At 47.2% G+C, this 70,677-nt stretch overlaps 2 protein-coding genes and 2 long non-coding RNA genes across 9 annotated transcripts in view; 1 reads left to right on the forward strand and 3 right to left on the reverse strand.

Annotated features, from left to right (window-relative positions):
• LUC7L2 (LUC7 like 2, pre-mRNA splicing factor) overlaps nt 1–5,794 on the forward strand; it is a 71,998-nt gene extending 66,204 nt beyond the window's left edge. For all 6 annotated transcript variants that reach the window (XM_032761897.2, XM_058427127.1, XM_032761898.2 and 3 more), the window contains 2 exons: nt 1–36; nt 4,763–5,794. The exon at nt 1–36 is cut by the window's left edge and continues 156 nt beyond it. In XM_032761897.2, coding sequence (XP_032617788.2) covers nt 1–36; nt 4,763–4,940 — 214 coding nt within the window. In that variant the 3' untranslated portion in view covers nt 4,941–5,794. The remainder of the gene's footprint in view (nt 37–4,762) is intronic.
• The window catches only part of LOC116814418 (uncharacterized), a 10,294-nt gene extending 229 nt beyond the window's left edge, over nt 1–10,065 (reverse strand). Inside the window, exons 1-3 of the long non-coding RNA XR_004371250.2 lie at nt 9,943–10,065; nt 5,886–5,986; nt 1–2 (exon numbers count right to left, since the gene is read on the reverse strand). The exon at nt 1–2 is cut by the window's left edge and continues 229 nt beyond it. This is a non-coding gene — a long non-coding RNA (uncharacterized LOC116814418). The remainder of the gene's footprint in view (nt 3–5,885; nt 5,987–9,942) is intronic.
• Nucleotides 10,066–33,983: 23,918 nt separating this feature from the next.
• On the reverse strand, nt 33,984–58,076 carry KLRG2 (killer cell lectin like receptor G2). The gene is made up of 5 exons (XM_032753556.2): nt 57,291–58,076; nt 54,539–54,640; nt 54,019–54,164; nt 35,403–35,506; nt 33,984–35,000 (listed from the first exon to the last, which is right to left on the reverse strand). Exons 1-5 carry the CDS (start codon nt 58,045–58,047, stop codon nt 34,880–34,882), a joined length of 1,230 nt encoding a protein of 409 aa, XP_032609447.1. The 5' UTR covers nt 58,048–58,076; the 3' UTR covers nt 33,984–34,879.
• Nucleotides 58,077–62,441: 4,365 nt separating this feature from the next.
• On the reverse strand, nt 62,442–67,020 carry LOC131383066 (uncharacterized). Its single transcript, XR_009212788.1, has 3 exons — nt 66,920–67,020; nt 63,599–63,762; nt 62,442–62,519 (listed from the first exon to the last, which is right to left on the reverse strand). It is a non-coding gene; the product is annotated as an uncharacterized LOC131383066 (long non-coding RNA).
• Nucleotides 67,021–70,677: the final 3,657 nt, after the last annotated feature.

Raw genomic sequence — 70,677 nt, forward strand, 5'->3', positions numbered from 1 at the left:
TTCTAGAGATAGGAGCAGAGAACGATCCAAGAGGAGGTATTGATGTGTCAATCAGAGGATATGGAGCTACCTTGATGTTTTAGAGTTGTTTATGTTTACTTATGTTACTTATGTTTAGAGTTCAGTTTATTGGTTTGAAACTTTTGCATCTGGTAATATGTACACATTTGTGTGTGGGTGTACAACATTTTTCTGTGATTATATGGGTAGTTTTGAAAGAATATACTTATGAGCCAGAGCAAGAAATTGGAACCAATATGTGCAGAGGTTATTGCTTTTCTCTGCTTAGTGTGTCTTGGAAAAAAGTTCTTCACAGGTATATAATTTTAAATACCAATGCCCTTAGTATGGATCAGCAAATTAGGGGATCTGAGAAGTCCTTTCCTTAAAAGAGTTGTTTAGCTTTGATTTATTGTTTTCTACACTTATTTAAGCTGGGATGCTTTTTCAGAGCAGACACATTCTAGTGTAGTCTTGTTTTATCTGCACTATAGATATGTACTGTTACATACCTTCAGCTTGGCAAGGCAGACTAAGGAAGATCCAAGACTTCCCTGGGTTTAGTGAGAACATTCAAAAGGTGCAGGCATAGGGTAAGGTATGTTTGAGGACTTGAATATCTATTAAGAACAGATAAAGGATTATAATGTGGTAGAAGAGTTTAGCATTCATAGTCTGTATAGATCAAACTCTCAAAACTTCTCAGGTCACATGATGGCCCTTAAACCAGGTAATTTCTGTGTAATGTAAGCCATGTTTAAAATTGCTTTTTTCTTGACAACTCTTCAAAAGTATATGTATGATAAACATTTTTTGAGTGCCTAGTACCTACTAGTCTTACTTACTCTGTGGATTACTCCACATAAAATCTATAATAAAATCCACAGAAAGCTGTTAAAATCTTTCCTTTTTTTTTTTTTTTGACTCAACTTTCCATTCCCTGAAATCACTCATAAGCTGAGTTTGTTAATAGGCTCTCAATATTTTATTTCTTATATTCTGGCATTGTTTTTTAGTATTAAGGTGATTTTAATAATTGCATATGTTTTACTGTACTAGACTTAGTAAAACATAAGAAAGATGTATAACATAGTTGAACAACTTTAAGTTGCTCTAAGAAGTTTCCTATATGAGGCTGGGCACGGTGGCTCACACTTATAATCCCAGCACTTTGGGAGACCGAGATGGGCATATCACTTGAGATCAGGAGTTCAAGACCAGCCTGGCCAGCCAACCCCGTCTCTGCTAAAATACAAACATTAGCTGGGCATGGTGGCACATGCCTGTAATCCCAGCTACTCAGGAGGCTGAGGAAGGAGAATTGCTTGAACCCGAAGGTGGAGGTTGCAGTGAGCCAAGATCGCATGACTGCACTCCAACCTGGGTGACAGAGCGAGACTCTGTCCCTCAAAGAAAAAAAAAAGTTTCCTATGTGAGTTAGAACACAGGATCAACATATTTGACAATAATTAGACTGGCATAAGACTACCACGTTATAAAGTGCGAAACTGCATATCATAGAATAAATGATCCGAGAGTTTAGATGAGACAAATAACAGTAATCAAAAATGGCTTCAGGTAGTCGGTAAAATTTGAACAGGTAGAATCAGCTAGCGAAAAGATCTTCCATATAGAGTGAATATCCTAGGCAAATGCAGAGAATGAGCAGGGAGGTTGTAAAGGACAGTGATTTGTAGGCCTCTTATCTCACACTCTTGCAACTGATTTTGGGGGTGTACCCTCAGTGCAGTGTTCAGAAATAAGCATTTTTTAAAAGTTACCTGTCTTATCTGCACAATGAATTTTCAGAATTATCCTGCTAGGTGATGGAAGGTTTAGACATTTTCTTGTATCAATCTGCCCAACTGTTGTTGTTGTTGCTGAACTCCTAAATGTCTTTATTGGTGGTGGGTATGGGAAGGATGGGCGTGAAGTCCCCTCATCTGAGATTGTTATTTTACTCCCTGATGCTTCCTGCGTTTATGAAGTTGTATAGGAGTTTTTTCCACCATACATGATACATGATCATATCTAAGATGTCAGCATGTTCATAAAGAGGATTATTTTTGTAAAACTATTAAAAGTTTTGCTTTTCTCGAGCACTTTCTCATCTTTGAATTCAAATTATTCTCTTTTAAAGCATCATTCTTTGTTTTTACTAAAAATTATCAGATAATTGCTGTTAAAACCTACTTGGTATTTCATACAACATCAAGTTATTGCTACAGATTTTCATACAACATCGTTATTGCTACAGATTTGGGTTTAATTTTTCAAGGTAAAAAGTTCTTATTGAAAGCCTTTTATGTTTTGCTGTTCTCCTTTCCCTACTGTGAAATACTTGTCTCTGATATAGATTGTCTTTGTGACCTCTTCGTGGCAATAGTACCCTGCGTAAATGAGGACCATTTGCATCTTTCTTTTTGCTCTGTTGAAACATGTTTAGTGCAGACTCCAAAGTCAGATTACTTGGGTTCATTGGTTTAGGCTAAGTAATTTTTTTTTTTTTTTTTTTTGAGACGAGAGTCTTGCTGTATCACCCAGGCTGGAGGACAGTGGCACGATCTCGGCTCATTGCAACCTCCGCCTTCCAGGTTCAAGCGATTCTCCTGCCTCAGCCTCCCAAGTAGCTGGGATTACAGGCCCAGGCCACCACACCTGGTTATATTTGTATTTTTAGTAGAGAAAGGGTTTCGCCATGTTGGCCAGGCTGGTCTCGAACTCCTCAGGTGATCCACCCTGCCTTGGCCTCCCAAAATGCTGGGATTACAGGCATGAGCCACCACCTCCCACCTTGGCTAAGTAATTTATCTCACCTGTCTTTCCTCGTCTACTAAGTGGAGCTAGTAAGAATACCTGCTTTGTTAAGATGATTGGTAGTTTGAGTAAAATAGTAAATGGAAACCACTTATGTGTGGGACACAGTAGTTGATACTATTTTTTTAGTTTTATTACTGATCACTGGGACTGTTTAGCATCTAGTGTCTTTTTAGACACTAGTGTCATTTTTACCGTCTCTTTTCATATTTTATTCCAACAAAGGCTATGGATAGGACTAGTGTAGACGTGGAATCACTAGAATTGGCACTGTGATTTTTTTTTTTTTTGAGATGGAGTCTTGCTCTGTCACCTAGGCTGGAGTGCAGTGATGCGACCTGGGCTCACTGCAGCCTCTGCTTCCCAGGTTCAAGTGATTCTCCTGCCTCAGCCTCCCGAGTAGCTGGGACTATAGGTGCGCACCACCATGCCCAGCTAATTTTTTGTATTTTAAGTAGAGACGGGGTTTCACTATGTTGGCTAGGCAGGTGTTGTCCTGACCTCAAGTGATCTGCCCGCCTTGGCTTCCCAAAATGCTGAGATTACAGGTGTGCATCACTGTGCCCAGTCTTTTTATATCATTTTAAGATTAAGTTTATTAAAACATTAAGTAGAATGTTCAAAGTTGACATTTTAGAACCACTTTTTGTTTAACCCTCCTTAACTAAACTATATTTCTAAAACTGAACAGTCATATTTTTTATTTTCCTGAAAGTATTATTCAGGTTCTTGGTAGTGCCTCAGATCCTCATTTTGAATATGGGTTGAGATAATTATGTAAAAGTACTGTGTCACCTGTAAAGAACCAAATAAATGTAATTTGTTCAATTTTAGATGTTGGAAGTATAGAAGATTCCATGTTTATTCTGATTCCATAATATGTTTGGTTTTCCTTCTGATTGGTTTATTATTTACCTTTCTTATTGAAGTTGGGTATGGGAATGGAGAAGGTAGTAAACAGTTTTGGCTAATCAAGATTTATTAGCGTGAGCATCTTTGTCTTTTTTTATTTCTTTCCCCTTGTTGGTTGAATAAGCTAACTCAGTATGAGTAGATTTTTAAAAGTGGTTATTTAAATTCGTATTAATAATTGAGTAGTTCTCTTTATCTAAGTCAGGTGTTGGCAAACTGTTGCCGATAGGCCAAATCTGGCCGGTAGCCTGTACAACCAGCAAGCTATGGATGGTTTTTACGTTCTAAAAAGAAAAGAACTGCCACAAAGATTGCATGGACCTGCAGCACCCCAGATAGTCACCATCTGGCCCCTAGTCTAAGCCATTTAAAATTTAGATAATACATTTCTTTCACTTTTTAAAGCTATTATCTATGTATTATTTATATTAAAATACCTTTTATGAATTGGAGAAACTCTGTGTTGTCTCTGAGATAATGAGAGTAGCCTGTAAGAAATTATTTTGCCGGGCGCGGTGGCTCAAGCCTGTAATCCCAGCACTTTGGGAGGCCGAGGCGGGCGGATCACGAGGTCAGGAGATCGAGACCATCCTGGCTAACACGGTGAAACCCCGTCTCTACTAAAAAATACAAAAAATTAGCCGGGTGTGTTGGCGGGCGCCTGTAGTCCCAGCTACTTGGGAGGCTGAGGCAGGAGAATGGCATGAACCCGGGAGGCGGAGCTTGCAGTGAGCTGAGATCGCGCCACTGCACTCCAGCCTGGGGCACAGAGCAAGACTCCGTCTCAAAAAAAAAAAAAAAAAAGAAATTATTTTAGCCTTCTGCCCCTCAGCTGTTTTTCACCCATCTTCTTGTTTTAATGCCCTTATCAACTATGGTAGTGCTCTGTAATTTGTCAGAAAACTGACTCCTCTGTCATGGGTATATTCTTCTATATATCTTCAGCTATCAAGAGCTTAATATTTATCCTATTCTTTAATTTGGGTTTTTGGGTTTCCCAACATATTTTGCTCCTCAAATTAATATTTTTCAGATCCTCAAAAGAAAGATTCAGAGACCAAGACTTAGCATCATGTGACAGAGACAGGAGTTCAAGAGACAGATCACCTCGTGACAGAGATCGGAAAGATAAGAAGCGGTCCTATGAAAGTGCTAATGGCAGATCAGAAGACAGGAGGAGCTCTGAAGAGCGCGAAGCAGGGGAGATCTAACTAGCTGTGTACATTTCTTCAATCCTTAAGCTTCCTATGGAGTTACGTACTATTGTTTAGTTCACAGCTGTTCAGGGTGACAGTGAGCAGATCCAGACACCAGATCCAGCTAGGCTAGATGTACAGTATCTTAACTTGATCTGAACTGAACCTGTTTTCCTTGATGATGCCTAAAACTACATCCATAGTTTCTGGTGAACCTGTAATACAGTTCTGAAAGTACAGTTTTATATAATAATATGCTGATCTCTTTATTCTTTCAAGTTAAGAGTGATAGTGAACAAACTGTGTTACTTGCCTTGGGATTTTTTGAACGTTTGTAAAATGCTGTCTTCCCAGTCCAAACAGCTGCAGCTTTGGGCATTTTTCTTTTTAATTCTTCCTCTGACTTTGTATCCCTTAATACCTACACTCTCCAATTGTAAGAGAAAGGGGGCAGGGAAGCAATATAGCTTCCATTCTAAGGCTGTATTCCCGTTATGAATTACTAGCTGATTACAGTTCAGAGCATTGATCCTGGAATGTGTGCTGGAGAAATTTAAAATACTGGGGTTTTTTGTTTAATGGTGCCTATTTAGAGTTGGAAGTTGAACAGCTGTTGCATTACATACTTTTGCTTTTTTGTTGAAATTTTGAAATCAAACTTGTCTTGATTTTTCTGTTCTGTTGAATTGCTATGTTCAGGATGTTCTAGGGGGGTGGGGGCAGGGACTCTTCGTAATAAGCACTTGTTTTATTTTGTGTGTGTGTGTGGAGTATAAAGGCTACACCCTTATTGTAAAAAAATAATAATAAAATGAAAGAAACAATCACCACCACCATTATTAAACTGTAACTTGTCTAGTAAATTGTCACTAGAACTATTTGCTGTGGGCATTTCCTCTGTTCTGTTACGTCATTAACAGTGCCTTACTGTGCAAGGCACCAAAGGACATAAATATGTACTTGCAGAGATTCCAGATGAGCTGTTCATGTGGGCCCCTTGCTGACTATATTCCAGCCACTTCAGGGTTGTTTGTAATGACCATTATAGAGAAGGGCTCGACCTGGAGAAGAAACTGGGGTGTTTTTATCCTCATTCAACAAACCCAAATAAAAACAGTATATGTAACCAACATAATGAGACTTAAGTTTCTGCATTGAAGAGTTGTATATCCACTAGTAACTTAAACTGTAATTGGCAGGTATCACTTGTGATTCTGGAAATTCTGAGGAACACAAATTCCTTAAGTAATGAAATTAGTATCTGTGGGTATCACTAAGGTCACCTTTCAAGAACTGTTAATGTCCTTCGTCCCCAAGTTTGACAGATTTGATGTCAGAGGCATGTGGGCCTCTGAAGGTGGTGAGAGAATGGGAAACTAAGGCCATTCTAAGTGATACCAGATTACGTTAAAAAAAACCCTCATCAAGTTCCCAATTTACCAAGATATGCCTCATTAACTGAGGGTTTTCTGCTGTATTTGGTTCCACACATGCAATTTATATGGCATTTAATCTGAGAGACCCATCTGCCTCAGTGGCCCATTTCCCTTCTTTTATTTTTGGTTGCTGAGAAATGTTTTGTGTCTCCTTTGTTCCTGGTAGTCTGTGCTGTTCTAAATCCTTACAAGCACTTCAGATTTCGTACATTGGGGTTTGGAGTAAGATCAAAAGCACTAGCTGGTTGCTGTGAGGAAGAATGCCTGGACCTGGCCCATTATAAAAGTGTATCTGGACTTAGATTTTGAACTCTAAAGCATGTGTACAGTTGGAATGGAACACTTGTAGAAGTAACACAGGTCTGGGGCCGGGCGCGGTGGCTCACGCTTGTAATCCTAGCACTTTGGGAGGCCGAGGCGGGCGGATCATGAGGTCAGGAGATCGAGACCACGGTGAAACCCCGTCTCTACTTAAAAATACAAAAAATTAGCCGGGCGCGGTGGCGGGCGCCTGTAGTCCCAGCTACTCGGAGAGGCTGAGGCAGGAGAATGGCGTGAACCCGGGAGGCAGAGCTTGCAGTGAGCCGAGATCGCGCCACTGCACTCCAACCTGGGTGACAGAGCAAGACTCCGTCTCAAAAAAAAAACAAAAAAAAAACCAAAAAAAAGAAGTAACACAGGTCTGTATATCAGTGGTTACTGCAGTTGTGGTTTCTAGATGGTATAGGCTGCCCCAACACGAATAGGGCATGAAGTGCACCGTCACTGTGGGGCTGCGTGCCACGGTGGACCACTTCAACCGCATGGTTCTTTACATGATTGATGCCACTGAGTTAGAATAAAACCTCAAATCTTAATATCACTTTCTCATACGCAATTTTTGGTCTTTCTGTGTTGGTGACTGGTAGAAAGCATAACTAAGTATATCGTATTTGCAAAAAACTTGTCCCTCTGGGGAGTGTTTTGCTAAGTTTTTACCTTCAGTAAGGTTTCCTTCATTTTACTGTCATCAAGTATTATCCTAAAGCTCCTTTGCTGAGCTTATCAACACCAACTAAAACTGAGGAAAAAAGCCTCCTTAAATAGGTATGTTTTTTATTTTTATTTTTTTTGAGACGGAGTTTCACTCTTGTTGCCCAGGCTGGAGTGCAATGGTGCAATCTCAGCTCACTGCGACTTCCGCCCCCTGGGTTCAAGCAATTCTCCTGCCTCAGCCTCCTGAGTAGCTGGGATTACAGATGTGCACCACCACGCCCGGCTAATTTTTGTATTTTTAGTAGAGATGGGGTTTCGTCATGTTGCCCAGGCTGGTCTCGAACTCCTGGCCTCAGGTGATATGCCCGCCTCGGCCTCCCAAAGTGCTGGGAGTATAAGGCATGAGCAACCCTCCCCGCCCTACCCCTGCCAGGCTTGTTTTTTAAATAAAGACTTTCTTACCTGTGATTATTAGACCTAAAACCAATATACCTTTATCTTTTCCAAGTTCCCTCTTTCCCCTCCATGTTACATTTTAAGCATCTATTTTTAGTGATAGCTTTCAACATTGGCCTTTTGAGCCATTGCCGAGTATGCATTACAATTTCCACACTTTTGCCATTTGATGTTGTAAATTCTTTCAGAATGGTTTTTAGGTAATGATTATGTACATCATTTAAGCTTTTCCAAATAAATGCTGGTTATAATTTTTACATGTTCATAGGTTTTTTTTTGTTTTTATTTTTGTTTTTTAATGTAAGGTCTTAATGTGTCACCAAGCTAGAGCACAGTGGCATGATCTTAGCTCACTGCAACCTCAATGTCCTGGGCACAAGTGATCTTCCCACTTCACCCTCCCAAGGAGCTGGGATTATAGGCACGTACCACCATGCCCAGCTAATTAAAAAAAAAATTCGTAGAGGCCGGGTATGGTGACTCATGCCTATAATCTCAGCATTTTGAGAGGCCGAGGCAGGCGGATCACTTGAGGTCAGGAGTTCAAGACCAGCCTGGCCAACATGGTGAAACCCCATCTCTACTAAAAACAAAACAAAACAACAAAACAAAAACCACACACACAAAAATTAGCCGGGTGTGGTAGCACACACCTGTAGTCTCAGCTATTCGGGAGGCTTAAGGCACGAGAATCGTTTGAACCCGGGAGGCAGAGGCTGCAGTGAGCCGAGATTGCACTCCAGCCTGGGCAACAGAGTGAGACTTCATCTCAAAAAACAAAACAAAATTATTGGGCATGGTGGCACATGCCTGTAATCCCAGCTACTCCAGAGACTGAGGCAGGAGAATCACTTGAACCCTGGAGGCAGAGGTTGCAGTGAGCCGAGATGGTGCCACTGCACTCCACCCTGGGCGACAAGAATAAAACTCCCATCTCAAAAAAAAAAAAAAATTGTAGAAATGGAGTCTTGCTTTATTGGCCAGGCTGGTCTCCAACTCCTGGGCTCGAGCAATTCTCCCACCTCAGCCTCCCAAGGTGCTGAGATTATAGACATGAGCCACCACATCCAGCCTATTTATGGATTTTTTAGCTTTAAAAATCTAAGTAAATATTACATAATAAAAAAACCACATACCTAATGTGGATGTTCAGCTGTTATGGCTATCCCAGTTGTGAAACCATTGAAACATGTCCCTTAACTGGTAAATTAGCTGCTGCCCTGGGCTAGTTGAGTGCCTGCCCCCAACATAAGACCAGCAAGCACAGCCAGGAACCTCCAGAATTAGTTCACTACCACATGCTATACTGACTTAAATAGCTTGAAACACATTCTTGTCTGTTTTGTATCTGAAAAAGCAGAGGCTATTTGATTCAATAATGGTTTTTAGGTAATGGTTATCTACCTTTAAGTTTTTTCAAATAAATGCTGTGGGTTGTTTTTTGTTGTTTTGTTTTTAAGACAGGGTCTCACTCTGTTGCCCAGGCTGGTGTGCAGTGGCGCAATCTCAGCTCACTACATCCTCAACATCCTGTGCTCAGGCGATCTTTTCACCTCAGGCCCCTGAGTAGCTGGGATGATAGGTGTGTACCAGCATCCCTGACTAGTTTTAGTAGAGACAGGGTTTCATCGTGTTGGCAAAGCTGATCTCCAACTCCTGAGCCCCAGCGATCTGCCTGCCTCAGCCTCCTAGAGTGCTGGAACTACAAGTGTGTGCCACTGCGCCCGGCCTACATCATGATTTTATTATATCTTGACTGTTGATAATTAAAATTTCCTGGGGTATAAATAAGGCAATATGAAGTTGCCCTTTCTCAGTATTTTTCTTTGTACTGCCTGTTATTTGAAAAAGCATTTGCTCCCTCAGGGGAGTTAGGAAAGGTTAGAGAGCTGAGAGAACAGGGTTTCCCTGGGCAGAGGCTGAGTAGGGGAGAGCAGGCAGGGGTCTGCCAGCAGAGTAGTACTGGGGCCATGCATGAGTGGGGCCTTGGGGGCTCTAGGGTCAGCAGGCAGCACACTGGCATGTTCTCCAGGTAGCAGCAGAAACATTAGGGTGTTAGAGGTTTGGGGTCTATAGGCATATCTGGGGATCAGAGCAAGCTAATGGCCAGCGTTGGAGGGTTTAGGCTGAAGCAAAGCATTGAGACTCACAGAATTGGGCTGTCAGTCAAGCAGGGATCCAAGAGATGGGGTCAGCCAAGCAGAAGTCAAAGGCTGGTGCCAGCATCAAAATCTGCTCTGATGCTCCTTTGGGAGACTGATTCAAGTCTCAAATGCTGTTCACACCTGTCTCTGGATGCTGTTGGCTACCTGTAAAAGAAAATACACTCAAATGGGCTTAAACTCTGAAGGGACCTTAGCAGCTCATGTGATTGAGTTGCATGCCAGCTCCATATCTTGGACTAGCACCTGAGCCCTATATCCATATGAAGAGAAACCATTTCATCTTGTGTCTCCTAAGAGCAAGGCAACTTTTCCCAGAACCTCGCAACCTTTTTCTCACATCTCTGTCCCTGGCACAGAGACCTACACAGACGATGCTCAATGAATGTGGAATGAATGAATGAAGTGCCTCATCGTTTCCAACATACGTTAACCCACACGATCTCATTTGATTCGTATAGTAATCCTGTGGTTACTCAAAGGGACCATATTCTATCACCATCATGCCCGTTTTTCAGAGTAGGAAGCTGAGCCATGCTGAGTGACTAATAGGACAGAGTCAGCCGACACCTTTTTGATTCTAAGTGAAAGGCTCTTCCTGGCATAAAGTATTGTGACAGGTAGGTCTCAGGTGGGAGTGGCAAGAAGGGAGCAACAGAAATGTCCATTACAAAAAAGACTGAAATGAATGAAGCAGGATGACAACTGCAAGTACTCTCCCATTTCCAGCACCTTTTATTCTAGTCTCATAGTATCTCTCAAGCTGATTGTAACAGATAAAAAACCCATAGTTATCCAAATAACATGGTATATAGGAGTTACCATTTTTTGTTTTTTGTTTTCAGACAGGGTCTCACCATGTTGCCCAGGCTGGGGTGCAGTGGTGCACATGGCTTACTATAGTTTTGACCTCCTGGGCTCAAGTAATCCTCCTGCCTCAGCCTCCTGAATAGCCCCACCCCTACCCACCACTCTCCCACTCAGCTAATTTTGTTTTTTAAATTTTTAAATTTTTTTTTGCAGAGATGGGATCACACCATGTTTCCCAGGCTGGTCTCAAACCACTGAGCTCAAGTGATCCTCCTACCTTGGCTTCCCAAAGTGCTGGGAGTATAGGCATGAGCTACCCTGCCTGGCCAGTTACATTTTTTGATTTCTTGAAATTTTTGTTCGGAAAGTTTGATACAAATTACTTGAAATCAATACGACAATATACTAGGTAATGAAATACAAAGGAGACTGAAGAGATGATAATCAGTAAAAGGGCTTGAACTGTGATTGGATCTTTGTTTAAGAGGCTGGAATAACTGGAGAAATTAGGATATGGATTGAATATGAATTTATTGTTAATTTTATTAGGTATAATGGTGGAATTGCCATTACATAGAAGAATATTCTTAGGAGATAAGTGCTAAAGTATTTAAGGATGAAGCATCTGGATGTCTGCAGCTTACTTTTAAATAGTTCAACAATTTGATAAACACAAAGAGCAGGTGTAACAAATTGTTCACTGTTAGATCTAAGTAGATCACTGGTTTTTCAACTTTTCTGTGTTTTTGAAAATTTTCACAAAGTTGGGGGGAGGAACTCTTAGATTTTCCATTTAAATAATCACTTTAGACCAGGCGTGATGGCTCACGCCTGTTGTAATCCCAGGCCGAGGTGGGTGGATCACGTGAGTTCAGGAGTTCAAGACCAGCCTGGCCAACATGATGAAACCCCATTTCTACTAAAAGTACAAAAATTAGCCAGGCGTGGTGGTGCGCACCTGTAGTTGCAACTACTCAGGAGGCTGAGGCACGAGAATTGCTTTAATCCTGGAAGTGGAGGTTGCAGTGGGCCGAGATTTTGCCACTGTACTCCAGCCTGGGTGACAGAGCAAGACCCTGTCTCAAAAAATAAGTAAATAATCATCACTTTAAGTCGTTCTTTTCTGGAGGCCATATATATGGGTGTTTTTAAGGCAGGGTTCCACAAAATACGATCTCTAAACATTCTGAATCAGAATCACAAAATATTCAGATGGCCGATAAGCACATAAAAGGAGAATCACCATCATCCTTCATTACAAAATGAAAGTTAAAACTGCTGGGCGCGATGGCTAATGCCTGTAATCCCAGCACTTTGGGAAGCTGAGGCAGGCAGATCACCTAAGGTCGGGAGTTCGAGACTGGCCTGACCAACATGGAGAAACCCCATCTCTACTAAAAATACAAAATTAGCCAGGCGTGGTGGCGCATGCCTGTAATCCCAGGTACGTGGGAGGCTGAGGCAGGAGAATCACTTGAACCCGGGAGGCAGAGGTTGCAGTGAGCTGAGATTGAGCCATTGCACTCCAGCCTGGGCAACAAGAGCGAAACTCCGTCTCAAAAAAAAAAAAAAAAAAAAAAGTTAAAACTATGAGATCCCATTACACATCCACTAGAATGATCAAAAGTAAAAAGACTGACAGCACCTAAGTATGAATGAAGACGTAGAGCAACCAGAACTCCTATTTGCTAGTGGTGGTGTAACATGGTACAGCTATTTTGGAAAACAGGCAGCTTCTTACAAATAAGTATATCCTTACCATATGACCCAGCAATCCTCCTAGGTACCTAAGGGAAGTGAAGACTTATGTCCAGTCAAACACTTGCATTTGAACATTCATAGCAGCTGTATTCATAAGAGCGGAAATATCCATCAATTAGAAAGCAGATAAACAGGCAAGGTGTAGTGGCTCACCCCTCTAATCCCAGCACTTTGGGAGGCCGAGGCAGGCGGATCACTTGAGGTCAGGAGTTTGAAACCAGCCTGGCCAACGTGGTGAAACCCTGTCTCTACTAAAAATACAAAAATTAGGTAGGCATGGTGGCAGGTGCCTGTAATCCCAGCTAGTTGGGAGGCTGAGGCAGAAGAATCGCTTGAACCTAGTGGGGTGGAGGTTGCAGCAGTGGGCCGAGATTGCGCCATTGCACTTCAGCCTGGGTGACAGAGTGAGACCCTGTCTCAGGAAAAAAAAAAAAAAAAAAAAAAGGATAAATTGTGATAAATCTCTACAAAGGAAGGGGTTACTGACAAAAGCAGCAACATGAATACCTTTAAAACATGCTGAGATAATCAAAAGCTGAGCTAAAGGAACGAGACACAAAAGAGTACATATACTGTACAATCAATTCTCTTTATGTGAAATCCTAGAACAGGCAAAACTGGTTTCTAGGGACAGAAAGCAGGTTTGTCTGGGGCCGGAGCTCAGGGAGGACCAAGGATTGATGGCAGAGAGGGAACTTTCTAGCGTGTTGGAAATCTTCCATATTTTGATTGGCAGTAGTTACATGGGTGCCTACATTTGTCAAAAGGTAGTCTTAAAATGGGTATACTTTCTTCATTATGCCTCAGTAAATCTGATTGAAAATACATACACTTTTTTTTTTTCCTGTTGGCAGTATGGACTCTTTTAGGCAGGGTGGCTCAAAATGTGACTTCTGGACCACCAACTAGCATCAGAATTACCAGGAAAACCGGGAAAGACCTTGTTTGGGGACCCCCATCCCATGCCTGACCTACTGAAAAACCAAATATCCAGAGCTGCTCTTCTGTGGCCTGCGATCCGCTAGGCCAGCCTGAGTCAGAGCCCGGCCTCAAAAGCTCCACTACATAAAGCTGGGGCTGGTGGTAATGTTGAGTGTCAGTTTCAAACAATAGCAGCTGGCAGTGCCTGGTGGGAAGAGACTAGAAGAAGTAGAGGAATTCCATGCAGACCAACCTACTGCGTAGCTCTTCTCTTCAAACTTCTGCTTGTGGAAAGCAAAAGATATGCTCTAAAGTAGAGGTTGAAACTCATGAGAATTTACCTTGGTGAAAGAAAGGGTTAGAAGCTATTTTTAAAAAGCAGTCGCAGGAAGCATTTCTGAAGTCAGAACTTCTCAACCCAGGCTGTACACCAGACTCTTGTGGACTTTTAAAACATCTAATTTCTATTTTTATCAAAGGATACATGAATATGGTGTTTTTTAAAAAGGTGGAGATGGTTTTAAGTTTGTAAATGTATGTTTAAAAAAAAAAAAAAAAATCAGTCCTGACCAGGCATGGTGCCTCACGCTTGTAATCCCAGCACTTTGAGAGGCTAAGGCAGGAGGATTGCTTGAGCCCAGGAGTTCAAGCCCAACACAGGCAACAAAGGGAGATCCTGTCTCTACAAAATATTTAAAATCTAGCCAGGCACAGTGGCCTGTGCCCGTACTCCCAGCTACTTGGGAGGCTGAGGCAGGAGGATCACTGGTGCCCAGGAGTTGAGACTGCAGTGAGCTGTGATCACACTGCTGCACTCCAGCCCAGTCGACAGAGAGGGACTCTGTCTTTGAAAAAAGAAAAAGAAAAAAGTGTCTGTCTGCAGCTTAGTCTCGCTGTAAACCGATTCCTCTTTGGAGGGAGACATTTACAAAGTTTAAATTATACGTAGGCGAAATACACAATCTTGAGAGTACAGCTTGATGGGTTTTTATATATGTACAGTCATTCCTCGGTATCTGTGGGGGATATGATTGCAGGACCCTCCCAATTTTTTTTTTGAGACGGAATCTAACTGTTCCTCAGGTCTGAGTGCAGTGGCACGATCTCGGTTCAGTGCAGCCTCCGCCTCTGCTTCCTGGGTTCAAGTGCTAAATCTGAGGGTGCACAAGTCTCTCATACAAAATGGTGTGGTATTTGCACATAAGCTATACATATCCTCGGTATACTTTGTCACCTCTACATTACTTATAACACCTGATATAATGTAAATGCTACGTAAACAGTTGTTACATTGTTTGTATATTATTTGTATTTTTTTAATGATTTTTTCCCAAATATTTTAAACCCAAGGTTGGTTGAAATCACCAACGCAGAATCCATGGATCGGGAGGGCCAACACCCTACTCCCACCCAGATCAAGATACGGACCATTTCCAGCACCCTAGAAAGTTCCCTGATGCTCCTTCCAAGCTAATAGTCCCCACTTCTCAAGATAATCACTATTCTGACTTTGGACACCACTGGTTAGAACCACTTTAGGTGCTTTCTGCAGTTCCTTCTTGTATTTGTTTTCATAGTTCTAAATAATGTTTATACTGCTGTTTCTTGGCTTGCCAACTTGGGACAATAGTAGCTTTCTTGAATAGCAGACCAGACTTTCACTCAGTCTGCATCCTCACCAAGTAAAGCAAAAATGTTCCAGATTTCCAGGCCCCGGGATCACTCGTACCACTACCTCGGCTTACTCAGATTGAATCCTGCACCTGGGAGGAGTCTGAGTACCTGCGGGTTTTTTGTTTTGTTTTGTTTTGTTTTTTGGAGATGTAGTTTCACTCTTGTTGCACAGGCTGGAGTACAATGGCGCAATCTCGGCGCACCACAACCACCACCTCCCGAGTTCAAGCGATTCTGCTGCCTCAGTCTCCTGAGAAGCTGGCATTACAGGCATGTGCCACCACACCCGGCTAATTTTGTATTTTTAAGTAGAGACGGGGTTTCTCCATGTTGGTCAGGCTGGTCTCGAACTCCCGACCTTGAGTGATCAGCCTGCCTTGGCCTCCCAAAGTGCTGGGGTTACAGGCGTGAGCCACCGCACCTGGCCTGTTTTTTTTTTTGTTGTTGTTTTTTGTTGTTGTTGTTTTTTTTTTTTTTGAGATGGAGTCTTGCTCTGTCACCCAGGCTGGAGTGCAGTGGCGCATTCTTGGCTCACTGCAACCTCCACCTTCCGGGTTCAAGTGATTCTCCTGCCTCAGCCTCCTAAGTAGCTGAGATTACAGGTGCCTGCCATTACACCAGGCTAATTTTTGTATTTTTAGTAGAGACAGGGTTTCAACCATGTTGGCCAGGCTGGTCTCGAACTCCTGACCTCAGGTGATCCCCCGACTCGGCCTCCCAAAGTGCTGGGAGCACTTCGGTGTGAGCCACCACGCCCAGCATCACCTGCATTTTTTAACCTCACAGGCGATTCCAGCCGGCACCTGGCCCTGGGGAGCCCTGAGCCTGTGGTACTTGGCCCTGAGGCTGGGAGGAGCCGAAAGGCTTCTGATGTCCCAGACACAGGATGTTTGCTGTGAGGAGCTTGGAAGTTAAAATAGAATATGTTGTCAGACTGCCAGGTTAATTTGCAGTTGGAATAAGAAGCAAGCCATGAGAATCACTGAAGTGTTTCTAAGATTTTTATTGCTTGTCAAGTACATCCTTTAGGGCTCCGTATCTAAATATTTAGATTCCAGCTTTGCTCTTATCAGAGCTCAAATGTGGCCACAGTTCTCCCACCCTTTGCCTGGTCATAATTCAGAACCAACTTATCATCATGGTTTGTTCTCATTCTCCTTCTCTTACTCCCAACCAGTGACACCCGGGCTTCCGCTTACAGCTGGAGGCACTGGCTACCTACCTTCCCTCCTTGGCTGGGAGCATCAACAGCCAAACCCCCTTACACGGCAGTCATCTAGATGAGTTGCTGGGGCCAGAGCCTGCCCTCCCTCCCTAAGCCGTATGGATTCCTTGTGGCCTCTGAGCCCTCTCCTTGCTACTCAGAGTTTCCAAATCAAAAGACTTGCAGCCTGTTCCTGTTTTTTAAAAGTATTTATAAAAGCTGAATGTCAATTTTCTACTTAGAGTTATAAATAGAAGCAGATGCTCTGGTTTGTTGATCAGCACGCTGTGTTCTTACAGGGGAAGTCAAAGAATCCGAAGTGTGCTTGGGAGCATAGAACTAGCGCAAGAGGGCGCTAGTGAGGCGGTGCGGCGCGGGCGGCCGGGAGCTGGGGTTTGGAAACAGTCTTCGGTTTGAGCCCTGAATCTGCCACTTAGAAGCTATGTGCCCTTGGGCAGCAATAATAATACATTTACCAAAGTCAGACTAGATAACCCCAGTGCTGAGGAGTTATCCACATCATCTCTTCATCCTTCATAACAATAAATCTATAAGCTAGAAGTTATCATCTCCAGACTTACAGATGAGATTGCTGAGGCTTTAAAAAGTCAAAAAGGTATTCAAGGTATCATGATAGGGCCTGGGGGAGTCGAATGTAGTTTAGATTAACCCCAGGACCTACTACTTTATTATGTTTATTCAAAGGCAAAACCTATAAGAGATGCCTAAAAATGATAATGGCTACCTTTTTTAAAAAAACTTTATGGAGATTTAATTTTCCCACAGTAAAATTCACCAATTTCGGCTGGGCACAGTGGCTCAGGCCTGTAATCCCAGCACTTTGGGAGGCCGAGGGGAGTGGATCACTTGAGGTCAGGAGTTCGAGACCAGCCTGGCCAACATGGTGAAGCCCCATCTCTACTAAAAACACAAAAAATTAGCTGGCATGGTGGCAGGCACCCGTAATCCCAGCTTCTCAGGACGGTGAGGCAGGAGAATCTCTTGAACCCTGGAGGTGGAGGTTGCAATGAGCCAAGATAGCGCCACTGCACTCCAGCTTGGGTGACAGAGCAAGACTGTCTCAAAAAAAATCACCAATTTTAAGCATATAATAAGTTGACAAGTGTATCCCACCACTGCAATCATGATATAGAATAGTTCCATCTCTCCACAAATTCTCTCCTGGCCTCTCCCAATCCTCTCCTCAACCTCTGGCCCCGGCAACCACTGATGTCTCTAGCATGAGCTTTATCTTCTCTAGAACTTTATATAAACGGAGTTATTGGCATACAGACTTTCGTGCCGGCTTCCTTCCCTTAACACGATGCTGCTGAGATTCACCCGTGCTGTGTACATCAGCACATCCCACCTTTTCACATTGAGTAGAATCCATTGTAATGGTGTCCTACTGCTTATCCACTTAAAGTTATGTGTTTATTTGCTTTTTGTATATCTTTTTGGTAAAGTGTCTATTCAGATCTTATATAGGGCCTGTAATCTTTTTTTTTTTTTTTTTTGAGATAGGGTCTCACTCTGTCACCCAGGCTGGAGTGCAATGGCGCAATCTTGGCTCATTGCAACCTCCACCTCCCATGTTCAAGTGATTCTCCTGTCTCAGCCTCCTAAGTAGCTGGGATTACAGGTGCGCACCACCATACCCGGCTAATTTTTGTATTTTTTTAGTAGAGACGGGGTTTCACCATGTTGGCCAGGCTGGTCTCGAACTCCTGACATCAGGTGATCCACCCACCTCAGGCTCCCAAAGTGGTGGGATTACAAGCGTGAGCCATTGTGCCTGGCCGGGTCTGTACTCTTAACCAGCACACTCCACCTGCGCATTTTTTTCCTCGAGTCTCATCTATTAAATGGAAATAAAAATGCAAGCATGGAAGAAGACTGCTGTCGTTCCGTCTGTCCTTCCCCATTGTCTAGGGAACCTCCCCTTCACGTCTCTGCAGTCACACGAATGTTTTAGTCAATGTGGACGTTTCCACACTGGTAACAGTGACAGCTTAGGGGTCCAGAGGCGGGTGCCTGAGCCTGTTTCAAACAATCCCAGTCCTTCCTTGGGACTAGTTTCTAGCTTGGACTGGCTGTTCTCTTGAACTGAGGACATCGCGGAAGTTGACAGCTGTTAGTGGCCATGTGCTGCCATGTTCTCCAGGAGCAGATAAAGCTGTTCACTGCAGAAGCGAGTGACCCAGGCATGGGAAGAGAGGTCAAGGCAAGACACGAGGAGCCTGGCTCCAGCCAGTCCCAGGCCCAGTTGTATCCCTATTCTTGGCCTCTCTGAGGCCCTCCTGAGTCTTCTAATCATTTCTCTTTCTTGCGTAGGCAGCTTGGAATTGGGTTTTTGTTTCTAAACTAACCCACTAATGTACCGGGTCATTGTGGGAATTCCATGCGCTCTGTACATAAACTGTTCATGCACACTACCTGGGGCAAGGCAGAGTCACCACAGATGGTGGCTATGACACTGCTAGGTGGATGATCCCAGCTAGAATGGCCAGGCACTGGGTCCTGCTGTCCTCACTTCACTCGGTGTCCTTGGATCCTCACAGCCTCACCCGGACCATGTGTGCAAGGACCTTAGGGGTTTGAGGCGAGGCCGGAGCTTGACTCGACAGGGGACAAAGAACAACTTAACACCCTGTGAAGTGGGAAATGCCATCTGTGAGAAAGACGCCACTGTGCAGAACTGACAGACCCAGCCTCTAGACTCTTCCTACAAACATTCAAGAAATGAATGATTTGGCCAGGCGCAGTGGCTCATGCCTGTAATCCTAGCCCTTTGGGAGGCCGAGGTGGACGGATCACCTGAGGTCAGGAGTTCAAGACCAGCCTGGCCAACATGGTGAAACCCATCTCTACTAAAATACAAAAATTAGCCAGGCATGATGGCAGGTGCCTGTAATCCCAGCTACTTGGGAGGCTGAGATGGGAGAATCGCTTGAACCCGGGAGACGGTGGTTGCAGTGAGCTGAGATTATACTACTGCACTCTAGCCTGGGCAGCTGAGCAAGACTCTGTCTCCAAAAAAAAAAAAAAAGATTCATCATTAGTTTTTTTGTTTGAGACAGAGTCTCGCTCTGTTGCCCAGGCTGGAGTACAGTGTCATGATCTCAGCTCACTGCAACCACTGTCTCCTAGGTTCAAGCAATTCTCATGCCTCAGCCTCCTGAGTAGCTGGAATTACAGGCATATACCACCACACCCGGCTAATTTTTTGTATTTTCAGTACAGATGGGGTTTTGCCACATTGGCCATGCTGTCTCCAACTCCTGACCTCAGGTGATCCGCCTGCCTCGGCCTCCCCAAGTGTGGGATTACAAGCGTGAGCCACCATACCTGGCCATCAGTCATTTTTCTACAAGTTATTAGGCATAAATTGTGAAACATTCACAGAAGGGATTGTGTGTTTGAGATTATCTCTGGTCCAGTTCTTCGCCTTTCCCTGCATCCATGCCCTTTGCCACCTGAGCCTGCAGCTCCATCTACTCCAGGACTGGCTGGACTCCCCCACCCCTGTCTACTGAGTTTGGCTGTTTCCGTGGCTCCAGCCAGTGGCCTGTTGGGGAAAGGATGGTGTGTCAGTTCTGACCTAGGCCTCAAAAGGCCTTGCGTGTTTCTTTTGGCTCTCTTGCCATTGTCACAAGACTATGCCCGCCTATCCCAGTAGCTGGAAGACAATGAAGGACACGCGGAACAGGGCTGCTCCAGCCAAGGCCAGGCTAGAGAAAGGCCACCCAAGCCAACCTGCAGACGTAGGGGAGCCCAGCTGAGATTGATGGAGCCAGCCAAACGTGTATTGTTCAGAAATGCAATTTTATTTATTTTTGAGATGGAGGGGTCTCACTTTGTCACCCAGGCTAGAGTGCAGTGGTGTGACTGTAGCTCACTACAGCCTTGAACTCCTGGGCTCAACTGATCCTCCCACCTGAGTAGCTGGGACCACAGACATGTGCCACCATTCCTGGCTATTTTCTTTGGTATATACAGGGTCTTGCTTTGTTGCCCAGGCTGGTCCAGAACTCCTGGGACCAAGAGATCCTCCTGCCTTGGCCTCCTCAAGTATTGGGATTAGAGGTGTGAGCCACTGCACTGGATCAGAAATGCAATTTTAAATGAGATACCACTATACACCGATCAGTAGGGCTGAAAGTAAAAAGACAACACCGAGTGTTGGTGAGGACTTGTAGCACCTGGACTTTCATGCATCGTTGGTGGAAATAGAACATGAAACACCTTCTTTGGGAAACATTTTGCAATTTTTGTTTTGAGATGGAATTTCACTCTTGTTGCCCAGGCTGGAGTGCAATGGCACGATCTCAGCTCACTGCACCCTCCGCCTCCCAGGTGCAAGTGATTCTCCTGCCTCAACCTCCTGAGTAGCTGGGATTACAGGCATGTGCCACCACACCCGGCTAATTTTGTATTTTTAGTAGAGACGGGGTTTCTCCACGTTGGTCAGGCTGGTCTCAAACTCCCGACCTCAGACGATCCCTGCCCCCCACTCCCCCCCACTGCCCCCGCCACAAAGTGCTGGGATTACAGGCGTGAGCCACCATGCCCCGCTTGGCAATTTCTTAAAAGGTGAACTATATACTTAGCACCTGACCCAGTGATCCAATCCCCAGGAATCCAGGAGAAATGAAAACACTTCCATACAAGTACTTGTACTGACATGTTCGTAACAGCTTAATTCATAACCACCCCAGACTGGAGACAAGACTAATGTCTATCAACTGGTGAATGGATAAACACATTGTAGTACTGTATATCCATACAACAGAAAGAGCTGTTCATATGTGCAACATGAATTTCCAGAAGCATTATGCCGCATGCAGTGCACATGCTCTGTGACTCCACTTCTACGAACTCTACAACAGGGAAGATGGATGTGGTGGAACACATCAGGACAGTGTTTGTCTCTGGAGTGGGTGTGGGGGGCACGGGGAAGGGCCTTGAGGGAGCTTTCTGGGGTGCTGTTAAGGGGAAACAGTTCAGATGGTTGGAGCAGAGAGAGACCAGGGTGTGCAGTTAGAGGCGAGGTTTGAAAGGTGGGCGAGACCAAGTGGCAAGGGCCTTGTGTGCATGATCTGATTCGGCTGTTATCCTGAGCAGAGTGGCCGACGCTCATGGGGGTTCCAGGCTGGGCCAGAGACTCAGTCTTCCTCTTTTTGCCCAAGCTGGCATCCCTCAAGACACTTAGTAGTTCCCTGCTTCCTCCCCAATTTCCAGCACGTGATACTCTGGAAACGTAAAGCCTGCGGGGTAACATGAACCTCCTGGACCCCTGCCTTGGTACAGGAGGGGATGCGGATGTTGGTTGGGAATAGTGGACACAAAGGTGATGATGGGTTGGTTTCCCAGGGGTATTGTAACAAAGTATCACAGACTGGATGGCTTAAACAACAGATTTTTTTTTCACCAACCTGATGCTTTTGTTTAAAAAATAATAATTAATTAAAAAAACCCAAAAACCCAGAAATTTATTCTCACAGTTCTGGAGGTCAGAGTCCAAAACCAAGGCATGAGCAGGGCTGTGCTCCCTCTCATGGTGCCAAGGAAGGATCCGTTTCTAGGCCTCTCTCCTGGCTACTGGTAGCGTCAAGTGTCCCTTGGCTGTCTTCTCCCTGTGTCTTTTTCACATGATGTGCCCTCTACGGGCATGTCTGCCTCTGTGTCCATTTTTTTTTTTTTTTTTTTAAAAGATAGAGTCTTGCTCTTTCGCCCAGACTGGAATGCAGTGGCATGATCTCAGCTCACTGCAGCCTCGGTCTCCCGGGTTTGAGTGATTCTTGTGCCTCAGCCTCCTGAGTAGCTGGAATTACAAGCATGTGCCATCTCACCTGGCTTTTTTTTTTTTTTTTGTATTTTTAGTAGAGACTGGATCTTCCTATGTTACCCAGGCTGATCTCGAACTCCTGTGAGCCTTCCACCTCAGCCTCCCAAAAGTGTTGGGATTACAGCTGTGAGCCACCATAGCTGATTTAATTTGTGTGTTTTATAACAACACTAGTCAAATTGGATTAGGGCCCAACCTAATGATCTCATCTATTTTTTTAATAGAGATATGATCTCACTATGTTGTCCAGGCTGGTCTCAGACCCCAGGGTTCAAGTGATCCTTCCCCTTCGGCCTCCCTAGTAGCTGGGACTACAGGCACATACCACAGTGCCTGGCACGACCTCATCTTAAAAGACCCCCTTTCCAAATAAGGTCACATTCATAAGTATTGGGAATTAGGACTTCAACATTTTGGGGGACACAATTCAATCTATAACAGCAGGCTCTATTTTATTATTTATTTATATGACCCTCATCTAGCAGTCTGTCAGCTTCAACTGACAACCATCAGCTGTGCAGATTATATTTCTTTTATAAGTGTATTGAGGCTGGCCATGGTGGCCCATGCTTGTAATCCCAGCACTTTGGGAGGCCAAGGTGGGCAGATCACCTGAGGTCAGGAGTTCAAGACCAGCCAGGTCATCATGGCAAAACGCTGTCTTTACCAAAAAATACAAAAAATAGCTAGGCGTCAATCCCATTACTGGGTATATACACAAAGGATTATAAATCATGCTACTATAAAGACACATGCACACGCATGTTTATTGCAGCACTATTCACAATAGCAGACTTGGAACCAACCCAAATGTCCATCAATAATAGACTGGATAAAGAAAATGTGGCACATATACACCATGGAATATCATGCAGCCATAAAAAAGGATGAGTTCATGTCCTTTGCAGGGACATAGATGAAGCTGGAAACTATCATTCTCAGCAAACTATCACAAGGACAAAAAACCAAACACTGCATGTTCTCGCTCATAGGTGAGAATTGAACAATGAGAACACATGGACACAGGGAGGAGAACATCACACACTGGGGCCTGTCGGTGGGTGGGGAACTGGGGGAGGGATAGCATTAAGAGAAATACCTAATGTAAAAGTTGATGGGTGCAACAAACCAACATGGCACATATAAACCTACGTAACAAACCTGCACGTTGTACACATGTACCCCAGAACTTAAAGTATAAAAAAAAAAAAAAACAGCTGGGCATGGTGGTACACACCTGTCCCAGCTACTTGGGAGGCTGAGGCAGGAGGATCCCTTGAGCCCAGGGAGGTAGAGATTGGATTGAGTCAAGATCGTGCCATTGCACTCCAGCCTGGGCAACAGAGCAAAAATAAGTGTATTGAATCTCTTGATTCATCTATTGAATAGGGCTCTCCTCTGGCTGCCACGTTCTGAACCGAAGCTGGCTGTTTAGACAGGCTGCAGCACACAGCGGAAGACTTCCTGTTTAAAAATGTCAGAATGCTGCTGCTTCTCTCCAAATCTACCCCAAAGCAGTAAGGAGAACAAGCAGCAGAAATCCAGACCTTGGCACTAAGGAAACTAGGAGACATCTGAAACCCTCAGCCATGAAAGTATGAGGAAGGGATGCCAACTGCCCTGAATGTTAAACGGGTGTAAGGAGAGGGGCACGTCCTGGAGGCAGCCAGCTGAGCATAATTCTCCAAAGTCAGTGACGTGCCAGGGAGCAAAGCTTGACAGGATGCTCGGGGGCGGCGGGGGGGGGACTTGCCCAGACCCAGGTAGGGAGCTGGAGTGAACACAGGAGGTGAGGCTGAATGCAGAGTCACACAGACAAGCCTTATTTGAAGGAAGGAATCTGCAAGTGAGGTTGGGCGGAGGGGAGCAACTGTCCACCATGAACCTGCATCCAATGAGCTCGGCAGACAGGAGGAGTGAAGGTTATCCACTCAGGTGAATGCTGCTCTCCTAGAGCATAGCCCAGGCCCTTCAACTCCTGACATCTAGTGGTCTAGACTTGCCTCATTCAAAGATGACTGATAGGCCAGGCACGGTGGCTCACACCTGTAATCCCAGCACTTTGGGAGGCCGAGGTGGGAGGATGGCTTGAGTCCAAGAGTTCAAGACCAGACTGGGCTACATAGTGAGACATCATGTCTACAAAAATGCAAAACTTAGCCAGGTGTGGTGGCTCATGCCTGTAATCCCAGCACTTTGGGAGGCCACGGTGGGTGGATCACTTGAGCTCCAAAGTTCAAGACCAGCCTGGGCAACATGGCAAAACTTTGTCTCTACAAAAAATACAAAAATTAGCCAGGCATTGTGGCACACACCTGTAGTCCCAGATAGGAGGCTGAGGCAGGAGGATTGAGGGAGCCCAGGAGGCTAAAGTCATAGTGAGTTAATTTCATGCCACTATACTCCAGTCTGGGTGACAGAGTGAGACCCTGCCTCAAAACAAAACAAAAGCTATCACAGACAGCCAGGTACAGTGGATGCAGCACAACTGAAAAGAAGTAATCCTGAAATCATAAAAAGGAAGACCAAGAAAAAAGAAATACATTGGGATTGAGAAAAATAGTAAAGAACAAGGTAGAGTGGACAAAAGTTTAAAATGAATACACAGAAAATGATAGACATGAAGATCCAAGAAGTACTATATACATTTAGTTAATATTCCTGGAGGCGAAAACAAAAATAATGGAACAGGAAAAAAAGTTTTTTTTGTTTTTGTTTTTTTTTTTGAGATGGAGTCTTGCTCTGTTGCCCAGGCTGGAGTGCAGTGGTGTGATCTTGGCTCACTGCAACCTCTGCCTCCCAGGTTCAAGGGATTCTCCTGCTTTAGCCTCCTGAGTAGCTGGGACTACAGGCATGTCACCAGGCTGGGCTAATTTTTGTATTTTTAGTAGAGACAGGGTTTCACCATGTTGGCCAGGCTGGTCTCAAACTCCTGACGTCGTCCGCCCACCACGGCCTGAGAGGGAGTTTACGGAGAATTGACTCGTACTATCACTAGATTAAGTCCCATGATAGGCTGTCTGCAAACTGAGAAGCAAGGAAGCCAGTAGTGGCTCAGTCCAAGTCCCAAAACCTCAAAAGTAGGGAAGCCAACAGTACAGGTTTCAGTCTGTGGCCAAAGGCCTGAGAGCCCCTGGCAAACCACTGGTATAAGTCCAAGAGTCCAAAAGCTGAAGAACTTGGAGTCTGATGTTCAAGTGCAGGAAGCATCCAGCACGGGAGGAAGATAAAGGCCAGAAGCCTCAGCAAGTCTGCTCTTTCTAACTTCTTCCGCCTTTTATCCTAGCCATGCTGGAGGCTGATTAGATGGTACCTCTACCCATACTGAGGGTGGGTCTGCCTCTCCCAGTCCACTGACTCAAATAGTCATCTCCTTTAGCAACACCCTCACAGACACACCCAGGAACAATACTTTGCATCCTTCAATCCAATCAAGTTGACGATATTAACTGTAGCTGGGATTACAGGCGCCCAGCACCACGCCTGGCTAATTTTTGTATTTTTAGTAGAGATGGTGTTTCACCATGTTGGCCAGGCTGGTCTCGAACTCCTGAACTCAGGTGATCCACCTGCCTCGGTCTCCCAAAGTGCTGCTATTACAGGCGTGAGCCACCGTGCCCAGCTGGTAATTCAGTTTAGATGAGGTCATGAAGAGGAGCCCCTATGATGGAATTAGTGACCTTATAAGAGACACTAAAGAGCTTGCTCCTTCTGTGCCACATGAGGACAGTGAGAGGGTGGCCATCTGCAAGGCAAGAGGAGAGCCCTCACCAGGAACAGACCATGTGCACACCCTGATCTCAGACTTCCAGCCTCCAGAACTGGAAGAAAATACATTTCTGTGGTTTATGTTTACCTTGCACCCAGTCTATGGTACATTGTTATGGCACCATGAGCAGCCAATATAAAAATAGTCACTGGTACAATGACACAAAACTCCCAAACTATAAGCTACACATCCTACAGAGCAAACAGATTAAATAGTGAAATATTTTGAACATAAATATGCAGACAGCGCTAAAACCAAACATTTTCTCCTATCCATAAGTATAAAAACGGGCTAATCTTCCTATGAAGTCTTAGATTGAATAATAAAGCAAAACCAACAAACTGTAGACAAGAGACGAGATTCACCCAAACACAAAGAGATTCAGGAAGGTTCATCCCTTCCTCCTCCTTTCCACTAAGGGGAATTAAGCATTTCCTATGGGCTGGCACTATTTCTATTTTTTTTTTTTTTTTTTGAGTTGGAGTCTCTCACTCTTTCACCCAGGCTGGAGTGCAGTGGTGCAATCTCAGCTCACTGCAATCTCTGCCTCCCATGTTGAAGTAATTCTCCTGCCTCAGCCTCCCGAGTAGCTGGAATTACAGGTGCCCACCATTGTGCTGCGCTAATGTTTTGTATTTTCAGTAGAGACAGAGTTTCCCCATGTTGGCCAGGCTGGTCTCGAACCCCTGACCTCAGGTGATCCGCCTGCCTCAACCTCCCAAAGTGCTGGGATTACAGGCGTGAGGCTGGGCTGGCATCATTCTAAGAACCAAAGGTGGATTCATGCATAGACAAATCCTGTTCTCGTGGAGCTTACGCATAATCAAGCACACAGATGATTTCAAAGCAGGTGATTTCAGCCATGGAAGGAGATGAAGAGGGAAGGAGAAGTGACAGGTGGGCTTGAGAAACAGCTGGAGGGGAGCAAGCCCAGGGAAGAAGGGACATGAGGCCTGACAGGTGGCAGGGGACCAGATCTGACGTTCAGAAGAGCGGCCCAGCCTGTAGATACATTTCTGGAATCATCGGCTTATTGATGGTATTTAATACCATGAGACAGGGTGAAATCACAGGGGGCAGATGGATCAAGGGTTCTTAACCTTTTTTGGTTTCACAGACCCCTTCGGTAATCTGGCAAGGCCTATAGAGTCCTTCCTAAATAATTTATATACATATATATATATATATATATAAATTTTTTAAGACAGAGTTTTGCTCTTTAAGTTTTATTTATTTTTTTTTGAGATGGAGTTTCACTCTTGTTACCCAAACTGGAGTGCAATGGCACAATCTCGGCTCACTGCAACCTCTGCCTCCTGGGTTCAAGCAATTCTCCTGCCTCAGCCTCCCGAGTAGCTGGGATTGCAGGCGCGTACCACCACATCCGGCTAATGTTTTGTATTTTTAGTAGAAACGAGCTTTCCATGTTAGCCAGGCTGTTGGCCAGGCTGGTCTCGAACTCCTGACCTCAGGTGATCCGCCCGCCTCGGCCTCCCAAAGTGCTGGGATTACAGGTGTGAGCCACCATGGCCAGTCTAAGATATTTTTAAAGTTGTGATACAGTTGATAGTGTTGCTACAAACTTAGAGGCTCAAAACAACACAAAATTTGTACCTTACCACTGGGGAGGCCAGAAGTCTGCAGTCTCACTGAGCCAAAATCAGGGTGTCAGCAGAGCCACTTTCCCCCTGAAGGCTTGAGGGGAGAATCCATTCTTTGCATTTTCCAGATTTTTTTTTTTTTTTTTTTTTGAGACAGAGTCTCCCTCTGTCGCCCAGGCTACTGGAGTGCAGTAGTTCAGTCTTGGCTCACTGCAACTTCTACCTCCTGGGTTCAAGCGATTCTCATGCCTCAGCCTCCTGAGTAGCAGGATTACAGGTGACTGCCACCATCCCCGGCTAATTTTTTGTATTATGGAGTTTTGCCACGTCGGCCAGGCTGGTCTCGAATTCCTGACCTCAAGTGATCCGCCCTCTTCAGCCTCCCAAAGTGCTGGGATTACAGGCATGAGCCACCGTGCCCAGCCTCTTTTTCAGCTTCTGGAATCTTCCTGCAGTCCATAGCTCCTGGTTCCCTCCCCCTTCAAAGCCAGAATGTAGCATCTTTGAGTCCTCCCTCCTCCTCCGACCTCGGCTCCTGACATCCAACTTCCTCCTCCTTCACCCCCTGACCCGCCTGCCTCCCTCTTATAAGGACGCTTGTGATTACATTGGGTACACCTGGGTAACCCAGGCTCATTTTATTTGAAGACCCTTAATTTAATCACAGTAATCGTAGGAAAAAAAGATTTTTTAAAGCAAAAATTAATTAATTTAAAAAGAAAACTGCCTTTGGTCAGTGACAGCCTCTTCAGGTTGGTCCTCAGTTCTTTTGACAGGACCTGGTAGACTCTGAGCACTTCCTTGCCTTCCCTGCCAAACACATCAGTGGTGTTTACTCCAGAGCTTAGATGACAGAAAGTCCTTATTCTTTTAATGAAGTCAGCATAACATTAAAACCCAATAAAGTAGCATTCGAAAGAGATAGTTTCAGATCAAATACATTTTAAATAGTCATGTGTCACTTAACAACAGGGAAATGTCTAAGAAATGTGTTGTTAGGCGATTTTATCATTGTGCAAACGTCATTTAATTACACGAACCTATAGGTTAGAGCCTCTTACCCACCTGGGCCATATGGTATGGCCTATTACTCCTAGGCCACAAACCTGTACAGCATGTTACTTGTGAAAGTTGATCATATGACTTGGGTCATTCTTTTTTTTTTCTTTTTTGAGACAGAGTCTTGCTCTGTCACCCAGGCTCGAGTGCAGTGGTATGATCTCAGCTCACTGCAGCTTTCGCCTCCTGGGTTTAAGCCATTCTCGTGCCTCAGCCTCCCAAGTAGCTGGGATTACAGGCGCCCACCACCACACCCTGCTAATTTTTGTATTTTTAGTAGAGACTGGGGGTTTCACCATGTTGGCCAGGCTGGTCTCGAACTCCTGACCTCAAGTGATCTGCCCACCTTGGCCTCCCAAAGTGCTGGGACTACAGGTGTGAGCCACCACACCCGGCCTTTTGAATTGGGCCATTCTTATCAGACCCAGTTAAAACAGTTGAGAAGCTAGGGGGAAAAAGCACTTAGGACACATAGCACAGCTCCAAGAATGTAATTCTCTGCAAGCCTGGCTGCCGAAGCTGCCTGCTGTCACCTGAAACCAGTTTTACCTAATGGCTTCTGAAACAACCTGCTGCAGCTCTAAATCTAGTTTTACCCACTGAAGCCACTTACCAATCAGAGCGTGCCAGCTCCCCAACACTCTACGAGTGCTAATGGACTTCCTGGAAAAACAATGCATAACATTTCTCCTTTCTTTTCTTGTCAGACAGGCAGGTCTGGCTCTGTCACTCAGGCTGGAGTGCAGGTGTACAATCATGGCTCACTGCAGCCTCAACCTCCTAGGCTCAAGGGATCCTCCATCTTCATCCTCCCAAGCAGCTGGGACTGCAGGCTGGGGGCCACCACACCCAGCTTATTTTTTATTTTTTTGTAAAGATGCGGTCTCACCATGTTGTCCAAGCTGGTCTCAAACTCCTGGGCTCAAGCGATCCTCCTGCCTCTGCCTCCTAAAGTCCTGTGATTACAGGTGTGAGCCACCACACCTGGCCAACATTTCTCCTTTTTATAAAATCTCCTCTTTGTTCTTTGGACATATTGAAGACCAGTCAGTCTGTTTGTATGCCTGAAGTTGCAATTCTGGTATCCCAAATAATATGAGAAATTTAGAGATTCGTCTCTATATTTTAATTTTGACTCCAATCTACTGCACTGAATACTGTTGGCAACTGTAACACAATGGTAAGTATTTGTGTATCTAAACATAGAAAAAGTACAGTAAAAATATGGTGTAAAAGATAAATAGGCTGGGCGCAGTGGCTCACGCCTGTAATCCCAGCTACTCGAGGCTGAGGCAGGAGGATTGCTTGAACCTGGGAGGTGGAGGTTGCAGTGAGCCAAGATTGCGCTACCGCACTCCAGCCTGGGTGACAGAGCAAGACTCCTTCTCAAAAAAAAATAATAATAATAAATAAAATTTAAAAAATTTTTAAAAGATAAATAGTGCTTGCTTCAGCAGCACATATACTAAAATTGGAACAATACAGAGACTAGCATAGCTGATGTTTAAAAATTAAATTTAAAAACACTGGATGGGCACAGTGGCTCATGCCTGTAATACCAGCGCTTTGGGAGGCTGAGGCGGGTGGATCATGAGGTCAGGAGTTCAAGACCAGCCTGGTCAAGATGGTGAAACCGTGTCTCTACTAAAAATACAAAAATTATCCAGGTGTGGTGGCGAGCACCTGTAATCCCAGCTACTCGGGAGGCTGAGGCAGAGAATTGCTTGAACCTGGGAGGTGGAGGTTGCAGTGAGCTGAGATCACACCACTGCATTCCAGCCTGGGTGACAGAGGGAGACTCCATCTCAAAAAAAACAAAATAAAAATTGTTGGGCACGGTGGCTCACGCCTGTAATCCCAGCACCTTGGGAGGCAGAGATGGGTGGATCACCTAAGGTCAGGAGTTCAAGACCAGCCTGGCCAACATGGTGAAACCCCGTCTCTACTAAAAATATAAAAATTAGCCCAGCATGGTGGAGGGCACCTATTAATCCCAGCTACTCAGAGGCTGAGGCAGGCGAATCACTTGAACCTGGGAGGTGGAGGTTGCAGTGAGCAGAGACTGCACCACTGCACTCCAGCCTGGGTGACAGAGTGAGGCTCCGCTTCAAAAAAATTAAAAATGGTACACTTGTATGGGGCACTTAGAGGACTGGAAGTTGTTCTGGGTGAATGGGGAGTGACTGTGAAAGTTTAGGACATTACACGATTGGAGACTTTATAAACACTGCACACTTAGGCTACACTAAATTTATGAAAAGTAATTTTCTTTCAATAATAAATCTTAGCTTACTGTAACTTCATAAATTTTTTTAACTTTTTGACTTTTTTGTAATAACACTTAGCTTAAAACACAAATATTATACACCTGTACAAAAATATTTTCTTCCTCTATATCCTTATTCTTTTTTTTGTTTTGAGACGAAGTCTCCCTCTGTCACCCAGGCTGGAGTGCAGTGGCACAATCTTGGCTCACTGCAAGCTCCACCTGCCACGTTCATGCCATTCTCCTGCCTCAGCCTTCCGAGGAGCTGGGACTACAGGCACCCGCCACCACGCTTGGTTAAATTTTTTTTTGTATTTTTAGTAGAGACAGGGTTTCATCCTGTTAGCCAGGATGGTCTCGATCTCCTGACCTTGTGATCTGCCTGCCTCGGCCTCCCAAAGTGCTGGGCTTACAGGCGTGAGCCACCGTGCCTGGCCTATATCCTTATTCTTTAAGCTTTTTTCTATTAACAGTTTTTTTTGTTTGTTTTTGTTTTTGAAATGGAGTCTCACTCTGTCACCCAGGGTGGAGTGCAGTGGTGTAATCTTGCCTCACTGCAACCTCTGCCTCCCGGGTTCAAGCGATTCTCTTGCCTCAGTCTCCCGAGTAGCTGGGATTACAGGCACCCACCACCATGCCTGGCTAATGTTTGTTTTTGTTTTTGGTTTTTTTTTTTGAGACGGAGTCTTCCTCTGTCGCCCAGGCTGGAGTGCAGTGGCGCGATCTCAGCTCACCGCCAGCTCTGCCTCCCGGGTTCACGCCATTCTCCTGTCTCAGCCTCCCGAGTAGCTGGGACTACAGGCGCCCGCCACCACTCCCGGCTAATTTTTTGTATTTTTAGTAGAGATGGGGTTTCACTGTGTTAGCCAGGCTGGTCTCAAACTCTTGATCTCGTGATCTGCCCACCTTGGCCTCCCAAAGTGCTGGGATTACAGGGGTGAGCCACTGCGCCCAACCATATTAACAATTATCTCGATGAATTCAGAAGTCCCACAGGGACTTACAAAGCTATTTTTTATTGTTTAATATTTCAGACACAATTAGTTTTATTTTTATTATTTATTATTATTATTTTATTATTACTTTTTTAGTTATACCTTCTAGGATGGGAGACAGTTTTAAAAGTTAACAATTGTCTCGGATGTTGCTGTTTTTAACTCAGTAAGTACTTCTGTTCTGCCAGTGCTGCCCTGAGCGCTGGAACTGGGAGAGCAGGTAGCAAGCTAGCACTGGACACAGCATAAACAGAGACATATTTCTCTTCCCCTTCAAACTGGCTGGCCCTGTAACCAATAAAATGTGGCCCATGTGACACTGGGTGACTTCTGAGGCTAGCCCTCCAGAGATCTAGCTTATGGGGTCCTTTATTTGGGAATGCTCCTTCTTGTAATCCATCTGCCATGCTATGAGGAAGCCCAAGCAGCCATATGGAGAGCCGCACGTGCAGGAGAACTAAGGCCCCAGCTAGGAGCCTGCACCACATTGCTGGCTGAGCAAGTCAGGCCATTTTGGACTTTCCAGCCATTCCAGGGCTCCATCCAATACCATCTAAAGCAGAACTGCCTGGTCAATCCATAGAATGAAGGGGGAAAAACAGTTGTCTGGGGCAAATAGTTGTTGCTAAGTTTGGGGACAATTTGTTATAAAGCAGGCCGTGCACCGTGGCTCAAGCCTGTAATCCCAGCACTTTGGGAGGCCGAGGCAGGTGGATCATCTGAGGTCAGGAGTTTGAGACTGGCCTGGCCAAGATGGTGAAACCCCATCTCTACTAAAAATATAAAATTAGCTGGGCATAGTGGTGGATGCCTATAGTCCCAGCTACTCGGGAGGCTGAGGCAGGAGAATCACTTGAACCTGGGAGGCGGAGGCTGCGGTGAGCCAAGATAGTGACACCGCACTCCAGCCTGGCGACAGAGCGAGACTCCGCCTCAAAAACAAAATTTTTTTTGGTTATAAAGCAACAGATAACCGAGGGAGTGGATTATCACAAGTGTGAAACAACTTGGTACTCCTTTCTCCCTCACTCCACCTGATGGCTTCCCACTCTGTCACTAATACCTTTCTAGATTCCTCTACTGCGTGCTGGGATGGAAACAGTGTAACCTTTGGAGTCAGACAGCAAGTGGGTTTCATTCTAGACCTTCCACTTTCTAGCTGGGTGACACTGAGCACAACCCTTCCCTTCTCTAAAAGGTACTGAGAAGGCTAGATAAGGTTCTGTATATTCATAACCTACAGATGTGTCATTTCTCCAGGCACAGACCCTGGGAACACATGGCAGGGGATGGGGGCGGTAACATGCGCAGCTTCCTGCCCACATAGGATGTATTTTGATTGGTGCTTGCCCCACCTGAGCCACCAATTTCATGTCCAGCCAGGGAATTTCCATTTCCTTTTTTTCTTTTTGAGACAGAGTCTTGCACTGTCACCCGGGCTGGAGTGCAGGGGTGCAATCTTGGCTCACTGCAACCTCTGCCTCCTGGGTTCAAGCAATTCTCCTGCCCCAGCCTCCCGAGTAGCTAGAATTACAGGCACCCACCACCACGCCCAGCTAATTTTTTTTGTTTTTAGTAGAGACAGGGTTTCACCATGTTGGCCAGGATGGCAGGCTGGTCTCGAACTCCTGACCTTGTGATTTGCCCACCTCGGCCTCCCAAAGTGCTGGGATTACAGGCATGAGCCACCGTGCCCGACCTCCATTTCCCTTTTTGTTGTTACGTTTCAGGAGTGTGAGAAGGGAGGGATAGCATTAGGAGAAATTTCTAATGTGGATGACAAGTTGATGGGTGCAGCAAACCACCATGCCATGTGTATACCTATGTAACAAACCTGCACGTTCTGCACATGTACCCCAGAACTTAAAGTATAATAACACTAATGAAAAACAGAGTGTGAGAAACTTCTCCCATCTAGGACTCTCCATCCCATTCTCCCAGATGGCCCATTACTGGTTCAAACGCACCAATAAGGATTTCTGTTTGGGAGGGATCTGGGTGCGTGGTCTGACTTTAGAGGGAAGGCTGGCTTGCAAGGGCCAGTTGAGTGCGTGCTCAGCACTCATGCTCAGCTAACATGCAGGCCCAGGTTCCTGCTGTTTGGAGGTCTAGCTGGACTCAAGGGACTACGCAACTCTGTCAGCCACTTCCTCCAGCCTGAAGGTCTTCACTGCACCCCAGCATGCAGACATCTTCAGGCTGGTCGTCTCTGCAGCTGTGGGTAGAAGAGCTGCCTGGAACCTGCCCGCATTTCTCTGATTTCCTTTCTCACTCAGACTCCTCAGCTTCCACCTACCAAGCTGGGGTGCTCTCCTGGCTTCTCCTGCCAGGTGGCCCTGTCCTCTCTGCCTTGTCTCACCCTTGGGCATCAGCATGCCAGGGGCTGGCCAGCCCACATGCGGGTATCTCCACCCAGAACCTTCCTGTCTGCCAACCGTTTGCCAACTCTCAGGGCGGGGAAGGAAAACCTCGCTCTCCCCTCCTCCCAGGGCTGACCGCTCCTTTTGCTTGGTTAATTTTCCACAGAGGCTGCCGGTAGGCTGTGTCCGATGTACACCCAGCTGCCTGAAATAGAACTCACAACAATGACGTTATCCCTGCCAAGTCCCACTGCCACCGAACAACGGCAGACTCGTTTCCATGAGCTGGAATGAGAACCCAGATTGGAATCAGCTGTGGTTATTAACCCTGTCTTTTTCCTCTAGGGAGAAATTGTCATTTTAATGAAACCAAGGCACAGAAATGCTAAACAACCATCCCAATGTCATCAAACCAATCATCCACAGAAGCTGGAGACTAATATTGGCACTCAGGCCTGAGGCCATAGAAAGTCTTTCCCTCGGATGCATCTTCCTGGGTTGAAGTCCAGCTCCTAGGCTCGCTCATGTGGCCCCCTTGGGCACAGCAGGGAGACCTGGATGCCTGGGTCCAGGAAGAGACTGCCCAAGCTCTCAACTGGCCTCCCCTGTAGGGGGTGCTGCATCTGCCTGGCAGGCTGAGGACAGGCAGAGCCCAGATCACTGGGTCCCCTTGGCACAGACCCAGGGTCTTAGAGTGCTGCAGTTTGCAGCCACCAGCATGCCTTCCTCCAGGGCCCCGCAGTTGATATCCACATTGTCCTCGCCGTCCTCAGGGAGTCTGGGGAAGGGTGGGAGGGGAAAGAGGAGAGGTGTTTAGGGTGTCGGGGCCTCGCTTCCCAGCCAGACCCTCCAGCCTGTGTGCCTGTCACCTCTACTGGCCTGCGCACTGAGTGAGTCACTGCACTGGTCAGCCACGTGGCACTGGATGAATCCCCAAACCTCCCTGGGCAGCTGACCCCGCATCTGTAAAATGGGGGTGACAACCCTGCTTGGGTGAACGTGCTGGAAACCCAAATAAAGAGTGAAGTGACAGGGACTAATCAGGCACCAGGCCGCGAGCATGGGCGTGGGTTGCTTTCCGAGTGGCATTCCAGGCTAGGGGAGCAGCAAGGAGGTGGAGCCTGGGGACAAATGGAGGATCCAGAACAGCAGAGGAGGGAGAAAAGCCACCGTCACTCACAGCTGGGGCAGGAGGGGGGCCTCGTTGATCCAGTGCCAGCCCTGGGGGCCTCGCCAGGCCCCCACCCAGGAGTGCCTGGAGACTGGGTATCTGCCCAGGAAGTCCTGAGGGAGAAAAGTAAGCTGGTCACTCCCCTGGACACTGGCGTGGCTCACCTGGGGCGTACGGGTTCCCCGGGGCTTCCACAGGATCCCAGCTGGCCAATCCAGAAGGACCCGCTCAAGCCAGCGCTTGCAGAACAAAACAACCTTGAAAGCTGGATTGGATGCCTGCTGGGTTCCAGGCACTGTGCTCAGGGCTTGGGGCCAAAATGAGGGTGACCCCATCTCAGCCAAAGGGATGTGAACGCCAAACACCACTAAGCGATGCTCAGTGGGCGTTGAGTGGGCAAAGAAACAAGGAAGCTCAGAAAGCGAGGGAGGTGGTCAGGCACGGTGGCTCATGCCTGTAATTCCAGCACATTGGGAGGCTGAGGCTGGCAGATTACCTGAGGCCAGGAGTTCGAGACCAGCCTGTCCAACATAGTGAAACGCCGTTTCTACTAAAAAAGAAAAAAAATTAGCTGGGCATGGTGGCGGGCGCCTGTAATCCCAGCTACTTGGGAGGCTGAAACAGGAGAATCGCTTGAACCCAGGAGGCAGAGGTTGAAGTAAGCCAAGATTGCACCACTGCACTCCAGCCTGGGCTGACAAGAGGGAAACTCTGTCTCAAAATAATAATAATAATAATAATAATAATAATACATGCAGATGTGCAGGAACAACAAACACCAAAGTAAGTATGTTGCAGAGGTACTAGAGGAGACTTTTTTCTTTTAAATATTTGCCCTCAATGTCACATTATTTTAAACAATGAATTAAAGCAAAAAAGACAATGTTTTAAAGTATATATTTAAGATTTTTTTTTTTTTTTGAGATGGAGCCTTGCTCTGTCACCCAGGCTGGAGTGCAATGGCACGATCCTGGCTCGCTGTAGCCTCCGCCTCTCAGGTTCAACCAATTCTCCTGCCTCAGCCTCCTGAGAAGCTGGAACTATAGGCATGCACCACCACACCCACATAATTTTCGTATTTTTAGTAGGGAAGTGTTTCGCCACGTTGGCCTAGGCTGGTCTTGAGCTCCTGGCCTCAAGTGATCTGTCCACTTTAGCCTCCCAAGTGTAGAATTAGTGGTGTGAGCCACTGTACCCGGCCAAGATTTTTTTTGAGACAGTCTTGCTCTGTTGCCCAGGCTGGAGTGCAATGGCGCGGTCTCGGCTCACTGCAAGCTCCGTCTCCCAGGTTCACGCCATTCTCCTGCCTCAGCCTCCCGAGTAGCTGGGACTACAGGCGCCTGCCATGCCTGGCTAATTTTTTGTATTTTTAGTAGAGATGGGGTTTCACCGTGTTAGCCAGGATGGTCTCGATCTCCTGACCTCATGATCCGCCTGCCTCAGCCTCTCAAAGTGCTGGGATTACAGGCGTGAGCCACTGCGCCCGGCCAAGATTTTTTAACTTGGAAAAAAAAGTTTAAATCTTTTAAGTCCCAGGGTGGGGACATGGTGGAGGGGGCAGTGATGCCAGCGCAGCCCGCATCAGCTTGTTCTTTCTGAAATGTCGTTTGGCGCTATATGACAAGAGCAGCACCACCACTCCTGTTCAAATGGGTGATTTCACTGAGAAATAAATCCAAGAATATAAAGGGAAAAAAATGAACTTATCTAAAGATAACACGGTGCTATTTGTGAAGAAAAACTGGAAACTCCCCAAACGCTCAGCAATCGAGAAATAACAGGGTAAATTATAGGATGTCAACATGATGGAAAATTATAGTGCTATTAAAAATGACAAGTGTATAGAAAATGTCATTATGCAGGAAAACGTAAATATGAAATCATGCCATGTAAAAAAAAAAGACTACACTAGCAAGTACATATCACTCACAACAATGTCAAGAAGCACATATTCACACGAGGCAGGTTAGGAGCAGAGCGGTATAAATGAATTTCACATATGCTCAGTTCTTCTTCCCTATGAAAATGGTTTAAGTCAACAAAGACAAGCCCTGGGAATTAGAGTGAAGATTGTCCCGTTGCTGCCACCTCCTCTATCCTTCAGATCTGATCTAAAGGTTGCTTTTTTAACGGACACTGGACTGACCCTCTCCAAGGTGAAATAGGTGCTCCTCCCTCCCCTTGGTTTCCATAACTTTCACAGAATAGAGCTGCCTCTTTTTTATTTTTATTTGTTTAATTTTTATTTTTCAGACGGAGTCTTGCTCAGCCGCCTAGGCTGGAGTGCAGTGGCACAATCTCGGCTTACTGCAACCACCGTCTCCTGGGTTCAAGGAATTCTCCCATCTCAGCCTCCCAAGTAGCTGGGATTACAGGCACCCGCCATGATGCCCATTTTAGTAGAGATGGGGTTTCACCATGTTGGCCAGGCTGGTCTTGAATTCCTGACCTCAGGTGATCCACCCACCTCAGCCTCCCAAAGTGCTAGGATTACAGGCATAAACCACCGCACCCAGCCTCTCTTTTTTATTTTTTTAAGAGACAGGATCTCACTATGTTGTCCAGGCTGGCCTTGAACCTCTGGGCTCAAGCAATGCTCCCACCTCAGCCTCCGAAGTAGCTGGGACTGCTGGTGCGTGCCACCACTCATGTGCTGCCTTCTAATGGCTTGCCTCCTTGTCCCTTTCTTGTATTAGATAGTGAACCAGGAGCTTGTCTTACTCAACATCGCACTATGATAACCCAGCGCACAGTAACTGGTCAGCTCAGTGAAACTGCCTCTCCGCGCTCACTGCCAAAAATCAGCAAGAGCCACAGTGAGACCAGGCCATCAGGCCACTGTGTATCCCAGAAGTGTCAAGGAAAACCCATCTTCCGCCCCTCAAGGTTAGCATCAGTCAGTTAACAGCCCAGAGAGAAGCCAGGGGCAACTTCCAGGCTGATGGTTGCTAATCTTACCCTTCTTGAATCCTAAAGAACAGAGTGCATAGGAAAATGGAGAGTGGTGAGTGGGTGGAACAGAGAAAGTACACTGGGCAGCTGTTCCTTGGCTGCTGCTTTGGGGACACACTGGGGCCCAGGGTGGGGCTGGGCGGGGAAACTTGGAGAGGATGGGAGGGCCCCAGGCTGCTCTGAGGTGTGAGTCAGAGGGCTGAGTGGCCCAACACCGTCTTCCTGGGAGCACTCAGCTGCTTGTTTGGGAAGGCACACCAAGGTTTAATCTTTTTGAAATTAGGATCGGGCTCAAGTTCAGCGTGTGCTGTTAAGATAGCTTCCTCCCTCCTCCACTCTGCAAAGCAAAGCTGTTATTAGAGCACTGACAACTTCCCACTTTTCACTAATCCCGAGCAAAACAGGCTTCTGGGGAAGATGAGCTGCGTCTATCCAGTATCTCTGGGCGCCCTGGCCCTGGTGCATTCCTGGGGTTTGTGCGCGCTGCTTCTGTGTGTGCGCGCTGCTTCTGTGTGTGCGTCCTGTCCTCCCCACCCTGCCTTAGGACCTGCAGGAGCTTCCGGTCCTTGTCCAGAACTCAGGAAAATTCCAGAGTTCCACAATCATTATATTACAGATTTTAACTGCCTGCATCTTGAATCTTAGCATTGGTCTTTTTGCAGGGAAGGGGTTTACTCTGACTATGATATGTTTTCTGCAGATTTACTTATGTTTCAAATGATTGATGCCGTATGCACACCAGGGCTAAGTGCCTCTCCCAGGGCTGAGATGGGGCCGGGCTACCCCATATGCAAATTCTGGCTCCATGACTTGTGAGCCATGCGACCTTAGACAAGTTACCCAACCTTTCAGAGCTGCTGCGTGGTCCTCTGTAAAATGAGGATGCTTGTGATGAGGCTTGAGATACTAACATATAAAGCCAGGGCCACCTAGTACACACTCATCCCATGTCCTCTCGCGTCTGATGTGTGGTGGGCAAAGCTTGTGACCTGCCTCCTACACACATGAGCCCCTTTGATGCTTACAGCAACCTCAAGAGGACCCTGCCCTTCTGTCAGAGCCCCAAGCCATCTGCCTCTCTCTCCCTTCCCCTCTGGGCCTCCTGGTGACAGGAGCTGAAGGCCTCCTCTCAGCCCCAACCCCGCCTAGACCCACCCACTCCATTCCATTCTTCTTTTCCTTACATTTGAGATTCCTGATCTCATTGTTAGCAAAAATGGTGGTGTACGGAAGGCATTGTTCAGAGTTATAAATAAACTCTGGGAACTACTAAGTAATTTATGGCTAAAAGGACTGCTCTGTGCAAAAGATCCTGAGGCCTCTTTAAACTGAGGATTCTCCAACTTTTCCACTAATATGGGGAGAGAGAATGCAATCTTGAGCAGAATGGACTGAAAAGCTCATATTTTACATCTTAAAATTATAGAAAATTATTTCCTATGCCTTCATACATTTCTTTTTAAAAAATTGTGATAAAAGATTCATGGGCAGGCATGGCTGCTCACAGCTGTGGTCTTAGCACTTTGGGAGGCTGAGGAGGGCAGATCACTCAAGCTCAGGAGTTTGAGACCAGCCTGGGTAATATAGTAAGACTGTCAGGCCTCTGAGCCCAAGCCAAGCCATCGCATCCCCTGTGACTTGCACGTATACATCCAGATGGCCTGAAGTAACTGAAGATCCACAAAAGAAGTAAAAATAGCCTTAACTGATGACATTCCACCATCGTGATTTGTTTCTGCCCCACCCTAACTGATCAATGTACTTTGTAATCTCCTCCACCCTTAAGAAGGTTCTTTGTAATTCTCCCTACCCTTGAGAATGTACTTTCAGAGATCCACCCCCTGCCCCCAAAACATTGCTCCTAACTCCACCGCCTATCCCAAAACCTGTAAGGACTAATGATAATCCACTACCCTTTGCTGACTCTCTTTTTGGACCCTCAGCCCACCTGCTCCCAGGTGAAATAAACAGCCATGTTGCTCACACAAAGCCTGTTTGGTGGTCTCTTCACACAAAGAGACCTGTCTCTACAAAAAATACAAATATTAACCAGGTGTGGTGGCACACTCCTGTAGTCCCAGCTACTCAGGAGGCTGAGGCTGAAGGATGGCTTGACCCCGGGAGGTCGAGGCTGCAGTGAGCCATGATCGCACTACTGCACTCCAGCCTGGGTGACAAAGCAAGATCCTGTCTCAAAAAAAAAAAAAAAAAAAAAAGAAAAAGAAAATTTAATGACATAAAACTTACCATTTTAACCATGATAAGTGTACAGTTCAAGGGCATAAAGTATATCCACATTGTTGTGAAACCATCATCACCATCCGTCTCCTGAACTTTTTCACCTTCCCAAACTGAAGCTGTCCTCATTAAACAGCTCCCTATCCCCCGCTGCCCTGGCAACCACCATTCTACTCTCTATCTTCATCCATGTCTGTTTTAATATTAAAATGTTTCAAATTACTTTTCTTAATCCTAGGATGTATATGTATTCATGGTTTAATCTTGTTGAAATTAGGATCACACTCAAGTTCAGTGTGTGCTGTTAAGGTAGCTTCCTCCTTCCTCCACTCTGCAAAGCAAAGCTGTTATTAAACTAATGGTGAGCACTTACAACTTCCCACTTTTCACTAATCCCGAGCAAAACAGGCTTCTGGGGAAGATGAGCTGCGTCTATCCTGTACCTCTGGGTGCCCTGGCCCTGGTGCATTCCTGGGGTTTGTGCGCGCTGCTTCTATGTGTGTGTCCTGTCCTCCCCACCCTGCCTCAGCACCTGTAGTCCCAGCTACTCAGGAGGCTGAGGCAGGAGAATGGGGTGAACCCGGGAGGCAGAGCTTGCAGTGAGCCGAGATGGCACCACTGCACTCCAGCCTAGGCGAGAGTGCAAGACTCCATCTCAAAAAAAAAAAGGAAGGAAGCTAGAGTCATTCACTGCAAGCAGCCATCAAAAGGCATCAGATCTCATCGCTCAGAGCAATGCATATGCTGATAAGGTAGCTAAAAAAGCCACTAGCGTTCCAACTTCTATCCCTCAGGGCAGTTTTTCTCCTTCTCATCTGGCCACTCCCACCTACTCCCCTACGCAAACTTCCACCTGTCAATCTCTTCCCACACAAGGCAAATGGTTCTTGGACCAAGGAAAATACCTCCTTCCAGCCTCACAGGCCCATTCTATTCATCATTTCATAACCTCTTCCATATAGGTTACAAGCCGCTAGCCTGCCTCTTAGAGCCTCTCATTTCCTTTCCATTATAAAAATCTATCCTCGGGGCCGGGCGTGATGGCTCACGCTTGTAATCCCAGCACTTTGGGAGGCCGAGGCGGGCGGATCACGAGGTCAGGAGATCGAGACCACGGTGAAACCCCGTCTCTACTAAAAATACAAAAAATTAGCCGGGCGTGGTGGCGGGCGCCTGTAGTCCCAGCTACTTGGAGAGGCTGAGGCAGGAGAATGGCGTGAACCTGGGAGGCGGGGCTTGCAGTGAGCTGAGATTGCGCCACTGCACTCCAGCCTGGGCGACAGAGTGAGACTCTGTCTCAAAAAAAAAAAAAAATCTATCCTCAAAAAAATCTCAGTGTTCCATCCGCTATTCTCCTACTTCTCAGGGATTATTCAGGCCCCCTCCCTTCCCTACACATCAAGCTCAGGGATTTGCCCCTGCCCAGGACTGGCAAACCCCGGTCAGGAAACTAAAATACCTCTTGGTCTGGGTAGACACTTTCACTGGATGAGTAGAGGCCTTTCCCACAGGGTCTGAGAAGGCCACCGCAGTCATTTCTTCCCTTCTGTCAGACATAATTCCTTGGATTGGCCTTCCCACCTCTATACTGTCTGATAACGGACCGGCCTTTATTAGTCAAATCACCCAAGCAGTTTCTCAGGCTCTTGGTACTTAGTGGCTCCTGGTTTTACCTCAAATCACCACCCTTAAGTCTCTCTTTAAGTGGATAGAAGATCTTCAGTGACAAAGTACACTCCAATACTTTCACCCTGATGAAGTCCTATTCTTTACTTTTATACTTACTCTTATTCTCATTCCCGTTCTTATGCCACCCTCTACCTCTCTCCAGCTATCTCCACCACACTATCAATCTCAGTCACTCTCTCCTAGCTGTTTCTAATCCTTCTTTAACAAACAATTGCTACCTTTGCATTTCTCTTTCCTCCAAAATCGCCTCGACTTACTCACTGCTAAAAAAAAAAAAAGGAGGGGGTACTCTGTATATTTTTAAATGAGCAGTGCTGTTTTTACCTAAATCAATCTGGCCTGGTATATGACAACATCGAAAAAAAAAAAACCTCAAAGACAGAGCCTAAAAACTTGCCAACCAATCAAGTAATTAGGCTGAACCCCCTTAGGCACTCTCTAATTGGATGTCTTGGGCCCTCCTAATTCTTAGTCCTTTAATATCTGTTTTTCTCCTTCTCTTATTCGGACCTTGTGTCTTCTGTTTAGGCTCTCAATTCATACAAAACTGCATCCAGGCCATCACCAAACATTCTATATGACAAATACTCCTTTTAACAACCCCACAATATTGCCCCTTACCACAAAATCTTCCTTCAGCTTAATCTCTTCCACTCTAGGTTCCCACGTCACCCAAATCCCGCTCGAAGCAGCCCTGAGAAACATTGCCCATTATCTCTCCATATCACCCCCCAAAATTTTCGCCGCCCCAATACTTTACCACAATTTCGTTTTATTTTTCTTATTACTATAAGAAGCCAGAATTGTCAGGCCTCTGAGCCCAAGCTAAGCCATCATATCCCCTGTGACCTGCACGTATATATACATCCAGATGGCCTGAAGTAACCGAAGAATCACAAAAGAAGTGAAAATGGCCTATTCCTGCCTTAACTGATGACATTACTTTGTGAAATTCCTTCTCCTGGCTCATCCTGGCTCAAAAGCTCCCCTACTGAGCACCTTGTGACCCCCGCCCCCGCCTGCCAGAGAACAACTCCCTTTGACTGTAATTTTCCACTACCCACCCAAATCCTATAAAACAGCCCCACCCTTATCTCCCTTCGCTGACTCTTTTTTCGGACTCAGCCCGCCTGCACCCAGGTGAAATAAACAGCCTTGTTTATTTCACCTTGTTCACATGGACGCCAGTGAAAAGGATAGTGTTCTCTTTTGGACTTATAAAACAATTTGATACAAATCAAAATGTCACATGTGTCAGTCTTTAAGTGTTGGGATTCCATAAGTGTGACGGGATGAATTGTCACCCTAAAGTTCATATGTGGGTGCCCTAAACCCCAGTACCTCAGAATGTGACTGTACTTGGAGTCACGCCTTTAAAGAGTGATTAAATATTAAATGCACATAAAGCTGTTCGGGTCCCTAATCCAATGTGACTGGGGTTGTTACAAGAGGAGTAAATTTAGACATACCGAGAGACCTAGAGATGGGAGGGCACAGGATTGCCATGTGAGGACACAGGGAGAAGGGCCACTACCTGAAAGCCAAGGAGAGGCCTCTGGGAACCCAGAACCTGCTGACACCTTGATCTTAGACTTCCAGCCTTCAGGACTGTGAGAAAGTCAGCTTGTTGAAGCTACCCAGTCTGCAATATTTTGCTATAGCAGCCCCAGTAAACTAATACAATAAGATTTGTTTATTTACTTATTTTTTTGAGATAGGGTCTCGCTCTGTCACCCAGGCTGGAGTGCGGTGGTGCGATCTTGGCTCACTGCAGCCTCTGCCTCCTGGGTTCAAGCGAGTCTCCTGCCTCAGCCTCCCGAGTAGCTGGGACTACAGGTGTGTGCCACCACGCTCAACTAAGTTTTGTATTTTTAGTAGAAACGGGGTTTCACCATGTTACCCTCAAGTGATCTGCCTGCCTCGGCCTCCCAAAGTGCTGTGATTACAGGTGTGAGCCACCACACCCAGCCTACTTATTTATTTTTTGAGACAGAGTTTCGCTCTGTCACCCAGTAGCGTGATCTCGGCTCACTGCAACCTCCGCCTCCCGGGTTCAAGTGTTCTTCTGCTTCAGACTCTTAAGTAGCTGGGATCACAGGCGTGCATCACCATGTACTGCTAATTTTATATTTTTAGTAGAGATGGGGTTTCGCCATGTTGCCCAGAATGGTCTCAAACTCCTGACCTCAGATGATCCACCCGCCTGGGCCTCCCAAAGTGCTGGGATTACAGGCGTGAGCCACTACGACCAGCTAATACAATAAGATTTGAAAACAGGTTTCACTTCTTTAATAAATGGAAGACTACAGGACTAGAAGGAAGATCTGAGGCCTCCCGCTGGACCCTGAGGCCCAGCCATGCCTTCCGCACCCCTGCATGCCCAGTCTCCAGCACAAGATCAGGACACTGTGGGGCATAAGGAGTAGAGATTCCTTATGGCACAAGTGTGCCTAAGGGCATAAGGATATTCCCTACATAACAGGAGGACAACCAAAGGAAAGAGCTCCTACACATCAACAAGAAAAAGACTGAGTAATGCTAAGAGAAAAGAAACAGGGCATGGGTAAGCAATTCTTTTTTTTTTTTTTTGGACAGTCTCGCTCTGCTGCCAGGCTTAAATGCAGTGGTGTGATTTTGGCTCACTGCAACCTTCGCCTCTCAGGTTCAAGCGATTCTCCTGCCCCAGCCTCCCAAGTAGCTGGGACTACATGTGCATGCCACCATGCCCAGCTAATTTTTTTTGTATTTTTAATAGAGACGAGAGTTCACCATGTTGGCCAGGATGGTCTCGATCTCCTGACCTCGTGATCTGCCCACCTCAGCCTCCCAAATTGCTGGGATTACAGGCATGAGCCACCACGCCCGGCTATGGATAAGCAATTCTAAGACTATTTCCAGACAGCCAAACCAGTATGAGCCATGGTGTGGCCTTATGTGGAAATACAAGAAATGCAAAGCCAGTCTTCTTTTTCCCCTGTCAAACTGACAAAGATTTAAACAAAAGTTAGAAAAACAGAAAAAGCCAGGTGCAGTGGCTCATGCCAACAATCCCAGGACTTTGGGAGCCTGAGGTGGGAGGATCGCTTGAGGCCAGGATTTTGAGATCAGCCTGGGCAACATAGTAAGATTTCATCTCTACAAAAAATAAAAAATTAGCTGGGTGTGGTGGTACATGCCTGTGGTCCCAGCTACTCGGGAAGCTAAGGCAGGAGGATTGCTTGAGCCCAGGAGAGTTCGAGGCTGCAGTGAGCTATGATGGCACCACTGCACTCCAGCCTGGGCAACAGAGACCTGTCTCTAAAATAAATAAATAAATAAATAAATGAAACCAGATTATGAAACAGTACATACTTTTTATTTTTTTTTTTGAGACAGAGTCTCACTCTATCGCCCAGGCTGGAGTGCAATGGCACGATCTCGGCTCACTGCAACCCCTGTCTCCCAGGTTAAAGCAATTCTCTTCCCTCAGCCTCCTGAGTAGCTGGGATTACAGGCACCTGTCACCACACCTGGCTAATTTTTGTTTTTTTTAGTAGAGATAGGGTTTCACCATGTTGGCCACGCTGGTCCTGAGCTCCTGGCCTCAGGTGATCCACCTGCTTCGGCTTCCCAAAGTGCTGGGATTACAGGCGTGAGCCACCGGGCCCGGCCTTCCATTTTTGTTTTAAAGAAAAAGTTACATATCACAGAAAAAAGCCTGGAAGTAGATATTCCAAAATATTTTGTAAGTGCTTATCTTTAGGTACGAGATGAGTAAAATTTATTTTCTTTCTAAATGTTTATGTTTTCCAAACTTTTTGCAGTGAACGTATTACTTAATAATGAGAAAAATATACAGCAATAAGAGATACTGGCATGTGTGTTCAAGAATTCACTTCTTGGCTGGGAGGGGTGGTTCACGCCTATAATCCTAGCACTTTGGGAGCCCAAGGTGGGCAGATCACCTGAGGTCAAGAGTTTAAGACCAGCTTGGCCAACATGGTGAAACCCTGTCTCTACTAAAATACAAAAATTAGCTGGGCATGATGGCAGGTGCCTGTAATCCCAGCTACTCGGAAGGCTGAGATGGGAGGATCACTTGAACCTGGGAGACGGTGGTTGCAGTGCCACTGCACTCCAGCCTGGATGGCTGGGCAAGACTCTGTCTCAAAAAAAAAAAAAAAAAAAAAGAATTCACTTCCTGTCCTGTTCCTGCAAGGGTCCCTAGGGGTTCTCAGGAGGGCTCCTCTTGGCTCATCCAGGGCAAGAGACATCAGGCACTACAGGCAGCTGGCAGGACAGGCCCAGTGGCCAGTTCTTCAGGGCTGTCCCTCCACTCTCACTCTCATTGTCTGTCCCCAGGCGAGGTGGCACGAACAGACGTGAGTCTCAGAGGAGGTGTGTGTCTCAGAGAGGTGTGGATATGACAGCCAAAGTGGGTGGGATAAAGGGCTGGGAAGCACAATATAGAAGGTGGGGATACAAGGCCACAGACTGTTTCAGAGCTGTCACCTGACGTGTGGCAGTTCCTGACCCCTAATCCCAGGGCAGAGCCCGCACACCTAATCCTTCCGTAATGCATGGCAGGCACTTCCAGGGACAATCCCAGGGGAAAAAAAAAGCTAGGAACTCCCTCCCCTCCCTATCGTGTGGGGCAGAATAACTTTGATTCCAGGTAGGGACAGTCTAACAAAACGTCATGCATGCAAAAGTCTTCAGTGAAATATTAACAAGTCAAGTCCAGAAATATTTGAGGAAAAAAAATCATGACTAAGTAGACTTGACCACAAGAAGCCACGAATAAAACAAACAAATAAACCGCCACAAGAGATTAAAAGGAGAAACAAAAAAGATACTATCATCCCACTGGATGCATAAAAAGCATTCAATGATTTAAACTCACTCATATTTAAAACTCTTAAAAAAATTGGAAGAGAGGCTGAGTGCGGTGGCTCATGTCTGTAATCCCAGCACTTTGGGAGGCCAGGGAAGGAAGATCACTTGAGCTCAGGAGTTCCAGACCTGCCTGGGAAACATAGTAAGAACCTGTGTCTATTAAAAAAAAAAAAAAAAAGAATGGGAAGAGGCAACATTACATGAGAAACATCAACATTTTGGAAGCTGGACAACTGTAACAGCCTCATAGAGCTGAGAAAGCTCAGTGGTTTTCAAGGAAAGGACAGACAGCTGAGAGAAAGCCAAGAAATACCCCAATTTGAATTGAGAAGCCCCCAAAGCTTAAGTATTAGAGACAACAGGTCCTTCTTAAGGCCAATGTATGGGAAAAAGGACTGGTTGAAAGTCTGTAAAAGAAGCAGTTAGGACCCTCCACCCCCAGCCCAAAGATCCACTCATCTTCCCCATGCAGCGAGGTAACTAACTGGCAGAGCTATTTGGAAAGATGAACCACAGAGGCTTTTAGAATCCAGGATACTAGGTTCAGCTAAGGGTGAAGGTGTTTATACTAAAAAGGGAAGGGGATGCAGTGGCCCGCGCCTGTAATCCCAGTACTTTGGGAGGCCGAGGTGGGTGGATCGCTTGAGGCCAGGAGTTTGAGACCAGCCTGGCCAACACAGCAAAACACTGTCTCTACAAAAATACAAAAATTAGCTGGGTGTGGTGGTTTGACCCTATAATCCCAGCTACTCGGGAGGCTGAGGCAGGAGAATCACTTGAACCTGCAAGGCAGAGGTTGCAGTGAGCTGAGATTGCTCCAGGGCACTCCCGCCTGGGTGATAGACTGAGACTCTGTCTCAAAAATAAAATAAAATAAAGATAAAAATAAATAAATAAAAAGGGAAGGATATTTAAGTGCTACACACTTAGAGGTGAAACCACCCCCTCCTATCCCCAGAATGATGACAGCTCAGCACTCACTAAGAAAATGACTGAGTCCCTGCCTGATTCCCATATGGTAAAGCCTGCCTCTAAAAAAGCTCAGCCTCACCCCCACCCTCCCACCTGACATAGAACACTTAATCTGTAATTTAGTACTTTACTCTCAATGACAGCGGCTGAGGATCACAACATTTGAGGAAATTTTCTAACATGAAAAAGACAAACAACAAACAGAATAGAAAGTACACACGAAAAATCAGAGCTAATGCAGGGAGAAGAGGAAAATTTCAAAAACACCAGCATCCACAATGACATAAGAAAAGATGGCATCAGCCAGGTACAGTGGCTCACACCTGTAATCCCAGCACTTTGGGAGGCCGAGGTGGGCAGATCACCCGAGGTTAGGAGTTCAAGACCGAAAAGATGGCATTTGTGAAACAGGAACAGGACACCATAAAAAAGGAACATTTGAAAGGTCAAAACAGTTCTAAAAATTAGAAACAAGGCAGCAAAAATGTAAATGAAGAAGAAAAAGACCCACAGGGCATATTATTAAATTTCGGAACACTGAGAACAAAGAAGACACTGAAATTTTCCAGAGAAGAAATAAAAATGAGTGACATACAAAGAACTGGGAATCAGAGTGGCTCAGACTTCTTTTTTTTTTTGGAGACCTAGTCTCACTCTGTCGCCCAGGCTGGAGTGCAAGTGACACAATCTTGGCTCACTGCCACCTCCACCTCCTGGGTTCAAGCAATTCTAGTACCTCAGCCTCCCGAGTAGCTGGGACTACAGGTGTGTGCCACCATGCCTAGCTAATTTTTTTTTTTTTTTTTTGTATTTTTAGTAGAGATAGGGTATCACCATATTGAGTAGGCTGATCTCGAACTCCTGACCTCAAGTGATCCATCTGCCTTGGCTTCCCAATGTGCTGGGATTACAGGCATGAGCCACTGTGCCCCGCGTTGGCTCAGACTTCTTAATGGCAAGACTAAGAGCTGACAGTCACGGAGAATTCTGGGGGAAAGCGATTTTCTACATAGAATTCTACACCCAGATGTGATATTATGATATCTATGTCTCTATTTCCATATCTCTATCTAAAATAATGTTTTTGCCTGGGCATGGTGGCTCACACTTGTAATCCTAGAACTTTGGGAGGCCGAGGCAGGTGGATCATTTGAGGTCAGGAGTTCGAGACCAGCCTGGCCAACATGGTGAAACCCCGTCTTTACTAAAAATACAAAAAAATTAGCTGGGCATGGTGGCACACGCCTGTAATTCCAGCTACTTGGGAAGCTGAGGCAGGAGAATTGCTTGAATCCAGGAGGCAGAGGTTGCAGTGAGCCGAGATCACGCCACTGCATTCCAGCCTGGGCGACAGAGTGAAACTTCGTCTCAAAAAAAAAAATAAATAAATAGAATCAAATCAAATAAAGTTCTTGTCCACAGTTCCTGGCACATAACTCCCATAGCCCTTGCCACAGGATTTGTTGTAATGCTGTGGTGCTCCAGGCCTCAGATGCAGGCCCAGACCTAGGAAATAGAATCTTTCTCTCTGACCTTCTGCCCAAGGCAGGACTCTAATCTGCTGTGGGTCATAAGACCCTATTCCAGGGAGCGTCCTGGCCCATCTCTGAAGGAAGGAATGCTGCAGAGACAGGCCAAGAATTGGAGCAGACAGGCCTCGCTGGGTTTCCTGCTCAGTCTATTAGTATGAGATCAAATCCTTTCTGCCCAATCAAATCTTGACACAGTTGTCCCTGCTTTAGTCATGCCTGTCCAACGAAGTCTCCACAAAAGGCCCAACAGGACAGGGTTTGGGGGCTTCTGGATAGGCTGAACACATAAAGGCTAACAGGAAGGTGAGTAAGAACTCGTCCCAGGCTGGGCGCGGTGGCTCACGCCTGTAATCCCAGCACTTTGGGAGGCTGAGGCGGGCGGATCATGAGGTCAGGAGATCGAGACCATCCTGACTAACACGATGAAACCTCGTCTCTACTAAAAATACAATAAATTAGCCGGGCGTGGTGGCGGGCGCCTTGTAGTCCCAGCTACTTGGGAGGCTGAGGCAGGAGAATGGCGTGAACCCGGCAGGCGGAGGTTGCAGTGAGTCGAGATCGTGCCACTGCACTCCAGCCTTGGCGACAGCGCAAGACTCTATCTCAAAAAAGAACTCGTTCCCTTGCTGGGGGGTGGCACACCCCACCCAGCTCTATAAGGACAGAATCTCCTGCGCTTGGGACTCTTCCAGACCTCACCCTGTGCATCTCCTCTGGCTGTGTGTTTGTATCATTTAAAATACCCTTTGTAACAAACCAGTAAATGTGTTTCCCTAAGTTCTGTGAGCTGCTCTAGCAAATTAATCAAACCCAAAGAGGGAACATGGGAGCCCAAACTTGAAGCCAGCCAGTAGGAAGTTCCAGAGGCCTGGACTTGTGACTGGTGTCTGAAGCTGGGCAGCCTTAGGGACTGAGCCCTCAAACTGTGGGATCTGAAGCTATCTCCAGGAAAACAGCATCAGAACTGAATTAAATTACAGGACACCCAGCTAGTACCCACTGCTTCGTGCGTAAGAGAAAAAAAAAAACACATTTGGTGACAGAAGCCTTCTGGGTTGATTGTTGTTGTTGTGTGAGAGCAGAGGAAAGACAGTTTGAGTGTTTTTCCTACACACTAGCCAAGCGATTGGCTTGGAGGTTAGAATAAAAGTTCTTTAAGCACGAAAGTTCTCAAGAAATTGAGGCCGGGCGCGGTGGCTCATGTCTGTAATCCCAGCACTTAGGGAGGCTGAGGCAGGCGGATCGCCTGAGCCCAGGAGTTCGAGACCAATCTGGGCAAGGTGGCAAAACTGACTCCACTGAAGAGACTGAGGTGAAACCAATGAAAAGACATGCGATCTAGGAAACAGGGAATCCCACGGAGGAGGGAGGCAAAAGGCATACTGAGGATGCAGGTAAACAGCTGTGCAGCAGGCCTGGTGAGCAACAGGTCCAGACTGGAACAGAGAAGAGAGGATTCCAGGAGGCTGTCTGGCCCAGTGTCACTGTCTTTTTTTTTTTTGAGACAGAGTCTCACTCTGTTACCCAGGCTGGAGCGCAGTGGCGCGATCTTGGCTCACTGCATCCTGTCTTCTGGGTTCAAGCGATTCCCATGCCTCAGCCTCCCAAGTAGTGGGGACTACAGGTGCCCACCACCATGCCTGGCTAATTTTTGTATTTTTAGTAGAGACGGGGTTTAACCAGGTTGGCCAGGCAGGTCTTTAACTCCCGACTTCAGGTGATCCGCCTGCCTCCTCAGGCTCCCAAAGTGCTGGGATTACAGGTATGATCCACTGCACCTGGCCTCACTATCTTTTTCTTGAATATTTTTTGAAAGGCACATGCTGCCTTGCTTACCTTGACCTTCAGGTCACATCCTCCTGTCATTTACTCTCATAGCACTGTGCACCGTCCCTTCACAATACTGATCAGTGTGGTCATTAAACATCTATTTCTATGATTTCCTGGTTGATGTCTGCCTCACTCACTGCTCTCTTAGCTTTGTCAAGGTGGGGGCTGTGCTATTCTGGCTCATTATTGAATCTCCCTTGCCAAACACGGAGTAAGTGCTTAATACACACTCACTAAAGCACTGACAGAAGGAATGCTGCATTTTTGTACATACCAGAACAGCTAATATAAATTCCTGGCACCTGCCCCCAGGTAAAATTAAGCCAAGGATTGCTGGGAATGTAAAATTGCACAGCTCCTGTGGAAAACAGTATGGCAATTCCTCAAAAAATTAAAAATAGGATTACCATATGATCCAGCAATTCTCATTTCTGGGTATATACTCTTAAGAACTGAAAACAGGGTCTCGAAGAGATATTTGTCCACCCAAATTCATAGCTGCATTATTCACAACAACCCAAACATGGAAGCAACCCAAGGGTCTGTCCACTGACCAGTGAACAAATAAGCAAAATGTGGTGCATACATACAATGGAATATTATTCAGCCTTAAAAAGGAACGGAATTCTCATACAGGCTACGATATGGATGAGCCTTGAGGACATGATGCTAAGTGAAATAAGCCAGTCACAACAAGACAAATACTGTGCGATTCCACTTGTATGAGGTTCTTAGAATAGTCCAAACCAAAGAGAGAGAGAGAACGCAGCTTGGTGGCTGCCAGGGACTGGGGGCGGGGGAAATGGGGAATTAGTGTTTAGAGGGGTTAGCGTTTCAGTTGTACAAGACGAAAAGAGTTCAGGAGATGGATGGTGGTGATAGGTGCTTAACATTATGAATGTATTTAATGTCACTCAACTGTACACTTAAAATGGCTAGGATGGTAAATTTTATGTTATGTGTATTTTAACACAATTTTTTAAATGGGGGACAAAAAAAGCCAGGCACAGTGGCTCACACCTGTAATCCCAGCACTTTAAGAGGCCGAAGTAGGAGGATCGCTTGAGTCCAGGAGTTTGAGACCAGCCTGGGCAACATAGCAAGACTTGTGTCTCTACAAAAATAAATTAGCCAGTTGTGGTGGCACATGCCTATAGTCCTTGCTATTCAGGAGGCTGAGATGGGAGGATTGCTTGAGCCTGGGAGTTCAAGGCTGCAGTAAGCCATGACTGCACTATTGCACTCAGCCTGGGCAACAGAGTGAGGACCTGTTCCAAAAAAAAAAAAAAGAAAAGGACAACACTGGACGCAGTGGCTCATGCCTGTAATCCCAGCACTTTGGGAGGCTGAGGCAGGCGGATTACCTGAGGTGGGGATTTCGAGACCAGCCTGACCAACATGGAGAAACCCTGTCTCTACTAAAAATACAAAAATTAGCCAGGTGCGTTGGCACATGCCTGTAATCCCAGCTACTTGGGAGGCTGAGGCAAGAGAATCCCTTGAACCTGGGAGGTGGAGGTTGTAGTGAGCCCAGATCATGCCACTGCACTCCAGCCTGGGTGACAGAGTGAGACTCAATAAATAAATAAATAAAAAAGGAAAACAAAAATTATGCCAAGGGCTGGATCCTGTCTATTGGTCCCTTTTTGTAGATGCTCTCAAACCCACTGACTGGATTACAATTCAGCAAACATCCACTCCTCTCCCTCTCCATGGGGATGGAATATTCTATACAAACCCAACCTGCAGCTTCAAACCAAGCCCTGGCAATCTGCATTCTAAAGCTGAGCTGTCCAGCCAAGCCCAGCCTATCAAAAGATGACCCAGAGACCAAAAATTAAAACGTAAGTACTTGGCTGTGCACAGTGGCTCATGCCTGTAATTCCAGCCCTTTGGGAGGCTAAGGAAGGAGGATCACTTGAGGCCAGAAGTTTGAACCAGCCTGGCCAACATAGTGAGACCCTGTCTCTTAAAAAAAAATTATTTTTATTTTTATTTATTTATTTTTTTTGAGACGGAGCCTTGCTCTGTTGCCCAGGCTGGAGTGCAGTGGAGTGATCTCGGCTCACTGCAACCTCCGCCTCCCGGGTTCAAGCAATTCTCCTGCCTCAGCCTCCTAAATAGCTGGGATTACAGGCGCCCGCCACCATGTCCAGCTAATTTTTGTATTTTTGGTAGAGACGGGGTTTCACTATGTTGGTCAGACTGGTCTAGAACTCCTGACCTTGTGATCCGCCTGTCTTGGCCTCCCAGAGTGCTGGGATTATAGGTGTGAGCCACTGTGCCTGGCCAAAAAAAATTTTTTTTTAAAGCTGGGCATGGTGGCACATGCCTGTAGCTACCCAGAAGGCTGAGGCAGGAGGATTGCCTGAGCACAGGGGTTAGAGGCTGCACGAAGTTATGGTCATGCTACTCCTCTACACCTTGGTGACTTCTATAATGAAGAGCTGGACTCAGTCATTAAGCTTCTTTCCAGTGCTAGGATTCTGTGGTCTAGAAGGATCTGTACCCCCCTAGATTGGCCACCCCCTTCTCACCTGGGTGTGGCTTAGCAGGGGGAGGGTAGCGTGGTAGGCTGAGCAGAAAGCCTGGCTGGCTTCCCAGGCCTGCGCTTCTGCAGAGAAGTAGTAACAGTGCTCCTCGGATAACACCCAGCCTGGGGGGCATTGCTGGCATCTGGCTCCTGCAAGCACAGAGACCGCTGGTGAGCTGCAGGGTAAGCTGCATTAAATAAACAAAGCCTGGCTGCTGCCTCAAATGAAGGGGCATGGAACTGGCAAACCTCAGGGTGGGCAGGGCCCCAGGGAGCTTTTATAGTCTGTGCAGTGCACAAAGTCCCTGGGGGTGGCAGCTGGCATCTGATTGCTTATCAGGGCACAAGCTGTGTCCAGTGGGAGGAAGGCACCAATTTTCCTTAACTTTGCTCATCAAGCACCATGTCTTCACATTGCATCTCCCAGTGTCTCTTTCTAATTCTAAGGTATTTTAAGGGCTGGAAACACAGCCCCAGTAGTGGAGCAGCAGGGAGAGGGGATGGGGACTGCAGGGACACCATACCTGCTCTTGAGGCCAGGACCACAATGACAACCCCAGAGACTGCCAGGAGCATAGCCATGAATGCCAGGGCCCAGTACAGGGACTTCACGTACATGGGTAGCCCTGGGACGGGGGCAAACAGGACAATCAGATTAGCGGAGACCATCCCAACCAACCCAACTCAGAACCACAGACACAGCACACCAGCATCGCACCCACCTCACCCCAGCACCCACCTCATCCCAGCACCCACTCCCTCAGCCTGGGATGCCAACATAAACCACAACGTTTAAGTTCCAACTTTATATTCTGGAGAAAGAAGCCAGATATTCTTTCTTTTTTTTTTCGAGATAGAGTCTTGCTTTGTTGCCCAGGTTGGAGTGCAGTGGTGTGATCTCGGCTTACTGCAACCTCCGCCTCCCAGGTTCAAGCAATTCTCCTGCCTCAGCCTCCTGAGTAGCTGGGGTTACAGGTACGTGCCACCATGCCCAGCTAATTTTTTTGTATTTTTAGTAGAGATGGGGTTTCACCATGTTGGCCAGGTTGGTCTCAAACTCCTCACCTTGTGATCCGCCCACCTTGGCCTCCCAAAGTGCTGGGATTACAGGCATGAGCCAACGCGTCCGGCCCTTTTTTTTTTTTTTTTTTTTTTGAGACTGAGTCTTACTCTATTGCCGAGGCTGGAGTGCAGTGGCATGATCTCAGCTCACTGCAACCTCCACCTCCCGGGTTCAAGCAATTCTCGTGCCTTAGCCTCCCAAGTAGCTGGGATTACAGGTGCCTGCCACCATGCCTGGCTAATTTTTGTATCTTTAGTAGAGATGGGGTTTGACGATGTTGGTCAGGCTGGTCTTGAACTCCTGACCCTAAGTGATCCGCCCTCCTTGGCCTCCCAAAGTGCTGGGATTACAGGCGTGAGCCACCGTGCCCAGCTTCAGGATCCTTATACATGGAAGAGGAAGACAGGTGGTGAGTGTCAGAGGTGGCAGCAGGACTCTACCAGCAACGCTGGATTTTAATATAGAGAAGGGCTTGACCTAAGAAAAGCAGTGGTGCCCAGAAGCTAGCAAAGGCAAGAAAAGGGAGTCTCCCCTAGACCCCTAGAAAGGAATGCAGCCCCACTGAAAACTCGACTTTAGAACCAGTGAGCCGGCATTATAGACTTCTGACTTACAGAATTGTAAGATAATACATTTGTGTCACTTAAAGACACTAAGTTTGTGGTAATTTGTTGTAACAGCAATAGAAAACTAATATTCCATCACACAGAAAATGTGCTCACATCAAACTCTGCAAAAGTTCCTGAGTGATCCAAGCCCCTGAACCCTAGCCCTGTCTAAGAACCTCTCAACTAGAGGCCCTGGGAATTTGGTGCCTGTCAGTGGGCTTGGCCTGCCTCTCAATCAGCCAAGCTTTTGCGTTTGCCTGCTGGGCAGGGCTCTGACCCCTCCTGGCCGCTTCTCCTTCCAGTCTCTCTACCTAGCAGGGATCCCTAGCACCCCCTACTCCTACTCATCTTTCAAGATGTGGCTTTCTGGCTGGCCCGGTGGCTCACACCTGTAATCCCAGCACTTTGGGAGGCTGAGGCGGGTGGATCACCTGAGGTCAGGAGTTCCAGACCAGCCTGGCCAACATGGTGAAAGCCCGTCTCTACTAAAAATACAAAAACTAGCCGGGCATGGTGGCGGGCGCCTGTAATCCCAGCTACTCGGGAGGCTGAGGCGGGAGAATCGCTTGAACCCAGGAGGCGAAGGTTACAGTGAGCCGAGATTGTGCCATTGCATTCCAGCCTGGGCGACAAGAGCAAAACTTATGTCTTAAAAGAAAAAAGAAAAAAAAATTGGCTTTCCCATGCCCCCAAATTCACCAACTACTCCCTCCAGTCTCCTTGTCCAGGATTGTTTGTGGGCTCTTTCTTCTGTGTCAAGCTCCCCCTCCCCCGCACCACAAAATAAAAAACCAGCCACACACACTACTGGCACATCTACCCTGTGGTCCCACTCAGTATCTACTGAATGGGTGAGTGTTTGGGGCTAAATGCTCCTCAGTGTGGTGGAAAGAAAGCAGCAGCCTGGACCTTCCAGAAGGTCCTTGGCAGTGCAAGGATGGGGGAGTCTGGGCTGCCACCCCTGCCACCTGATCCTGAATGACTTTCCTTCATCTGGAGTTCCTTCCACTGCTACTTCTCAAAGGTGCTGCGCATGCTAAGAGGGAATTCGAAAGTTCGGGAGTGCGGGTAGGGGAGGATGAGAAGGGGAGTGGCTTTATTCTTTTCTTTTCTTTTTTTTTTTTTGTTTGAGACGGAGTGTCGCTCTTGTTGCCCAGGCTGGAGTGCAATGGCATGATCTCGGCCCACTGCAACCTCCGCTTCTCGGGTTCAAGCGACTCTCCTGTCTCAGCCTCCCGAGTAGCTGGGATTACAGGTGCATGCCACCATGCCAGGCTAATTTTTGTATTTTTAGTAGAGACGGGGTTTCACTATGTGGGTCAGGCTGGTCTCGAACTCCTGACCTCAGGTGATCCGCCCGCCTCGGCTTCCCAAAGTGCTGGGATTACAGGCGTGAGCCACTGCAACAATGTGAATTGCAGTTACGTAGACAGGAATGTTATTGATTGTAAGCCCGAGAGGCCAGATCGGGTGGGAGATCGGGATGGCCAGCTGGGTCCCTTAGTCGGTCAGCTGCCTAGCGGTCCAGGGCTGGGCAGGTGTGGGGGTTTCGGCTACGTCCACCCGACCTGGCGGCGTCGGCTGCCGGCGCAGGTGAGCACTCACCCGTAAGCGTTACGGCCCGGGGTAGCTTCTTGTCGCCGTCCAACCCGGCGCAGGGCAGTAGCGCCGCATCCTCCTTCTCCAGCCCCAGCTCCTTGCAGCGGCAGCACGTGGGGGAGCCCGGGGGGCCGGCGCTTCCTTCGGCGGGGCTGGCCCGGCCCTCGGCGTCGCAGCCGCTCTCCGTCCGGGCTGCAGCCAGCGGCGAGCCGCGGCCCCACGTGCCGCCCAGGGACTGTGCGCGCAGCAGGAGCTGGTGCGCCGGGTCCGCGTGGCGGGAGAAGGCAGGGGACTCGGGTACCGGCACCGTGAGGAAGCGCGTGGAGGGCCTGGGCGACGGCGTGCGGCTGCCACCGGCCGCGCCCACGGGCTTCACGCGCACATCTACCTGCAGCTCCATGGGCGCCCAGGCGCTGGGCGCAGGCTCAGCCCCGGGCGCCTCGCCATTCCGGGGCAGCTTGACCAAGGCGGGGACCGGCGACGGCGGCTCGGGGCAGACCCCGTAGCCCAGGCTGAGCGGCGGCACGCGCGGGGACCCTGGGCGAGGCGAAGGCAACTTTTTCTTGCTCGAGGGCTCCAGGCCTGCGCCCGCCGCCTTCTCCACGGCCCCAGTCGGACTCCGGCTGCTTTCGGGACCTTCAGGTTGTGGCGCCTTCGCGGGCACCTGCGGCTGCTCCAGCCCGGGGACCAAGCTTCCTACGGGCTCCATTGGGAGCTCGGCCCCGACTTGGCCTCCGGGCGCAGCCTCCCAAGCCCGCTCCATCCCGCGCGCCCCGCCACCAGGAGACACTGCGGAGCGCACCTGGGCCCAGTGCAGAGGAGCTTCGGTCTCCTGCGTCCGGATTGGTCCAGCCGCGTCGCCGAAGTTGTCAGGCCACGCCCCTCCTCGAAGGACCCCGCTGTGATTGGCTGTGGCTGCCGTTCTGCTGCCCCGCCCCCCTTCGGGACACCTCCTCGGCCTCCACAAGGAACCGGAGGGAGCTGGGAAGGGCAGCGGGGCCAGGCGAGGGTTGCAGGGTGGGCGGGAGCTCTCGGGAGAAAAGCAGAACACGAGCGGAGGCATGTGGCAGGGAACCCGGGGCTCCGCCTGACCCTTCCCTCTTCTTTGTCTCTGACCTCACCCATTTTCCCCTCCAGCCCTATGCCAGGGTGTTGGTTTTGAGAGTTACAGTTTGGGCGGGGAAGGATTGGCCAAGCCTGTCTGGATCCTGGGACCTCAGAGAAATCAGAACCCAAAGGAATTGGGGCGACCTGTGGAAAAGTAGCCCAGTTGGTTGTCCTGACAGTCCAGTAGGGTTTCGAAAGGACTCTCCATCACACTTGGGAGGACTCCCCCACTGAGTAACGCTAAGAGAAAAGAAACAGGGCATGGATAAGCAATTCTTCTTCTTCTTCTTTTTTTTTTTTTTTTTTTTTGAGACGGAGTCTTGCTCTGTCGCCAGGCTGGAGTGCAGTGGCCCGATCTCGGCTCACTGCAACCTCCGCCTCCCAGGTTCAAGCGGTTCTCCTGCCTCAGCCTCCCGAGTAGCTGGGACTATAGGCGCGCGCCACCACACCCGCCTATAGTTTTGTATTTTTAGTAGAGACGGGGTTTCACCATGCTGGCCAGGATGGTCTCGATCTCCTGACCTTGTGATCCTCCCGCCTCGGCCTCCGAAAGTGCTGGGGTTACAGGCGTGAGCCACTGCGCCCGGACTGGCCTCTGGTATTTTTAAGTGCCCCCAGGGTAGGGTTGGCAGATAAAATGCAGGCCACTCAGTTTAATTTGAATTTCAGTTAAACAAGGGATAGTTTTTAGCACAGTAGTCCTCCCTTATCCACTGGGATAGTTCCAAGACTTCCCAGTGAATGCCTGAAACTTTGGATAGCACCAAACCCTATATATACTGTTTTTTTCTATACAAGCGGTCTTCAAACGAATTTTCATGGAAAATTCATATTATGAAAAAAACTATGCATGGATTTCAAAATTTTTTGGCACCAAAATAAATTTGTACTAACTTGTTATCACATGTCTCAACAAGATCTAGTTTGAGGCACTAAGAAGGATAAGACATCAGTTTGAAAAGAGCTCCTGTCAGAGCAACAAGGATTCTGCTAAATTTGAAGCAAGAATAATCATCACATTTATGGTGACATCATTGATGTTTTTATGAAAAGCTCATGGGGACAATGCCCCAAAGAAACCAGCAGTTTGCAAATGGCTAACTCATTTTAAGAAGGGATGAGGCCAGGTGCGGTGGCTCAGCCTGTAATCCCAGCACTTTGGGAGGCCGAGGCGGGTGGATCACTTGAGGTAAGGAGTTCGAGACCAGCCTGGCCAACATGGCGAAATCATGTCTCTACTAAAAAAAGCAAAAATTAGGCCGGCCGCGGCAGCTCACACCTGTAATCCCAGCACTTTGGGAGGCCGAGGTGGGCAGATTGCCTGAGCTCAAGAGTTCGAGACCAGCCTGGGCAACATGGTGAAACCCCGTCTCTACTAAAATACAAAAAATTAGCTGGGCATGGCAGTGTGTGCCTGTAGTCCCAGCTACTCAGGTGCCTGAAAATACAAAAAGTTAGCCGGGCGTGGTAGTGGGTGCCTGTAATCCTAGCTACTGGGGAGGCTGAGGCAGGAGAATTGCTTGAACGCAGGAGGCAGAGGTTGCAGTGAGCCGAGATTGTGCCATTGTACTCCAGCCTGGGTGACAGAAGGAGACTCCATCTCAAAAAAAAAAAAAAAAAAAGAGAAGGGATGAGACAATGTTGAGGATAAAGCCCTCAGTGGCAGACCATCCACATCAATTTTTGAGTAAAATAATTAATCTTGTTTGTGCCCTCATGAAGAGGACCAATGATTAACAGCACAAACAACAGCCAACACCAAAGACGTCTCAATTGGTTCAGCTTACACTTTTCTGACTGAAAAATTAAAGTTGAGCAAAGTTTCCACTCTATGGAAAACAATTGCGTCCAGATCAGCTGCAGCCAAGAGCAGAACTTTCAATGGAAATTTAAAACAAGTAGGATCAAGATCCTGAAGCATTTCTCTGAAGAGTTGTAACAGGAGATGGAACGTGGCTTTACCAGTAGGATCCTGAAGACAAAGCACAAAGCAATGGCTCCCAAGAGGTGGAAGTGGCCCAGTCACAGCAAAAGTGGACAGGTCAAGAGCAGAAGTCACAGCAACAGTTTTTTGGGATGCTCAAGGCATTTTGCTTGTTGGCTTTCTAGAGGGCCAAAGAGCAATAACATCTGCTTATTATGAGAGTGTTTTGAGAAAGCCAAAACTTTAGCAGAAAACCACCTGGGAAAGCTTCACCAAAGGGTCCTTCTCCACCACCACCACGAGGCTTCTGTTCATTCCTCATCAGTCAAGGGCATCACTCAACATGGTAAAGTTTTAAATGCCTCTTTGGGCCCAGTACCTTCCTCCTGCTAACACCCTCTGTATTTTCCTTGTCGTGGCCAGCCTTTTTTTTTTTTTTTGAAAGATAGTCTTGTTCTGTCGCCTAGGCTGGAGTGCAGTGGCATGATCTCGGCTCACTACAACCACGGCCTCCCGGGTTCAAGCAATTCTCGTGCCTCAGCCTCCCAAGTAGCTGGGATTATAGGTGTGCACCATCACAACCACTTAATTTTTGTATTTTTAGTAGAGACAGGGTCTTGAACTCCTGACCTCAGGTGATCTGCAAGCTTCAACCTCCCAAAGTGCTGGGATTACAGGCGTAAGCCACCACACCGGGCCATGACCAACCTTCTTTAACAAGGTAATTGCCCCCATTTGTCTGCCAAAATTTTCCTTGGCAAGGGTACCAGTCACCAAACCCAGTAAATGCTTTTTTTCCATTTTTGGAAAAAAAAATATATGTTATATTTTATATATATTATAAGGATGGAGGAGTCTTGCTATGTTGCCCAGGCTGGTCTTGAACTCCTGGCCTTAAGCCATCTTCTTGCCTCAGCCTCCCAAAGTGAGGGGTTATAGGTGTGAGTTACTGTGCCCGGCTTGCAGATGCTCTTCAGTGCTCGTTTTATCTCTCAGGTTTTGACATTATGATCATTTCTTCCTCCTCTCAAAAACCCACTCATCTGTGGCCCGTGGCCTTCTGACACCACCTCTACCAGCTCTCCTTCTGCCTCCCTGGCTGTTCCTTTGAAAGTTGCTGCAGAGCTTCTCACCCACCATATGTCAGTGACCTTCAAGCCCAGATCTTTCTCCTGAGCTTAGGTTCCTCTTTGCAGGAATTTGACACTAGATATGAGAGACCCAGAGCTGAGTGTTGTCAGAGCTCCTAGTAGGGCAGCTCCCTAGAGAGAAAGCCCAGAAACTCCTGCTCTGGGCCCCAGAGTTTGTCTGATCTCAGCCCTTCCTAAAGCTTGTTTGTTCAATTCTGTGGATTTCATGAGACCCTGAGTATCCTTCTCATACCTCCTCCACCTTTTGCCTTATCATTTAAGACTCTGGGTTAGGCATGGTGACTCACACCTGTAATCCCAGCACTTTGGGAGGCCAAGGCAGGAGGATCACTTGAGCCTGGGAGTTTGAATCTGGGCAGCATAGGGAGACTTTGTCTCTACTAAAAAAGCAGAACGTTAGCTGAGTGCAGTGGCATGCACCTGTGGTCTCAGCTACTAGGGAGGCTGAGGCAGGAGGATTGCTTGAGCCTGAGAGTTTGAGGCTGCAGTGAGCTGTGATTGTGCCATTGCACTCCAGCCTAGGCAATAGAGTGAGGTCCTGTCTCAAAAAATGAAAGGAAGGCAAGGAAGGAAGGAGAGAAAAAGAGTAAAGGGGAGAGGAGGGAAGGGAAGGGGAAGGGGGAAAGGAAGGGTGAGGGGAAGGGGAAGGGGGAAGGGAAGGGGAGGGGAAGGGTAAGTGTAAGGGGAGGGGGAAGGGAAGGGGAAGGGAAGGGGGAGGGAAGGTGGATAAAAGGAAGGAAGGAGGAATCTGATGGCAAGTGGCCGAAAACCCAAGTCCCACTGGGCTCCACGTCTCTCTTGAGGTGAGGGCCAGGCTTCGATGGAGTCTCTCTGTACCTCCTGTGACACAGCACAGCAGCCTGGCGCCAGAAGGCCATTTATAACTTCTAAATTGGGACATCCTAAGATAGGTGAATTACCCAAATGTTTCAAGGGGGTTCAGATATTGGCTGGCAAAAAAGAACAAATATCTACCGTGATCCTTCCTTTCATCCTTTTCTCGCTTTCCCTCACTTTAAAATCCTGTTTTCTGCTTGCAACAGCAATGCATGCCTGCAATACAAAATGTAGATAATACAGAAGTGCATACTGTAGAAAATAAAGGTCCCCCGTTTTCTATGCCCCAGAAATTTCTGTTACTAACATTTTGGTATGCAGTCTTCAAGATTTTTAAACAAATGTATACACTAACCTGTACTGTTATTATATATGTATATAAATATCTTTATTTCCAAAACTTCACTCATATTAAATGTTTTCCTATATGTAATTTATTTAAGAAGTCTCCTATTGATGGACGTTTGAGTTGTTTCCATTTGGGTGACATAATTACTGTAATGCTGAACGTGATATAGATATAATTCAGTGAGCATCCTTGTATATACTGTTTTTAAAAATCACATCTCTGAAATATCTTCAGAATAGAATCATTAAAATGAAATTGCTGAGCCAAACGGTGGTCAGAATTTTGGACGTGATGGATACTGCTAAATTACCCACAAGAGGCTCAACAAACAAAGGATGAGAGGGCTGTTCCCGTGGCCGCCCCATCGCTCCGTATCATCAGTCTTCTTAGTCCTTACCAATCTGATGGGCAAAAATATTGAATTCCAGCTTGCATTTCTTTATGAATGAAGCTGAACATCTTTTCATTTGTTAATTGTGCTACTGAGAAGTGTCTTGGACACTGTCAGGGCCTGGGTAAAACACCACCAACATTTCCTCTAATGCCAGTTCCAAATCACGGGCTGGTTCCAGGAGGTGGCCCTGCAGGAATCCTTGTCATTTTTCCTGCCCTACACCATGAAATTCACTGGTCAAGGGTGGCTGATGGTATCTGGTCTGTCCGAACAGACCGAGTTCTACAAGCATAAATTAAATTGCAGCTTAATTCCCCAGAGAGGAGGCAAACATTCCCACTCCTGATTCTTGGCTGATGTCATCCCCGTGGCATCTTGGGCCCCTCTAGGGGCCCTGGAGACACAGATGAGGAAGGAGAGGGGTTTCCGCACAGCCAGCTCCCTGACACAGCCCATCCCCAGCTCACATTCCACCCGCTCAGAGGCTCAGAGGGCACCCAAGCCAGTGTGACATCCCCCCACCCCGCCTAAGCCCCCACCTTGGACTCTCACCTGTCAGCTGTCTTCGTAGCACTCTCCACTGTCTGTGGTCAACACGTGCACATGGTTGTTCTTCCTTTAATGCTTGTCTCTGGCCCCCTAGAAATCCTCACTGCATCCCCAGATCAGTATCTGGCACGCCATCTCTGGTTCTTGACTGACGTCTCCACCAGGAGCTTAGTGAATATTTATTAAATAAATTATGCTGAATGGGGCATTGTGCAGAGTGCTTCACATACCTGGTCTCTCTTTCTCCCCCCCCACCCCACCCCAGTCTTTAGTTGACATATTTTTAAACATTAAGAAAAATGGAAAGAATAAATGGTGATCACGTGAACACCCTCCACCTTGATTCAACAGTTAGCATTTCACACATCGTTCTTGTCCGTCTCTCCATCTCTGTGCAAACATTCTTTCTGTTGTTATGGAGCCATCTGAGTGTGAGCTGCCGACCTCACAAAACCTCACCCTTCAATATGTCAGCGTGCATCTGCTAAGAATACACGTGTTTTCCATAAGTACAATGCCATTCTCACACCAAAGAAATGAACAATAACGCCAAGCTAGGTGATATTTTGGAGACCAAATTTAAATTTTTCTAATTTTTTTTCCAACCAGGTTCCCATCAGGGTTCACACATGACATTTGGCTGTTAGGTCCATTTACTCTTTATAATAACTAAAATCCCTACTTCACAGGTGAGGAAACGGAGATTCAGAGAGGTTGAGGGGCTCATGCAGGGTTGCGTGGCTCCTCAGTGGGAAAGCCAGCATGTCACTGGGCAGCTCTGGCTCCCAAAACACGTCTTTTCTCCCCTTTTGCTGGTTTATGCTCCCCTAGTCCTCCTGGTTCCCCGAACATTTCATCCCCAGTCTCCCGCTGATTGGGTCCACGCAGGTCATGGGCTGGGGCAGAGGTATAGATGTTGCTCCCGTTACTAGCAGACTAAGCTTCGCTTTCCAGTTCCTTCAGCCACACCACAGCCCTGACCCCCATCCCCTGTAACTTTCTGAGACATCAGCCATCCATTGGGAGTGACGAGGCAACCTCATTTTAGTGGAGGATCCACCTGCAGCTGGGCGAGGCAGAGGAGAGAGAGCTAGGCAGCTCTAGTGGAGGAACAAAAGGTAGCTTTAGGTCAAGAGTGTGGGTAAGGCAGGGACTGAGAAAACATTCCACCTGAAAACACGCAAGCTTATCCTGGGAAAATTGGAGAAGAGCCATGCCCCAGCAGGAAAACAGCTCCCTGAGACATCTGCCTGTTGAAACAAAGACCCACCCCTTGAGGTGGAGATTGCAGTGAGCCGAGATCATGCCATTGCATTCCAGCCTGGGCAACAAGAGGGAAACTCCATCTCAAAAAAAAAAAAAAAATAGGAACATGAGGTCAGGAGTTTGAGACCAGCCTGACCAACGGTGAAACCCCGTCTCTACTAAAAATACAAAAATTGGCTGGGCGTGATGGCAGGCGCCTGTAATCTCAGCTACTCAGGAAGCTGAGGCAGGAGAATCGCTTGAACCCGGGAGGTGGAGGTTGCAGTGAGCCGAGATTGCGGCACTGCACTCCAGCCTGGGTGACAGAGTGAGACTCCGTCTCAAAAGAAAAAACAAAGCAAAACAAAACCCTCCCTTTTAGGAGCTCCATCCCCAGAATCCTTTCCTGTCCAGTGCAGCACTTGTGGGATTGTAATGGTGTGGATAGACAGCTGTGACTCAGGGATATGGGGGGCAGACCTAGCTCTCCTCTGGATTAGTGTCCCCAGCGTTAGCTGACTTTGTTGAGTCTGGGGCTCAACACTTGGAAAGACGTAGATGGGAGCAGGTAGAAGGACCAGGAGACCTGGGGGAGCAATGGAGTAGGGCTGGGCTTGGATATACGAGACCAGGAAAAGCACTTCCTTGCATCACAGGTGTGTAACAGACTTTTCCTGCCAGGCTGTGTGGGACTCCTGTCACCAGAGACTGAGGGTAGCAAAGGGAGCAGACACAAGTGCCCAGGAGCACCTTGGTGAAGAGGTCCCAGATTTGAGGATAATAGTATCCTCTTCCCCTCTGAACTAAATCAGCTCATTATGAATGAGATTTGCTAGTCCAAGAGTCTTGAAGCTTAGGTATCCCCCAAATCAAACAGGCCTTGCAAAAATCTAATTAAAGGGCCTAGAATACACCACCAGAAAGTCATGACTAAATGTAGAAAATTGTAGTCTAATCAAATATATTAACGGCTATGTGTTCATGTGTGTTTTAAGACAAAGGTGGTAATTACTTCTATAATCAGGAAAAAAAGCCATGAAGCAATCATTTTCAGGGAAAAGTGGGGAGGAGTGGAGAAAAGAGTAGAATGTAAGGTCTCCCAAATACAAGAATTTGGCAAGTTTCTCTAGCACTGCCCAAGATAGAGAGACACAGATATTCTGATTCCCTGAGATGCAGGGGACTCATGCCTGCCCCATGCCACCCACTGCCAGCCTCCTAACACTGAAGCCCTAAACCAATATGGGAGGGAGAGCTGGCCTGGGAAGTATCAGGGGTCCTTCACCACTAATGTGCAGGTGTCTGGGAGTCTCCTCAGTTTCTGTCTTAGTCCATTTTCTGTTGCTATAACAGAATACCTGCCAGGTATTCTGAGACTGAGTAATTCATAAAGAAAAGAAAAGGCCAGGTGCAGTGGTTCATGCCTATAATCCCAGCAATTTGGGAGGCCAAGGCAGACAGATCACTTGAGGTCAGGAGTTTGAGACCAGCCTGGCCAATATGGTGAAACCCCATCTCTACTAAAAATTCTAAAATTAGCTGGTGTCGTGGCACATGCCTGTAATCCCAGCTACTCAGGGGGCTGAGGCAGGAGAATCACTTGAACCCAGGAGGTAAGAGGTTGCAGTGAGCTGAGATCACACCACTGCACTCAAGCCTGGGCAATAGAATGAGACTCGGTCTCAAAAAGATAAAAAATGAAAAAAAGGAAAAGAAAAAAGAAAAGAAAGTTATTTCTTATAGTTCTAAAGACTGGGAAGTCCAAGGGCATGGCAGCAGCTTCTGGTAAGGGCTTTCATGTTGCACCATAACATGGCAGCAAAGGGGAAGGGCAAGTGAGTGTGATAATTTACCCATTTATGCTCTCCAGACAGGCATTGATTTCGCTTAATGATCTAGTCACCTCTTACTAACCTCACTTCCCAACACTGCCACATTGGGGACCAAATTTCCAACACATGAATTCTGGTGAATACACTCAACACACAGCAGCTTCCCTGCGTAACCCCTGAGCATAGGGTCAGTCTGCCCAGGCCCTGAACTCCATTTCCTGCCAGACTCTCCTTAGGTCAGTCTCACCTGAAGCTTGGCCCAGTTGTCTGTCCCAACATGGTTCCTAGCCATTCCCTTCCCTTTTTCGCTCTCATTTAAAGCTGAATCCATTAGCCTGTTGTGAAAAGCTGCCATTTAAAACCGTCTACTCCACCTCGCCCCTTAGACCGGATCCTGCCTGCTTGGTCTAGAGTTTACTATTCTCCTGTAGTCTTAGTGCTACTGCCTCACCACTAGGGTTTCCTCATCTATTGTGATGTCTCCAGTTCCTGTTCTGCCTAATCATGGCTCTTTCTTCCCTTCAGAAAACTCCCTGCACGTAGAAGGAGAGGCCGTGCTGCAGTATCTCCCCCACCTTATATGAATGATCTTGTATTTGGATATATGTGTCATTTGGTGACCATCTGCGTTGGCTTTTTTGTTTTGTTTTGTTTTGTTGTTTTTGAAATGGAGTCTCACTCTGTCACACAGGCTGGAGTGCAGTGGTGTGATCTCAGCACACTGCAACCTCCACCTCCTGGGTTCAAGCGATTCTCCTGCCTCGGCCTCCCAAGTAGCTGGGACTACAGGCACGTGACACCATGCCTGGCTAATTTTTGTATTTTTAGTAGAGACGGGGTTTTACCATGTTGGCCAGGCTGGTCTTGAACTCCTGACCTCAAGTGATCTGCCCGCCTTGGCCTCTCAAAGTGCTGAGATTACAGGCGTGAGCCACAGTGCCTGGCCTTGTTTTTTTTTTTTTGAGACAGAGTCTCGCTGTATCACCCAGGCTGGAGTGCAGTGGTGTGATCTCAGCCCACTGCAACCTCTGCCTCCCAGGTTCAAGTGATTCTCCCACCTCAGCCTCCTGAGTAGCTGGGGTTACTGGTGTGTGCCACCACTTCCAACTAATTTTTGTAATTTTAGTAGAGAGGGGTTTCACTATGTTGGCCAGGCTGGTCTTGAACTCCTGACCTCAGGTGATCCACCTGCGTCAGCCTCTCAAAGTGCTGGGATTATAGGCGTGAGCCACTGTGCCCAGCCCATGTGCTTAGTTTTTTAAGCAAGAGATTTTTAAGGAAGTTTTAAAATTTATTTTTAAATTTATGTCTAAGAGACAGGGTCTTGCTCTGTCACTTTGGCTAGAGTGCAGTGGTGTGATCATAGCTCAGTGGTGCAATCATAATAACTGCAGCCTTTATCTCCTGAGTTCAAGAAATCCTTTTGCCTCAGTCTCCTGAGTAGCTGGGACTGCAGGGACATAGCACAATGCTTGGCTAATTTTTTAAAAAAAATTTAAGAGACAGGGTCTGGGTCATGTTGCCCAGGCTGCTCTCAAATTCCTGGCCTCCAAACGAACCTCCCACCTTGACCTCCCAAAATGCTGGGATTACAGGTATTGTCCAACCTGCCCAGCCAGCGCAGAGTTTTTAAAGGGAGATCTCCTAGCTCAACCATTATGTCTGCAGCGTGCTATCCCTGATGTCCCTGATCTCACTTTCTTTTTGAGGTGGAGTCGCTCTTGTTGCCCAGGCTGGAGTACAGTGGCGCGATCTCACTCACTGCAACCTTCACCTCCTGGGTTCAAGCGATTCTTCTGCCTCACCCTCCCGAGTAGCTGGGAATACAGGCGTGTGCCACCATGCCCGGCTAATTTTTGTATTTTTAGTAGAGACAGGATTTCATCATGTTGACCAGACTGGTCTCGAACTCCTGACCTCCAGTGATCTGCCTGCCTCAGCCTCCCAAGGGCTGGGATGACAGGCGTGAGCCACCACGCCTGGCTCCTGATCTCATTTTCTTTAAAGTCCAACCCCACTGAACCTTAGGAAACAGCTGTGGAGATGAACTATTTGTTGGTTGAATCCTATCAACTTCCTCTCCTATTTCTGCGTTACTGTTGTCCCTTAGGTGGACAGGGCTCCTAAAAGTCAGTGATGAGTAGTAATGTGCTTCTCAACTCTCAGGTATGAGAAATGTCACCTTCCTTATTTCCCCAAGTTACACTGTATCCAGCTCCAGCCCTCATTTGTAAAGATACAGGAGAACTTCACTATGTGCGCATTCTGGGGCTCTCTCCTCCCAAGAGAGTAAACAAGGACCCCAGGGCTTATTAATGTCCTGAAAAAGGATGCTCACTCTTGGGGACTGTGGGTCAGAATTTTGCTCCTTCTTCTGCCTGATGTAGATGTAGCCTCCGGCCACTGGTCTTTCACTGTTTAGGATGTAGATCCCCTTGCCCTTTATGTGGCATTGACAGCCATTGCACCTGCCCACACTTTCAGGGCCACCCCGTACAGGCAGCCTTCACTCACACCCTCCCCAGTCTGGGGGCCTGCCACCTCCCCAGACCCTCTGGGAACACCTGTCCCATCAGCCTCCTCCATCCTTGGGCTATTCTTAGCTCTCAGTCCATGGAGGCTTCCTTGATTCCAAACCTCCTGTATTATTATTATTTTATGAGTCTAGGCTTTTAAAAACAAAACACTCAACTCTCCCCTGGGGCTAGGCACACTTCCATTTTCAGGATAAAAAGTCCAACTGCCCTCTACAGAGGAGGAAGCAGAAAATCTTTTTTTTTTTGGGGTAATGACTCAATAGGAAAGTGAAAGGGCTAATTTTAAATCAGACTCTCTCTACCCATCAGTGGGGTGTTTTTGTCACTGCTGTCAGGAGCAGGGATGATGAGTTGCTCCACTCTAGGGATGTCATTCACATCTGCACTGGGTGAATGGCACCCTCTGGGGCTAAGCAGCCCACAGCCTGCTCTGCTGAATGCGCAGCCCTGGTGAAGAGCCCCTCTCCTAGATCCTGTGCCCGGGCCCCAATGGGTTGCTAGACTGCAGAGGAAGATGTGGGGGTCTCCTCACAAGACCCTGACTACCCGCTTTGGCCTGACTGTGTGAAGCTCAGTGAGCACAAAGAGATTGAATCCATTTCAAACCCACCAGATTCTGGTTCCACCTGGATCTAAGAGATTGGTCCTCCCAGGGAAGTCAGGCCACTGCAGTAAAGCTGGATGTCAGGGTAGATAGCAGGGCTGGAGGCAGCGAGCAGCCTGGGCTGCTCAGGATTAAAGGGTAGACGCAAAGCCTCAGGGGCGCCACAGCCCTCTGGGGGGTCAGATTTGCCTGATGGTCTCTCGGGCCCTGGAGTTGGCTCTGTCGGGACTGAACTGCCCTGCCGCCTCTGCCTATCCTCAGTCTGAGGTCCACCGCCTGGCCAGGCCCTGGTGCGTCTCAGTCCTGTCTTGCTTCTATGATGGCTCCCTCCTACCTGCCTTCACCTGTTCTCTCCATCTCCTGTGCCTGCCTCAGGACAGGAGGGGCTGCTTCCTGAGAGCTGTCGGATATTGGGAGGATTCTGAACACTCCAGGACTTGCCTGTGTGAAACAGAGGAGGGGTCTCACATGACCACCGTGCCTTTCCAGGGACACTCACACACCCCAAAAGGGAGCAGCCCTAGAATCCAGGGATTCCCCACACCCTGCTCCCAAATCGCAGTCACTCCGTCCTGCAGGCTCCAAAACCAGCACACTGCAAGGCCAGATCTTCCTTTGGACCTTAATCCAAACCACATGTCCCTTTTCTCTAGGGGCTCAGGGTCACACCCCACCTCCCGTCACACATCCAGCCCTCAGTGCCCCTATTAACCCAAAACTGGAAATGGCAGGGGGAATACCCCAGCCAGGACTTGCTATCCATGGATATTTTGTGCCAAGCTCTTCTGTACCTGTTGGGACCACCCTCAAGGGTGCAAATCAACTGTGGCCCAGAAAAAGCCTGAAATTCCCTCATTCCCCTGA

The sequence above is a fragment of the Hylobates moloch genome, unplaced genomic scaffold (assembly GCF_009828535.3).
Source record: "Hylobates moloch isolate HMO894 unplaced genomic scaffold, HMol_V3 SCAFFOLD_1, whole genome shotgun sequence".
NCBI classification, from domain to species: Eukaryota; Metazoa; Chordata; class Mammalia; order Primates; family Hylobatidae; genus Hylobates; species Hylobates moloch.

Bases quoted from the DNA above. Each gene is read 5' to 3' on its own strand.
- KLRG2 (XM_032753556.2), bottom strand. From the start codon at position 58,047: ATGGAGCGGGCTTGGGAGGCTGCGCCCGGAGGCCAAGTCGGGGCCGAG. The intron at 35,507-54,018 runs GTGAGAAGGGGG...TTTCTCCCTCAG, and splicing joins CCCTGCTAAGCCACACCCAG to GACTTCCTGGGCAGATACCC. The intron at 35,001-35,402 runs GTGAGTGACGGT...ACCCTTCCCCAG, and splicing joins GCCCCCCTCCTGCCCCAGCT to ACTCCCTGAGGACGGCGAGG.